Source organism: Heterocephalus glaber, unplaced genomic scaffold (assembly GCF_053883595.1).
Source record: "Heterocephalus glaber isolate CG9 unplaced genomic scaffold, H.glaber_assembly_v1.0 deba00001457, whole genome shotgun sequence".
Taxonomy (NCBI): Eukaryota; Metazoa; Chordata; class Mammalia; order Rodentia; family Bathyergidae; genus Heterocephalus; species Heterocephalus glaber.
Window position 1 is genome coordinate 4,783,806 of NW_028258305.1, and position 72,089 is coordinate 4,855,894.

Consider the following 72,089-nt stretch of genomic DNA (forward strand, 5'->3'; position numbering starts at 1 on the left):
TCCTGAGTAAAATTAATTCTCTTTTCCTGCCCTTAATCCTACATGACTTCATTTTATAGTGTAAAAATAAAACCTGTTATTTACAAAAGTAATACAAGTTTATTGTAAATTTTTTTTTTTTTTTTTTTTTTAGTACCAGGGATCGAAGTTGGGTCCTTCCACTTTCGAGGCAGGTAGTGGAACCACTGAGCTAAATCCCCAGCCCATATTGTAAAATTTTTTTAAAACCACATTTATCTCTTAGCTAGCACTGAAAACAGTTGGCCTTATTTATATTCTTGCAGTTCTACAATGCACATATATTTTTAATATGTGAAAATGTATACATAGGCACAGAGGGTACACACCTGTAATCCCAGCACTTGGGAGGCTGAGGCAGGAGGTTTGTCAAATTTGAGGGCAGCTGGATTACAAAGTGAGATTCTGTCTCAAAAAAAAAAAGCAGTAGTAGGAGACAGTATACCACTCTTAGTCTTTTCAAATCAATCCATTTTGTTCAGGATACTCAAACTATTTCTTGTGTCACAGGATGGTTTAGGAAAGGCCGCATGATCCAGTTCTGGCCAATGAGATTCAAAAATAAATCCCCTCGGGGCTTCTAGGAAAGGAGAGGCAGCCCCTCTTCCTCTGCTAGTGGTTGAGTTATTTGAATTGTATGCCAAGAGCCACTGCAATCATCTTCTATGCTGGAGAGAACCAGAAAACCAAGCTGACTTGATGAATATAGGCTTCTTGTAAGGATGTGATGGCAAGCATCCTTGCTGCTGAAGTCCAGTAAACTGGGGTTTCCTTTGTTTTGTAATTAAAGACATCTTCATTGACAGAATTCGTATTTCGTTATTATTATAGCAATGGAATCTCATTACCTACATTGATAATTTTATCCCCCTTTGTATGGAGCTTTCCAGATCTTAAAACTAAAAGTTCCATATGCCAGGAATCTCTTTGGGCCTGGAAAATCTTGACTGTTGCTTACCTCTGTATTACAGATATTTCTGCAACTTTTTCACTTAATATAGCTTGCATATCTTCCTATATTTATACATAAACACATTTGATTAATTTGGGGGCGCCATAGAATACCTTTGTTTGGGTCATTTCATTAATACTTTATTTATTTATTTATTTATTTGTTTGTTTATTTATTTATTTATTTATTTTGGTACTGGGGATTGAATTTAAGGCCTTGCACATGCTAAGCAAGTGCTCCACCACTGAGCCACACATCCCTAGGTCTTTGTATTTTTTGACAAAATGTCTTGCTAAGTTGCCCAGGCTGGCCTTGACTTGTGATCCTTTTTCCTCAGTTTCCTGAGTAGCTGAGATTATAGGCATGTTGCACCACCATTCCCAGATTTAATATATTTAAAAAATTATCCTGGCTTATTCTTTTTGACAGTTACATTGTTCCCTGTTGGTTTAAAAAGGAAGGTTACATAAGCAGTCTTGACTCACTTTTTATTTGCTTATTTTATAATACAGCAATTTTTGAGCAGGCAAATCAATCCATAAATAAACCAGAAACACTTGGTGTTATTGTCTCATGTTTCAACTTGCTGCTTACTCATTGACCTCCTTTAATCGTGCTGTTTTGTGCCTTCCTGCTTAATGCCACCTGTCGCCTTTTCTTTCATCTGTTGACTTCTCATGAAGTTCAAGTTTGGAGACAGATATGCTGATATCACCACAAAAGAGTCTCTAATCCTGCATCTCCAAATGATGTTTCCAGGCTTTCAACTTGACAGGAATTTGCTGGAATCCAGGTTTTACCTAAATTTGAGGCATAAGGAGAATGAACCAAATTTCTGGGGGGAAATGATTAGATCAAGAATTTTCAGAATGAATTAGCCTTGAAAGATATCTTTTGTTTGGGAAGTTTGAATGTGTATCAGTGAGGATCATTTTCACCATAAGAGAAATAGAAAACCCATTGCAGATTGCTTTAAGATAAGAATTTTTATTATTGTCTCTCATAAAAAGTCTGGAGATGAGGGAAGTCCTAGGGTTAGCTCAGAAGTTCCATGACATCATCAAGGACTGTCCATCTTTCTATCTGCCAGATTCAGTGATTGACTCTTTTGTTAAAGTCTGTTCCCTCATGGTTATGATAGAGGAGGTAGGGCGTGGGAAACTGGCTGGGAAAATAAGACGAACCTGTCAATTACAAGATCGCAAGACAGTGCCAGATATTTCCCAAGACCCGGTATGTGGGACTTCTCGCCAATTCCCATGAAATGTGGACAACATATAGGAACACAGATACCACAAAAATCTCACTATCATGACCCACTCTGTGTCTTCTAGATCAGGGTTCACTTCTATTTTTGCTTTTATCATTTTTTTTGTTCAGCCCAAATTTGCTCTGCAGAGCCATTCCCTTACCCCTTCACTCCTCACTTTTCAAATACACTTTTGGCACCATTTTTGGCTCATCTGGTCCAATTCTTTGTTTGAGGCAAGAAGGACCTGGAAATTATCTGGTTTCCTAACCTGCACCAAACTAGATAAAAATGGCAATATAGGGCTGGGGATTTAGCTCAGTGGTTCCGCTGTTTGCCTTGCAAGCGCAAGGACCTGAGTTTGATCCCCGGTACCAAAAATAAAAATTTAAAAAATGGCAATGTAGAAAGTGTCCAACAGCTCACAGGAATCTTACTGCTTTGAAGGCCGTTCTGAGAGATGGCCGGAAGCCCACTCCTCGGACATCAAAACACTTTCAGAGATGCTTATCAGGGTGAGTGCCGCTGGGTCTGATGGAGGGTCCATTGCTGCACCCTCCACTTTACTATCACTGCATTTTCTAATACATTTTATTTTATTTTATCCCATCCCCCCAAGTTCCTTCCCCTACCTATATACAAAAGCTTTGTTTCTATTTTTTCCTTCTATTTTCATTTTTTTCTTGTCCTTTCCTTCCTTTCTCCCTCCCTCCTCCCTTGTTCCCTTTCCCGTATGAACACTTTCTTCCCATTTCCCAACATCCATTATACATTTCAATCCTTCTTCCCACTTTCAGTTTCTTACATTAGAGAAACAATGCAGTATTTAAGCATGTGTGTCAATTTACTTCATTTAGGAGTATGGTCTCAAGGTCCATCCATTTAGCTATAAATATCTAAAGCGCATCCTTCTTTATGGCAGAGTAGCACTCCATTATATTAAAAAAGACACATCCTTATCCACTCCTCAATTGATGGTCATTCAGGCTGTTTCCAAGATTTACCTATTACAAACTGTGCTGCTATAAAATGGGTGTGCATATATCTCTGTGGTATTGATATAGGGGGAAGAGATGTAACTCCCAAACCTATTAGATATCCAAAACAGAGTTCATGTTTTCTAAAATTGAAGAATGAATTCTAGGAACAACAGAGGATAAAAGTAGGAAAAATTTATTGAGAGAAAGAAAACTTCTGTCCAAGAGAGATAGAAGGGGAACCAGAAAATGGGTTGTCTTCCCACCCCAGTTTTCAAAGATGTTTTATACAGCAAAACCATGTGGTGAGGCAGGTACAAAGTAGGTCAAAACCATGACCAATCAATAAGATTACAAGCAGAGTCACCCAGGTAATATTGATTAAATGGGGATCAAATGGGAAAACAAGTCACATACAAGGAATTTCCCATTTAGAATATCAATTACTGCTATCTATCCCCAGGGGAAGTAGTACCTCTTCTTCTTTATAATTCTAACCAGTGAATGTGCCTCAAATGTTCTCCATGTTGGCTCCTTGCTGTGTTGGCTCCTGGAAGGATGGCACCTTGAGGACTTGTGCCTTAAGGGAGGCCCTGTCTAACTGCCTAAAAGATATCTAATTAACTTACCTAACTACAATGTTCCCCCCTCTGAAGAAGTATCCCTAACTGCTGTGAGGGGGCAAAGGGCAAAGACCATTCTGTCTACTTCCAGCTGAAGAGGGTCACAGTTGTGATCAGCGATCAGAGTTACTCTACAGAGAGACTATCTAAAGGCCTTCCATAGGTGCCAGGCATTGTCATCTTGGGTAGCCTTACAGCTTTGAGTCTGGAGGAGACAAAGACAAATAAACAGTTAAGAATACAGGGGCCGCCCTGTATATTATCAGACCATATTGCAATAAAATTGGAGGTCAATAACATAAGAAACCACAAAACTCCCACAAACACATGGAAATTGAATAACACCCTCCTGAACAACCGATGGGTCACAGAGGAAATTAAAAAAGAAATTAGACAGTTTCTACAAGTAAATGATAATGCCAGTACAACATACAGGACTCTATGGGACACAATGAAAGCAGTTCTGCGTGGGAAATTCATAGCAGTGAATGCCCATATTAGGAAAACAGAGAGAACTCAGATAAATAAACTAACGGAGAACTTCAAGTTCATAGAAAAAGAAGAGCATAACAAACCCAAAACTCATACAAGAAAGGAAATTATAAAGATCTGAGCAGAAATCAATGCAATGGAGACTAAGAGAACGATAGAAAAAAATTAATGAATCAAAGAGTTGGTTTTTCAAAAGCATAAATAAAATTGATAAACCTTTAGCCAACCTTATCAAAAAAAGGAAAGAAAAGGGTCAAATCCATGCAATTAAGAATGAAAAAGGCGAAGTCACAACAGACCCAGCAGAAACCCAGAGGATCATCAATACCTACTTTGAGAATCTGTACTCTAATAAAATGGAAAACACAGAAGAAATGGACAGCTTCCTAGATACATATGAATTGGCAAAGTTAAATAAAGAAGATATAGAAATTTTAAACACCCCAATTACAATGAGTGAAATTGAAAATGTAATAAAAAATTACCAACAAAGAAAAGCCCAGGTCCTGATGGCTTCACTGCTGAATTCTACAAGACATTTAAAGAAGAACTATTGCCATTATTTTTTAAACTCATCAAGGAAATTGAAAGGGAAGCAATACTTCCAAATTCATTCCTGGAAGCAAGTGTTACTTTGATTCCAAAACCAGGGAAAGACCCAACCCAAAAAGAGAACTACAGACCAATCCCTCTAATGAACATAGATGCAAAAATCCTCAACAAGATACTGGCAAACAGAATACAGAGGGTCATCAAGAAGATCATACACCCTGACCAAGTTGGATTTATCCCAGGGATGCAAGGATGGTTCGACATACGCAAATCAATCAATGTAATACACTATATTAACAGAGTCAAGGACAAAAACCATATGATCATCTCAATAGATGCAGAAAAGGCATTTGACAACATTCAACACCCATTCATGATAAAAACGCTACAGAAAATTGGAATAGAAAGTCTTTATCTTAACCTGATGAAGGCTATCTATGAAAAACTAACAGCCAACATCATACTAAATGGTCAAAAACTGAAAACTTTCGCACTAAAATCAGGAACAAGACAAGGATGCCCATTATCACCACTCCTGTTCAATATAGTTCTGGAAACATTAGCCACAGCAATTAGAAAAGAGAAAGAAATAAAAGCAATAAAGATAGGAAAGGAAGAAGTTAAACTGTCATTATTTGGTGACGATATGATACTTTACATAGAAGACCCAAAAAACTCGGCCAAAAGACTTCTAGACCTAATTGACAGATTCAGTAGAGTAGCTGAATATAAGGTCAACACTCAAAAAACAATAGCCTTCTTATACACAAATAACAGACTCACTGAGAGAGAAATTAGGGAAACAATTCCTTTTACAATAGCATCCAAAAAAATGAAATATCTACGAATCAACCTAACAAAGGAAGCAAAAGACCTCTACACTGAAAACTACAGCACTCTGAAAAAGGAGATCGAGGAGGATATAAGAAAATGGAAAGACATCTCTTGCTCCTGGGTAGGAAGAACCAATATAGTGAAAATGGCCATACTTCCAAAACTGCTGTATAGATTTAATGCAATGGCGATTGAAATTTCAACAATATACTTCACAGAACTAGAGAAAACAATCCAAAAATTCATTTGGAACCAGAAGAGACCTAGAATAGCAAAAGCAATTCTAGGCAACAGAGACACAGTTGGGGGTATCACAATCCCCAACTTGAAACTATACTACAAACCTGCTGGGATAAAAACAGCATGATACTGACAAAGAAACAGACCAAGGATCAGTGGAATAGATTAGAAGATGCAGAAACAACTCCAGACATACTCAGCCACCTCATCTTTGACAAAGGAGCCAACCACCATCATTGGAGGAAAGATATCTTATTTAATAAATGGTGTTGCAAAAACTGGATTTCAACCTGCCAAAGATTAAAACTAGACTCATACCTATCACCATGCACTAAACTAAGATCAAAGTGAATTAATGATCTAAATATTAAGACAGAAACACTAAATTTGCTGGAAGATAAGTTAGGTAGAACTCTTGAAGACATTGGCATAGGAAAAGACTTTATGAACAAAACTCAGTAGCATGGGAACTAGCACAAAGAATCAACAACTGGGATCTTATCTTATTAAAAAGCTTCTGCAGTGCAAGAGAAACCACCAGCAGAGCTAAGAGACAATCTACAGTGTGGGAAAAAATTTTTAGCAGTTGTACCTCAGACAACGGTCTACTATCTAGAATATGTAAAGAATTGAAAAAAATCAGACCTCCCAAATTCAAAGACTCAATTAAAAAATGGGCATCTGAAATGGACAGACATTTCTCAGACAAAGAAGTAAAAGCAGCAAATAAACATATGAAAAAATGTTCAACATCACTGGTCATTCAAGAGATGTAGATGAAAACAACACTGAGATTCCACCTCACCCCAGAAAGAATGGCTGCTATCAAGAAATCAACCAATAACAAATGCTGGGGCTGTGTGTGGGGAGAAAGGAATCCTTCTCCATTGTTGGTGGGAGTGCAGACTGGTGCAACCATCGTGGAAACCAGTATGGAGGTACCTCAAAGAACTAGGGCTAAAGGTCCTATTTGACCCAGCTCTTCCCCTGCTGAGTATCTTCCCCCAAAGAATTAAAAGAATCATACCACAGTGATATATGTGCACCCACGTTTATAGTGGCACAGTTTGTAGTAGCTAAAGCTTGGAAGCAGCCCAAGTGCTCATCAACTGGAAACTGTATAAAGAAGATGTGTTGTATTTTTAAAAATAAAATGGAATACTACTCAGCCATAAAGAATCAGAAACTAGAGACATTTATAGCTAAATGGATGCACATTGAGGCAATACTCTTAAGTGAAATAAACAGGACACACATGTGTAAATACCAAATAGTTTCTCTAGTGTGAGAAACTGAAAGTGTAAATAAGGATTAAAATGATTAAAACAAATAATTGATAATTCGAAATAGGAAAAGGTCCAAAGGTGTAGGGGTGGTGGGAGGGAAAGGGGAAAGGAAAGAAGGGAAAGGAAAAATTATGAGAAAAGAAGAAAAAAGGAAATGAAAATTATGTAAATAGGGAAGGATGGAGGGAGTGAAGGGCACACAGGTAATGAGGAAAAAAATAAGAACCAAGATTCATCATGTACAGGTACAAGCACCCAATGATAAATGTAAACGTATTGTATACCTAAAATGTACCAATAAAATAATTTAAAAAAAGGAATACAGGGGCCAAACTATAAGGTCAGCAGGATTGATATGAATATAGCTAACAAGTGTTTTCACCGGGAGGAACTAGTAATAGCCTCCAACAAAGAGGTTAAGGAGAAGGTCCAGGGGACTTCAGAATCCAACATAGAAGTCGTATTGTTTAGTTTAGTGGTTATGAGCTGTTTACAAGTTTGATCTGGTGGGTCCTGGTAAAAGAAGTCTAGTACTTTTGTCATTGGTTTTATTTGTATGAATGTTTGGAGTTTGGCACTTCTAGGCAAGACTAAACAAAACTCTGGGCTGGGGATTTAGCTCAGTGGTTCCGCCACCTGCCTCACAAGCGCAAAGTCCTGAGTTCAATCCCCGGTACCAAAAAAAAAAACTTTTAAGAAATTAGAGCATGTATAATCTAAGCATGAGCACAGTAAAATGGAAGGGCAGGTTGAGGAGAAAGTCACACTTAGAAATTGAAATAGTGATTGTAACCTGCTGGCTCTTAGATTCTTTCATTGATAAACCCTGATACTTTGTCATAAATCTCTCTAGTTTTAGCTGTAAGAAGATAAGAGACAATTTGAAGAACAAATCTCACTTAAGAAATTTAAAACTCTAGCTGAGCTCTTATAGATTTTATCATAGTTTTTTCAAATGATCTATAACTGCTCAGCTACTGGTGTAGCTAGAAACTGCCAGAAGGGGTCAGTGACTGGAGCCCTTTTTATATCTAGCTTTATTACTATGGCATTATTTTATACCTCTTTTGGTTATTTTTTTTAAAAAATTTATTTTATTGGTACATTTTGGGTATACAATATAATGACATTCATCATTGGAAATTTGCACCTTCACATAATCTCTCTTGGTTCTTATTTTTTTCCCCCTTCCCCTGCCCTCCCTTCAACCCCTCCATCTCTCCCTATTTACAAAGACTTTGTTTCCATTTTTCCATTTTCTCATATTAATTCCATTCCCTTCTTTCTTTTCCCCTACCCCTCCCACTTCCCCTTCCCCTTTGCCCCTTTTCTTCCTATTTCACACTATCTATTATACCTTTTAATCCTTATTTACACTTTCAGTTAGGAAAGGTTTATTTGTGTCTTGGATATTTGTTGACCTTGAAGGGCCAGGGCCAAAATATTGGCTGTCCTCATAGCACAGTTATCTTTTTAGTTTTGTCTATATACTTTAGTTGCTGAACACCCATAAGAGAAGTATTTTAGTAGGAGCAGTGAGCTTAACTATTATAATAGTTAAGACACCAAACATTTTTGAAGTATAAAGCACAGTTAGAGGGCTGCTATTTTTTAATCAACCTTGGTTGTTTTAGTAGTTGAATCCCTGTAGAATGTTAACAGACAATAGTTATATATTATAGAGAAACTTAATATTAAGAGCTACACATAGTATTTTAGCATGATGACAGTTTTTTGGTAACACTTCTATGTCCATCTTAGTACAGAATAGTCTTTTAATCAAAGACCTCTATCTGATCACAAGGCATTAAATGACATAAAGAAAACTCTTATTTGTTATCCTTTAGTAGGATGTTATCTAAAGAGAACATATATTCCAGAGCAGTAGCACACACCTGTAATCCCAGCACTTGGGAGGCAGAGGCAGGAGGATTGCCAGGAGTTCAAGGCCAGCCTGAACACAAGGCGAGACCTTGTCTCAAAAAAAGAAAGAACACATATATTGGCCAATAAATGTACCTTAGGAGTTTATAATGTCTCACCTCTAATTTTAGTGTGTTTGGTGACTGAACATCCCTAAGTGTGGTGACACATATAACGTATATCACATATGTTTTTAAGAAAACTATTATTTGACTGGTTTTTGCATGCTGGCTTAACATGTACCTCTTATTTTTTTAAATGAATTTTATTGGTACATTTTAGGTGCACAATATAATGACATTCATCATTGGAAATTTGCACCTTTACATAATCTCTCTCAGTTCCTATTTTGCCCCCTTCCCCTGCCCTCCCTTCAACCCCTCCATCCCTCCATATTTACAAAGACTTTGTTCCCATTTTTCCATTTTCTCGTATTAATTCCATTCCCTTCTTTCCTTTCCCATACCTTCCCACTTCCCCTTCCCCTTTGTCCCTTTTCTTCCCATTTCACATTATCTATTATATCTTTTAGTCCTTATTTACACTTTCAGTTTCTCACACTATTTACACATGTGTGTCCTATTTATTTCACTTAAGAGTATCGCCTCAATGTACATCCACTTAGCTATAAATGTCTCTAATTTCTCATTTTTTATGACTGAGTAGTACTCCATTTTATTTAAAAACCCACATTTTCTTTACCCAGTCTCCAGCTGATGGACAGTTGGGCTGTTTCCAAGTTTTAGATATTACAAACTGTGCTGCTATAAACGTGGGTGCACATATATCACTGTGGTATGATTCTTTTAATTCTTTGGGGGAAGATACCCAGCAGGGGAAGAGCTGGGTCAAATGGGACTCCCAGTCCTAGTTCTTTGAGGTCTCTCAATACTGATTTCCAGTGGTAGCACCAGTCTATACTCCCACCAGCAGTGGAGCAGTATTCCTCTTTCCCCACAGCCCCACCAGCATTTGTTATTGGTTGATTTCATGATAGCAGCCATTCTTTCTGGGATGAGGTGGATCCTCAGTGTTGTTTTCATTTGCATCTCTCAAATGACCAGTGATGTTGAATATTTTTTCATATGTTTATTTCTATTTCTACTTCTTTGTCTGAGAAATGTCTGTTTATTTCAGATGCCCATTTTTGGAATGGGTCTTTAAATTTGGGAGGTCTGATTTTTTTTAAGTTCTTATAGATTCTAGATAGTAGACCTTTGTCTGAGGAGCAGCAGGTGAAAACTTTTCCCACATTGTGGGTTGTCTCTTCACACTGTTGATGGTTTCTCTTACTGTGCAGAAGCTTTTTAATAAGAAGAGATCCCACTTGTTGATTGTTTGTGGTAGTTCACAGGCTACTGAGGTTTTGTTCATAAAATCTTTTCCTACACCAATGTCTTCAAGAGTTCTACCTAACCTCTGTTTGAACCAGTTCAGCGTTTCTGTTTTAATACTTAGATCCTTACTCCATTTTGATTTTAGTTGAGTGTATGGTGAGAGATATAAGTCTAGTTTTAATCTTTGACAAGTTCAAACTCAATTTTTCCAGCAGCATTTATTAAAGAGGTTATCTTTCCTCCAGTGAGGGTGTTTGGCTACTTTATCGAAGATGAGATGACTGAGTTTGTCTGGAGTTGTTTCTGTATCTTCTAATCTGTTCCACTGATCCTCAGGTCTGTTTCTTTGCCAGTACCATGCTGTTTTTATCACAGTAGCTTTGTAGTATAGTTTCAAGTTGGGGTTGCGATACCCCCTGCCGTGTCTCTATTGCCTAGAATTGCTTTTGCCATTCTAGGTCTCTTCTTGTTCAAAATGAATTTTTGGATTGTTTTCTCAAGGTCTGTGAAATATGCTACTGGGATTTCAACTGGGATTGCATTGAATCTATATAGCAGGTTTGGAAGAATGGCCATTTTCACTATGTTGATTCTTCCTACCCAGGAGCAAGGGATGTCTTGCACTTTCTGATATCATCTTCAATCTCTCTTTTCAGAGTGCTATAGTTTTCAGAGAGGATGTCTTTGATTTCTTTTGTTAGGTTGATTCCTAGGTATTTCATTTTTTTGGGATGCTATTGTGAAAGGAATTGTTTGCTCTATTTCTTTCTCAGTCAGTCTGTTGTTCGTGTTGCAGAAAGCTATTTATTTTTATGTGTTGATCTTGTATCCAGCTACTCTACTGAATTTGGTTATTAAGTCTAGAAGACTTTTGGTGGAGTTCTTGGGGTCTTCTATATAGAATATCATGTCATCTGCAAATAATGACAATTTGACTTCTTCATTTCCTATCTTTATTCCTTTTATTTTTTTCTCTTGTCTAATTGCCATGGCTAATGTCTCCAAAACTGTATTGAACAGAAGTGGTGATAGTGGACATCCTCATCTTCTTTCTGATTTTAGTGTGAAGAATTTCAGTTTTTGACCATTTAGTATAATATTAGCTATTGGTTTTTCATAGATGGCTTTTATCAGATTGAGGTAGAAACTGTCTATTCCAATGTTTTGTAGGGTTTTTATCATAAATGCATGTTGGATTTTGTCAAATGCTTTTTCTGCATCTATTAAATGATCATGTGGTTTTTGTCCTTGGTTCTATTGATATAGTGTATTACATTGATTGATTTGCGTATATTGAACCATCCCTGCATCCCTGGGATGAATCCCACTTGATCAGGGTGTATGGTCTTCTTGATGATCCTCTAAATTCTATTTGCCCCTATCTTAGTAAGGATTTTTGCATCTATATTCATTAGTGAGATTGGCCTATAGTTCTCTTTTTCAGTTGGGTCTTGCTCTGCTTTGTGGATCAAGGTGATGCTTGCTTCCAGGAATGCATTCGGGAGTATTGCTTCCCTTTTAATTTCATTGAAGTGTTTAAACAGTAGTGGCAATAGTTCCTCTCTAAATGTCTTGTAGAATTTGGCACTGAATCCATCAGGACCTGGGCTTTTCTTAGTTGGTAAGTTTGGTTTCTTTTGGTACCAGGGATCAAACTCGGGACCTTGCTCTTTTGAGGCAGATGCCAGAACCACTGAGCTAAATCCCTGGCCCAGTTGTTAAGTTTTAAATCACGCTTTCAATTTCATTGGATGATATTGGGTTGTTTAGAATTTTTAGGTCTTCTTCCTTCAACTTTGGTAATTCATGCTTATCTAGGAATCTATCCATTTCTTTTGTGTTTTCCATCTTATTAGCATATAGTTTCTTGAAGTAGGTATTGATGATCTTCTGGATTTCTGCTGAGTCCATTGTAATTTCATCCTTTTCATTCTTAATTGCATGGATTTGGGCCTTTCTTTCCTTTTTTTGATAAGGTTGGCTAAGGGTTTGTCAATTTTTTTTATTTTTTTGAAGAACTAACTCTTGGGTTCATTGATTTTTTTGCATCATTCTCTTAGTCTCCATTGCATTGATTTCTGGCCGAATCTTTATAATTTCCTCCCTCGTATGAGCTTTGGGTTTGTCCTGCTTTTCTTTTTCTAGAAGCTTGAGGTTCACCATCATGTTGTTTAATAGGGCTCACTCTGTTTTCCTAATATGAATATTCACAGCTATGAATTTCCCTTCTAAGACTGCTTTCATTGTGTCTGTAGATTCTGATATGTTGTATTGGCATTGTCATTTAATTGTAGGAACTATCTGATTTCTTCTTTAATTTCTTCTGTGACCCATTAGTTATTAAGAAGTGTGTTGTTCAATTTCCATGTGTTTATGAAATTCTTGTGGTTTCTTTTGCTATTGATCTCCAATCGCACTATGGTCTGATAACATACAGGGGATAACTTCAATTCCTTTGCACTTACTTAAACATGTTCTATGAGTGTGTATATGGTCTATTTTGGAGAATGACCCGTGTGCAGCTGGAAAGAATGTATATTCTGATTTTGTGGGGTGGAACACTCTGTAAACATCTGTTAAGCTCATTTGTTCCAGAGTTTAAGTGAGTTTTAGTATTTTGTTGTTTATTTTTTGCCTAGGTGATCTATCTATTTGTGACAGTGGGGTATTGAGGTCCCCCACTACTATTGTACTAGTGCTTATTTGATTTTTCATGTCCATTAGTATTTGTTTTATATAGTTGGGCACACTAGTATTTGGTGCATAGATATTTATGATTGTCATCTCTTCCTCTTGGTTGTATTGTCCTTCTTTGTCTCTCTTAATTTGTGTGGTTTGAAATCCACTTGATCTGCAAAGTGGATAGCTACTCCTGCTTTTTTCAGGTTCCTGTTGCATGGAGTATTGTTTTCCACCCTTTAACTTTCAGTCTATGAATTTCTTTTTTTTTTTTTTGGTACCGGGTCCTTGCACTTGCAAGGCAGGAAGCAGAACCATTGAGCGAAATCCCCGGCCCTATGGGTTTCTTTTTGAATTAAGTGTGTTTCTTGTATGCAGCATATTGTTGGATCTTGCTTCTTGACCCATTCTGCCAGTCTATTTCTTTTAATTGGTGAATTGAGACCATTAACATTAATGATTATAACTGATATGTATTGACTTATCTTTGTCATGACTTTTTCTTTTTGTTGGATTCTCCCCCTTTGCTTCAATTTCTTGTTGTGCTTGATGGATTCATTCTGCTGGGCTTCATGGTGTTGTGATCTTGGTTGTCTTTTCCTAGGATACTGTCTATAATTTTTTGGAGTGTTGGTTTGGTATTGATGAAGTTCCTAAGGCACTCTGTCATGAAAGTATCTTATTTCTCCATCAATTTTGAAAGATAGTTTTGCAGGATACATCATTCTGAGTTGGAGGCTGTTTTCCTTTAGGGCTTGAAATATGTCACTCCAAGCTCTTCTTGCCTTGAGGGTTTGCGTTGAGAAGTCTGCTGTGATTCTGATGGGCTTTCCTTGGCATGTGATTTGTTTCTTTTCTCTACCTGCTCATAGAATTTTGTTCTTCTGTTGGGTTTCTGGAATCTTAACTATTATATGCTTATGTGTAGATTTTTTTTTTTATCAAGGCTAGTTGAAGTTCTATATGCCTCAATTATCTGTATGTCAAGTTCTTTTCCCCTGCTTGGAAAGTTTTCTGCCATCACTTTTGTGAATAGTTTTTTTTATGTGCTCTGCACTCTCTCCTGTTTCTTCATTGACTCTGATCTGTCTTATGTTATTCTTCCTTGCATCATCTAGCAGCTGCTGCATTGATTTCTCGTGGTCACTTACTATTTTAAAGAAATTTTTCTTTTCCTGGTCACTAATTGCAATCTTATCTTCTATATCTGAAATTCTCTCCACACATTGGTTCATTCTGCAGTGTAGAATTTCAATGGAGTTTTTAATCTCCTGGAAATCTGTTTGCATTTGTTTTATGGATTCCATTTGTTTCCTATGTTGGGATTTCATCATGTTCCTTAGCACCTCTATTTTTTTTATCTGTGTCTTCTCTAGATTTATTAATCATGTCTTGGACCATGGGCACAATCTTTGGTGTTATATGTGAAATTATTTCTGATTTCATTTTTTCCAGATCCTCTTTTGTTGCCAGTTCAGGGAGTCCAGGTGGTTGAGTATCAGATTGTTCCATCTCATTTCCCTTTGGGGTTGCTGTAGGTGATCTAGAAGTCTGGTTTTGAGACTTGTTTATGTGGCTTCTCATTTCAGGGTGGGGGGAAGGTGTGTGTGTGCTGCCCACTCGGCTCACCTCCTCGGCACTGGGGGCAGTGGTACAGCAGCCCATAAGTCTCCTCAGTGCTGGGGGCAGCTCTGCTCCTTGGCCAACAGGTACCTCTTAGCACAATACCTGGAGTATAAAAGAAAGGCAGATATCTGAGTCAAAAAAGATAATTACCATAAACAATATCTTAGAAGACTTGTATATCCAGGAGGCATGAATACATGTAACATGAAGTAACAATGAATATTTGTTATATGAAACTCTTTGTCCCTTAATTTTGTTTTTTATCAAGAGCATTTTAGATAAAACTTTGTTTTTCCACAGAAAACTTAGACCATGTCCAATGTATACATATCACAATAATATGTTTAGTGATGTATTTTTCACAAGGCTATGGAAATTATTGGGGTCCCCTTCATGAACAAAGGCTGAAATAAATTTTTTACACAGCTGCTCCTTTATTTACCAAGGGTAATCCTGTCCAGTAGTTTTTCTAAGCCCAAGAGTCCTTATTATTTATCTTGACAATTTTTGATTTCCTGTGAGAGCCAGATCATAGTAATTAACACATTATTTTTGACCCATGAAAGATTCCTGAGATATTATATATAGACAACAATATGTACTGTATTTGTAAAACCAGTTGATATTATTTGGATCATCTGGCAAACCTGGGGGAAGCATGTCTTTTTTTTTTTTTTTTTTTGGTACCAGGGATCAAACTGAGGTCCTTGTGCTTACACAGCACGTGGTGAAACCACTGAGCTAAATCCCAGGCCCGGAAGCATGTCTTTAGTGACATTTATCTATAAGCCAACCTGGGTTATAAGCAAACATGTTAAAAAATCTAAAATGCCAAAAGAAAGAAGCTCAAACAAAACAGCTGTATGTGCTGTAACAAATTGAACAGACACACACACACATAAGACAACTTGTGTATAAACCAGAGTGCACTCAGATGTACTTTACCAAGTTGAATTATAATAACTTTTATGATTTTCAGGTTTCTAAGTATAAAAAAAGACTAGTCAGAACTTTGTAGATCAATTAACAGAAATCTCTTGTAATAAGAATCAAAAGGAATAAAAATATTTTATACTGGGGCTGGGGATTTAGCTCAGTGGTTCTGCCACCTGCCTTGCAAGCATAAGGATCCAAGTTTGATACGCGGTACCAAAAAAAAAAAAAAAAAAAAAAAAATTTATACCTGTGGAAGCAAAGCAGTTAAGATGGGCCCTAAGGTGACAGTTTATCTGACTGGAATCCCCAGCTACACAGGCTTTTTATGGTTGTTTTTATAGCCTCAATTTAACAGACAGGTGTAATTTTTTTTTAAAGGGCAAACTGTGAAAGGTAATTTTAACTATCTCCAGTGTGGGTCTGCTCAGGCCAGGTTTGTATGTAGAAGAGACTAGGTGACTGTCTTTGGAGCTATGTTTGAATTTTAAACAGTGAGGGAGGAAGGCCTGCCAAGGCTCTAACCTGCTGTGTTGTAGATGTCTACCTATGACAGGTTTTTTTTATTTTGAAAAGAAAGGGAAAGGAGACATCCACATCTGTCCCTCTTGTTTTGTGTCCAATCTAAGGTGTTTTTTAGACTTTATCTCTTCCAGTGCCAGTGGTGGTAGACTAGAGGTGTAAGGAAGTGGCCAGAGCCAGGTTAGCTGTTTTTATCATTTTTAAATTTTGTCTGAGGGCTGAAAGATGGATAAATTTGAACTAAAACTTTGATATTTATCTTGTGAGAGTTTTAGGATTAAACCTAGACCAGTTTTTTTTATATGGACCAGAGATAAATGAAGGTCAGCTTTTCTCTGGAAGGATTTTAGGGAGGGGAAACTCACCATTTTGGAAGCTTTGTCTTGAAATCCAGCAGCCACAGAAGAGGGAAATATCTTGAATCAAACTGCATTATTTTTCAGGGGCAGGGCAGTGGAGAAGGGACAGAAGAGTGTCTTTAAGTGTGGCACAAGAACGAAATCTTAACCATCTCAGGTGTAGAAGGATAATTAAGATCAGGAACTTTTTTAGAGTGGATCTGTAATCCTTAGCAAAATATATCTCTAGAGACAAAGCTATGATTGACTCCAACTGAATTGTCAAGTAGAAAATCAAACCAATAATCAAAGAACCCAAATGGCTGTTTTTTGTCTCTTGAAAGAGAATTAAAGTGTTTTAACTATATTGTTTAGGGCTTATCCTTTTAGTGAATTACTCTGAATCTATAATATCTAATTTATGATTTAAATACCCTACAGGCTGTTGAGCAGGTCTCTGATCTTGTAGAAACACTCCCAAAGCTATGTCTCGCCTTTTATTAACATACAAACTGAAATGGTGTCCTATAACAGGCACTTAGAAGTGTTTGTTTGAGCTTCTGGAATGTAGTCTGGGAATAAGGTCCCCAGGTGTCTATCTCTTGGGATTTTTTTATAAGCTAATAGAGGGGTCATGCAATCTCACTATTTTGCTATCTGAAGGCCATAAAAGCCTGTAATTTTTAGGAATGTCCTTAGCTGTTTTAGAGTCTTGGGCTTTGGAAAGGAAAGAACTGGTTTAATTCTTTCTTCCCCCAGTCTTTGGGGTTTTTTAAAGATATAATAAGGCCTAAATATTTTATCTCAAGGCTATAAAGTTGTGCCTTAGATCTAGAAACATTATAACCCCTGTCTGCTAGAAAATTCAGCAGAGCAGATGTCTTGGCTAGAAAGCTCTTCTGAGGGGGCACATAACAGCATATCATCTATATATTGTAAGACTGACTTGGAAAAAAACTATATATTTTTTTAAAAAATCAAATCAGGATCTAGGGATGTTCTTAGCTTTTTTTTTTTTTGTAAATTGTTGACAATTTAAAATAATTGAAGGACTTAGTTTTTATCTTTTTTAGATCTTTAAGAATATATGCCTGAAAATGCCTTCTATTTTAATCTCCTATCTGATTCACAGGCCAGGGGGGTTCTTGTATAGAAACTGCTTGTGTTCCAGTAGGAACCAGTTAGTTCCCTGGCTGCCTGTCTTTTGAGCTTTAAAATTAAGATAATATTTATCTCTACATGTAGTAGCAGCTTGTAATATTACTTGTCTCTCATTAGAAATCAATATTAAAAGCAACATTATATCTTTTTTATCTAGTCCATAGATCTGAGTATGTCTTTTAAAGACCTCAATGATTATATCAGGGTTATCTGAAAACACTTTTTTTTTGGTACTGGGGATCAAACTCAGGTCCTTGCTCTTGCAAGGCAGGCAGCAGAACCACTGAGCTAAATCCCTGGCTCCTTTCTTAGGTTTTAAAGGGCGAGGAATAGCCTCAGGGTTAGAGGTACTGAATGTCTTAAGGGTGAGGTGTCTCTCATTTTTTTATGTCTCACATTTATATTTGAACACAAGCAAGAATTACTTCTTAATGTAAAGAAAATATCAACATAAGATGATTTTGACCATTTTCTCTCTTTTACAGTATAATTTTAATTGTGAGATAGCATCATAGTATTTTTTTCTGTGTACTTGGCTTTAGGAGGTAGGCACACCATGCGCGTATGTAGAGAAATACTAAATTGCTCCTTAATTCATTCCAAAGGAGTAAGAGGTTTAGATATGGAGCCCCTATCTGAAACAAGAGAAACAAATATGGTGTCCCATAAGTAAGTCTCTGCTTGATTCCTGTGTCCCCCAGGGTGTCCTCAGGGTGTCTTCCAAGGTTTATTTTACTCCAGGGTAGGTAGCTACCATCTGGAGAGAGACCCAGAAAATAAAACTGGACCGGACTATCTATCCTTTACCAGCCCACTATCTTATCTTCCTCAGGTAACTCATATCCTTACAGTACGCATGCTCAAAGGACAAGTTATAATTGATTTTAGCCATAACAATCATGTTTAGAGAAGGAAGTATTGTTAGCAAAACAAGAAATTTAAACCACTGTTTTTTAGTTCCTTGAAAGAGAGAGAGGAAAATAGGTCAACAGTCAAATTAGGCCACTTTCCCTGCTAAAGAGATCTCCTCTAGAGATGGTTCAGAGATTCTGCCCTGGGTCCTATGGCAGAGAAAGCTGTGAGAAATTTTTGTTGTCTATCCAGTCATTTAGGCAACTTTTATTAGCAATAAAGGGCTACTCCTTTAAGGTCCATTTCAAATTTACTAAGTATTTGAAACTCATAGGTCCTCCTAGCAGCCCAAATCTATATAGCAAAGACGCCTTTATCAACTTCCTAGGCTAGTGTTAAGGAAGAGAAAGGCTGACCAAAATACTCCCATATTCTAATTAGCATGTAAAAACACAAAATGCAAGTTATTGATTGTTATTTTTCCTAGTGTAAGACAAAACAGTTGTTGTGACTTGTCTTATTCTGACTTTTTGGAAGGAGGAATGGTCTGACTACAGGGATTTTTAAATGAACTCCCAACAAGTTGGAGAAAAGTTTAAGAGGAGTTTTTAAGTCACTAGCAGAGAGAAAAAGCCCAAATAAAGCTCAAGCTGGTTAAACATCCAAAAAATCATGTAGCATTTTATAGGTCCACAATCAACATTCCAAAGCCCATAGCCTATCAGAAAAGGCATTTTTCTCCCCTACACACATAAATGATGAAGACCATGCCTAGCAGGGGGAGAGGAGGTTTGGGTAGTTTTTAATCTATCAAAGATTTGTTTTTTATGTCTGACATAGGATCCTATCTTACTAGTAGAGAAAGCAGTCCAAACCTGTAGCTCAACTCTTAACAGAGGCTTAAGAAAGGGCTCTGATGGCATTTTTTTAGATCAGTCTGAGACAGAGGATACTTGATGATCACTGACAGAGTTCCCCTTTCACCTCACTGAGGAGGCCAGATAGGGACAAGATGTGGAGATTTTTTTGCTGATTACCTGGGCAGGCTGTCAGGAACCAGTTTCTTCTGAGGGACCTTTGGGTATCTGCCAGAGAGTGGCCCTGGCCATGACCCCTCAGTTGTCACCTCAATTTCTGCTAGTTTCATGCAATCAGAGATCTGTCTTTGAAAGGAAACCAACTGCCTATCTGGTCAATGTTCCACCCACCACTGGCATCAATGGGAGTGGAGATTTACTAGAAGGCAATTGGAGAAACCTGTCCTCTGCTTTGAGAGTGGCAGCTGCCCTAAAGGCAATTATTAGCTGGCAGAGTAGCCACTCTTTGATGTTTGTTTGTTTGTTTATTTATTTATTTATTTATTTTTATTCAAATAAAACTTTAATGATTTCAGTTCAATACAATTGAAAATGTAATGTCATTAAACTGCATGTCCTGCAAAATTTCAAGGTACAGATATGTGGGCTTTTTCTGAGCAGAAGCATCATTCCTACTAAGCATTCAGCTTGTTAGCTAAGATAACTGACAGTGTCATGTCAGGAGTGGGGAAGAACAATGTTTGGCTCATAGAGTTTGGCTAAGAAAGGAAAACAATGCAACCAACAAAGTAGCTACAGATATTAGTAAAATGAAGATACAACCCCAAACATTCATGTCTTAAATTACTAGAAAAAAAAATACAGGTAAAGTTACACCAAATACAGTCTTCACAGATTTGGGTAACTTTATTTGCATTTTATGGTGATTTCTTAAGGCCTATATCCAATGAAACCATTTAAAAAGCTCTATGAGGAATGGAAATTCAGGTGTCTATGACTGTTTTCTTTAAAAAAAAAATCCTTAATTTCTGAATGAACAAGATTCATTTTTGTAGGTAGAGGACCTGCTTCTTCATGATCTTCAGTTTTAGATCTAATAACCACAGGAGAAGACACTGGGTATCTGCTTAGCTTCTGTTCATTCATAAACTTCAAGTCACCATAGATACTCAGTTTCTCAGAAGGAATGTACTGCTCCACAGCCGTAGCAACAGCTGCACAACAAATCCAGAGCAATACCATCACTGAGAGGATGAGAATGATGGCTAGGATGAGAATGATGGTTAAAATCCATTTAGAGTTCACAGAGAGGCATCTTAAAAATCCATCTTCAAGATAGTTCCTGTGTGCTTGTGAGCTTCTCATTTGCAGATCTGAGGACATTTTGCTTAGAGATGATTTTCTCAAATTTGTAGGCCCCTGTTCCAACTGTGGTGCATACTGAATTTCTGGCTTAGACTGGAATATGAGTATTTTTCCATCATTGGCTTGGAGATAGAAAGTCCAGGAAGAGGTGATGAAGCTCTGTGCAGAGCCCATCATGTCACTCCAGAAGGACCACACCAGGATCAGAGGGAAGAGCAGATGCATTTTTGGCATCAGGGACATGAGTTGTTCTTGTCTTAATTCAGCAAATGGCAGCTGACTCTGGGCAACCAAAATGGCAAGCATATTGCTCATCAGATTGGGAATAAGCTTCTGTACATGCAAATTCACATTCCAAATTGGTCCAATTTAAGTCAGTTCCATCATCCACAAACTGACAAATTGAAAACAGCCTGCAATCTCTCTGACATGCATACAACTCCTCTTCCTTGGGGTAGGTGTGCAAGGGGTAGGTCAGCTGACAGGCCCGGTGGCAGGATGCTGTATCACCCAAGACTGAGTTGACTGCTTTGGCTGAGGCAGTCCCTGAGCCTCCAGCCAGGGCCATGGTCAAAAGTAGCAGCAGTGGGAGCCCCAGTTGGACCCTGACCCAGAGGTTCCCCTTCAGTGCTGTCATCTTGTTCCCTCTGTCACCATGGCTCAGCTTGTTGCTGTTTTCTTTTCAGGTTTCACCTCCTTCCCCTGTTTGGTGTTCTGTAAGGGACAGATAAAAGCCTGAACTGTCTTTCTCTGAACCAATTTTATGAGACCCATTTTACAACATTTTTAAGCAACTAAGTCCAAATGCAACATATACAAAACAAGAATAAAACATAATTTTAACAAAAGACAATGAATAAGAAAAAAAATTGTAAACATTTAAAACACACAACTTAAAATTAAGACACTTTTGAAACAAAAACTGAAACAAAGGCCAGAATTTATGAAACCAAAACCAGAATCTATGAAACAAATAGCTGGAGCCTATGAAATGAAAAATAATCTATGAAGCAAAAAGACCAAAGTTAGAACCTATGAAAGACAACTCTTACCTCTGACCAGTAATCTCGGTGGGACCTCCAAAATGATATAGGGAGAAGAGATGTAACTCCCAAACATATTAGATATCCAAAACACAAGTTCATGTTTTCTAAAATTGAAGAATGAATTCTAGGAATAACAGAGGTTAAGAGTAGGAAAAGTTTATTGAGAGAAAGAAAGCTTCTGTCTAAGAGAGACAGAAGGGGGACCAGAAAATGGGTTGGCCACCCACCCCACTTTTCAAAGATGTTTTATACAGCAAAACCATGTAGTGAGGTGGGTACAAAGTGGGTCAAAGCCACGACCAACCAATAAGATTACAAGCAGAGTCACCCAGGTAATATTGATTAAATGGGGATCAAATGGGAAAACAAGTCACATACAAGGAATTTCCCATTTAGAATATCAATTACTGCTATCTATCCCCAGGGGAAGTAGTACCTCTTCTTCTTTATAATTCTAACCAGTGAATGTGCCTCAAATGTTCTCCATGTTGGCTCCTTGCTGTGTTGGCTCCTGGAGGGCTGACACCTTGAGGACTTGTGCCTTAAGGGAGGCCCTGTCTAACTGCCTAAAAGATATCTAATTAACTTACCTACCTACAATAGTATGATGCTTTTAATTCTTTTGAGAAGATACCAAGAAGGGAAATAGCTGGGTTAAATGGAACCTCTAGTTTTAGTTTTTTGAAAACTCTCCACACTGATTTCCACAGTGGTTGCACCAGTCTACACTCCCACAAACAGTGGAGAAGGGTTCCTTTTCCCCTATAGCCTGACCAGTATTTGTTACTGGTTGATTTCTTGATAACAGCCATTCTTTCTGGAGTGAGATGGAATATCAGCATTTCACAAATGACCAGTGATGTTGAACATTTTTTCATATATTTATTTGCCATTTCTAATTCTTCATCTGAGAAGTGTCTTTCATTTCAGATCCCATCTTTGGATTAGGTCTTTAAATTTGGGGGGGGGTCTGATTTTTTTGAGTTCTTTATATATTTTAGATAATAGTCCTTTATCTGAATAGCTGGTAAAACAATTTTTCCCACGCTGTGGGTTGTCTCTTCACTCTGTTGGTGGTTTCTTTTGCTGTGCGAAGCTTTTTGATAAGATGAGCTCCCAGTTGTTGGTTCTTTGTAATATTTCCTGTGCGGTCTGGGTTTTGTTCATGAAGTCTTTCCCTACTTCTAAGTCCTCAAGTGTTCTACCTATTCTCTCTTCCACCAGATTTAGTGTTTCTGTTTCAATATTTAGATCTTGATCTATTTCGATTTTAGGTTAGTCCTATCACCGTATTTTCTTTTTTTTTGGTACCGGGGATCAAACTCGGGACCTTACGCTTTCGAGGCAGGCTCGGTGCCAGTGAGCTAAATCCCCAGCCCTCTACTGTTTTTGTTTTTTTTTTTTTAAAAAAAAGATTCTGGGCTGGGGATTTAGCTCAGTGGTTCTGCCTCCTGCCTTGAAAGAACAAGTTACTGAGTTCGATCCCTGGCAGCAAAAAAAAAAAAAAAGAAAAGATACTGTTTACCATGTTTATGGTTAAAAAAAGAAAAAGGTAGACTATTGTAGGCAGAATAATGGTTCCCCCATAGGTCTGAGTCCTAATTCCCAGAACCTGTTATACCTGTTATCTCTAGGGCAAAAGAGAATTAAGGGTGCAGATGCAATTAGATTGCTAATTAGCTCACATTAAAATAGAGAGCGTAAACCGGGTGTGGTGGTACCTGTGAGTAATCCCAGCAATCTGGGAGGCTGAGGCAGGAATATTGAAAGTTTGAGCCTAACCTGGGCAATTTAGTGACTCAGGAAGATCCTGTCTTGAAATAAAAAAGGGCTGATGATGTAGCTCAGTGCTAACACTGAGTTCAATCCCAGTACTGCAAAAAAAACAAAAAAGGAAGTAACCATAACCTAGACCATGCCAGTGGGTGCAGTATAATCACCAGGGTCTCTCTCCAAAGAGAGAGGCGGGAACCTCAAGGTCACAGTGCATAAGGAAGACCTGACTGGCTTTTGCTGGCTTTGGAGCTGGAGAAGAGCCTGAAGCCAAGAAATGTACACACCTTTAGAGCTTCAGGAGGTAAGGAAAGGGGTTCTCTCCTCCAGCCTCCACAGGGGAAGGCAGCCCTGCCAGTATTTTGATTTCAGACCAAACGAGACCCATTTTGGACTTCTGACCTCCAGAACTGTAAGATAATAAGTCAGTGTTGAATGAGTGGTAATTGGTTAGAGGAGTAGTAGAAAACTACTACAGGGAAAGAATGTCATTTCAACCCAGGCAAAAATGTCATTTTAGGGCCAGGGATTTAGCTCAGTGGTTCCACCGCCTGCTTCGCAAGCGCCAAGGTCCCCAGTTCGATCCCCAGTACCAGAAAAAAAAAAAATTGTCATTTTAGAGTCCCAAATATCTTTTCATGTCAAACCTTGCCAAAAAAAAAAAGGCAAATACCAAACAACTAAAATACTCGTGACTCAGCTGTTATGGGGGAGTGGGTAGCAGTGGTAGCAAACCTCATTTCTGTATGAGGATCAGATGCTTCGGAAAATACATCTATAAGAAGAGGCATACACTGTGGGTGGCGGCAGTATGCCTGAGGGTCCTGAGGATCTGTCTCTTGCTCCCACAGTGTTTGAACAGAAAGGGCCAGGGACTCCCTCTCTTCCAGCTTCTAACCATCCTCCGGTCTTCTGTCCTGTTACAGCCTCCAAGACCATCTCTTCGGACATTTCCTGCTTGCAAAGCCTTCCAACAGCATGTTTGGTTAGCTCCTTATTGCCACCAGCCACGACTTCTCAGACCCACTGGGATTATTTCACCCAGGTGGAGGCCCAGATACTTCACATCTGTGGGCTCCTTCTCCTCCCTCTCCGGGATTTTATTTTGTCCTCAGAGATGTGTCTCTGGATGGCATGGGCAATTTCTTTCACCAGTTGACCCAGAAGAAGCCTGAGGGCTCCAAGTGTGTCTCACATATGCAAAGCCAGAGCAGTGGCTGAGCCCTCTTCCAGGCCATGCAGAAGCCATCTCACAAAGAGTGGGGTAAAGTTCTGGACAGCAGGGAAGCTGCTATAGCTCTGCAGAAGAACCAGAACTAGGCCCTTTTGGCTCCTCATGCCCCAGGTGCTGCCCACACAGACTCCCTATCTCTGTGACTTCCTGGGAGAGCTGCTCCTAGATAAGGAAGGGAAGGTGGGTGACCACCTGATGAACCCCTGAACCTCCTGGCTAACGCACCCTCAGACTTGAGTGTCTCCTTACAAAGATCACCCTGGGCTGGGGGCATGGCTCAGAGGTAAAGCACTTGCCTAGAATGCACAAGGGCCTGGGTTCCATCCCCAGCCCAGGGTGAAAAAGAAAAGGATGGCAAGAAAATATGTGAGATGTTTCCAAAACAATTCAAGTTTCTTTTTAAGCTTTTGGGCTTTTCAATGAGCAAACCTCGATTTTCCAAAGGATGTAGCACATCACATCCATGTCCCCTCTCTAAATGAGAGGCAGATGCAACGTGGCAGTGTTGGGAGTGGTTCCATCTAGTTTGGGGCTGAAGGCATAGTCAAGGCCTTGTTTCCCTCACAGTGGAGCCTTCCACATGCTTGGTGCCTGCCTGAGCCAGGTCAGTAAATAAATAAGCAATTTAATGTGATAGATAAGTTTCTGTATTTCATGGTTGATATTTTGGTTCTTAGCCCCTCTGATGAATCTCTACCAAACCATCTTTTAAACTTTTTCAATTATTACCCATTATTATCCATAATAAGAAGATTTGGGTAAAGTTTTCCTTAACCTGTTTTTCTTTACTTAGTTATTATATTATCACATTCATTATTTAATGATGACATCAAATCTTATCACAGTCATTGTTCAATGTTGATAGCTATAGAGTCCCCTAAAATGGCAACCCTTAACCATTTTCCTGTGTGACTCATGTATCAAAGCCAATGATGGCTAGCTTTAACTAGGACCTTACTATCTACAAGGCATTAAGTTTTTGGTTTTTTTGTGTGGCACCAGGGATCGAACTCAGGACCTTGTACTCACGAGGCAGGTGTGGTGCCATTGAGCTAAATCCCTGGCTCAGGCATTAAGTTTTATAGGCCTTAATTACCCCAGCAGTTTAATGTGATACACACCTTCAAGATTGTTTTATAAGGGAGAAAACTGAGTCTTGGAGAGGTCAATGAACTTTTTCAAAACTGCGTTTGTAGATGGTGGAACCAGGGTCCCAATCTAGCCCATCTGGCTTCAGATCCAAACTCTTACCCACTGCTACTAATGTGTAGAATTTGTCTAGGAGCCCATGAACACTAGCAAACTACAGCCCATGGGCCACATCCAGCTGTACCCCCATCTAGTGGAGATGCTAGGGCCAGCAAGGACTGCACCCCACCCTGCCCTTGTACTTCTCATGCACCTCCATGGCCAGCTGCCAGCTGGGGCTTGCTGAGCACCTCCTACATGCTGGGGACTGGACTGCTGCCAGTTGCTGGGTGCTGAAGTATAAAAATCTCAGTTGTGGATTTGGTGACTCAGTAAGTTGCTTTACTTCCAGCAAAGTGTCCTAGGCGACCAGGTCAAACTCTCTGAGAGACAAGAATCTGGGAGTCACTGGAGTAGAGTAGGACTGACAGAGCTCTGCCCCCATAGCCCGCCTACTGCCAGGCCCCTACTCTTGGGCCAGTGCCTCTTCCTCCCAAGATTGGCCCCATACCCGCTTGCCACCTGGGAAGGCCCACCCCAGGCAGACCAGAAGGCAAGATTTTTCTTATTTGTTATGTAAGTACTCATACAATATTCTCAATTTTGCCTCTTGGTCCCTAAATTATTTACTGTCTGATCCTTTATAAGAAGTGTACCTACTCTGCTCTATACGATGCCACAGAAGTTCTGATATTTCAATTTCACTTGATCTAGATCACATTTTGATCCAGGTTTTGGTCAACCAAGTGAATTGTTGAAGCTAGTCCTCAACCCTTGAAATATCATTGAGACTGGAATCTCTATATATTGAACCCATATCAATAAATTCAACCTGATCCAATCTTTTATATCTTCCACCCTGATCCCCCACCCTTAAGATCCATTTCTAATGTATCCCCAGGTTTCTGTCATATATATTGGCAAAATTGTGCCAATCTCTTGGTGTGAATCATCCCTCCTCAGGAATCATGTACCTTGCCCGCTGGGGCTTTGGGGGACTTGAATCCAGTTACAGATCTGGGAAGGAGAGGTGGTAGGGCAGGTCCTTCAGAGGATCACTAAAGATCTTCAGAAGAGGGGGACTGACCTCTACCTGTGCTGCAAGTGCTGCTTCTACTGATGATCTGGGGTTTGAGGCAGGCCTCTCGCTTCACTGGACTCTTCCCATAAATCCCCATCCCAGTTCTCAGGGCTGTACTCCTTCCTGATTAGCACTATAACTTTAACAAAAGAGGTACTACCCTGTAGCTAATGAAATTTTTGTTGTAATCCAGGTACCCCCAGGATTAGACTTTGGTAATAGCTGCCCTGTGGCCACAGGAAACCAGGGCTTCTTTCAGGGTAGTCTTTGGACCTTCCAGGTCCTTAATGTGGATCTTGAGCTGGGAATATCGAGTCCCAGAGTCATCATTTCTCTTCTGATGTCCTCCAGCCCAGTGAGAAGCATCTACTCCTTATTTTCATTAAAGTAATCTATACCATTAAATACTTGGTCACCCAGAGACTTACTTTCCATAGATGCTTGATTACAGGTACCTAAAAACAATAATTTTACACAACTGTCTTGTCCCTACACACCATGGAGTATTTGTGTCCACTTTACCTCTGGAAATAGGTTCATTAAGACCTCAAGTCTAATCAGATCACAAGACCAATTCTGGATCAGCCAGAACAATTTTAGGCAAATCATCCCTTCTGGGAACAAGTCTGATACTGTATTTTTAAAAATGCTATAATTGACCTTTTAGGGGTAGAATTCTATCCACTGAATTTAAATTCACAGTCAGCAGGCTCCAGACTACAGCACAGACTGTGTCATCCCTGCAAGGCTTACCTAACAAGGCCTTGTCCATGACTATCTTCCTACCTTAACAGTCTTGGGTTCTGTTTCTCTCCTGGGCTCTGACTCAAACCCATTTTATCAAATATTGGGGCTGGGAAGATCATTCTGCCTGGGGACACTTTTTCAAGCTTGAAGTGTTCATAGGTGGTGCTGTAACATCTCTTCTTCCTTTTTCTACCCCTCTTTCCCTTCCTCCTCCACCTTTTTTTTTTTTTTTTTTTTTGAGACAGGGCTCACTCTCCATGTAGCCTAGACTGGCCTTGAACTTGTGATCTTCCTGCTATTGTCTCCTGAGTTTTTAGATTACAGAAGTTCAGCACCGTGCCTGGCTATCCTATTAACATCTGGGGTTACAGAAGGAACCACATTCATTCTAGGGAGACACATCTGACCCTGGAGTTACTGAAGGAACCGCAGCCTCATCCAGGGCCTTGCTGGATAACTCTGTGCAGAATTTAACATTGAGAACGATTGTTTTTGAACTTTAAAATATAGAGCAAGGTAATTTGATTTATATCTCTAATTTCTTTAGGAATTAACTTCAAATTTGAATTCATTGGATGGAATTAAGTGAATTAATTTTTGGAACTTAAATTTCCCCTGAGAAGTTGACAGTGGTAGAGATATTTATATTCAATCCAGACCCTGTCTTTTAGGGGTTTTTATTGGAGCATCTTTTTTGTTATTTGATTAAAGACCCAGTAATGGGCAGTATTAGGCAGTTTCAGATGGCTTTGTCCCAACTTGACTTTAGAACATGTGGCAAATTGTATTTTATTAGGTCCCATGGTACAGTAAGCCAGACACAAAAGCACAAATACTGTATGATTTCATTTTTGTGAGATAACAAAAATAGTCAAATTCATAGAGAAAGAAGAACGGTCATTGCCAGGGGTTTGGGGCAGGAGAGGACAAGGAGTTGGTGTGTGTGTGTGTGTGCGCATGCGCAAACAGGCAATGGGGCCTAGAACCTTGCATCTGCTAGGTATGCGCTCTACCACTGAGCTACAACCCCAGGGTGGAGTTGGTGTTTCATGGGTAGAGAGGTTCAGTCTGGGAAGGTGTAAAAGTTCTGGAGATGGATGACAATGGTGGATGTACAAGGTGAATGTACTTAAAGCCATGGAAATGCACACTTAAGCACTTTTAAAATGGTACATTTTATGTTGTTTACACTTTACTACAATTTTTAAAAAGGGGGAAATGGCACCACAGCACTACGTCCAGTTCCACATGCTCTTTCCATACCTTGCCACTCTGCCCTTCAGAGCTAGGGTCTTTGTCCAGGACACAGGACAGCAGGGGTGTGGCAGCAAGGATTGGAGACTCAGCCACAATGATCATAGAGCTATGGTCTGGTTCTTTCCTTACTTCAACATGCACCTTTGGAGTGGTGAACAACACTATAGCCACATGTCAGGAGAGCCAGGGCCGGGGATTTAGCTCAGCAGTTTTGCTGCCTGCTGCACAAGCGCAAGGACACGAGTTTGATCCCTGGTACCAAAAAAAAAAAAAAAAAAAGTGGAGAGCCACAGTAGGGAAGTCACATAGAGGAGAGAGCTATGCAGGGAGGTCCAGCTATGAGTGTTCCTAACTCGGTTGCCAGGTATGTGAATGAGGAAGACTTTTCAATGAGTCTACCCCAGCCACAGTCTCCTGAGCCCCGTCAATCCCAGATTCAGGAGAGACAATAGTAATAGATTTCTTTTTTTTCTCTTTTCTTCTTTTCTTTTCTTTTCTTTTCTTTTCTTTGTTTTATTTTCCCTAAAGATACTAGGCATTGAACCCAAAGCCTTGTGTGTACTAGTTAAGCACTCTACCACTGAGCTACATTCCCAGCCCTTTTTAAAAATTTGAAACAGGATCTCACCAAGTTGCCCAGGCTGGCCTCAAACTTGTGATCCTCCTGCCCCATCCTGCTGAGTAGCTGAGATTACAGGCATGTGCCACCACACCTGCCTCAGACTGTTGTTTCCTCACACTAAATATGGACTAGTTTATTATGCATAAGTAGCTAACTGGAACAAAATAGATTTAACTAATGTTTTTATTTGATCTACTCATTCTCAAGGTTATCTTTGCCCCTTGAGGTAAAATGTACACTGGCCAGCCGAAATCCTAAGAGAACACTCAGTGGTCCCTTTCTATTATCAGAAGGCAGCAAGCTGGGTATGGTGGCACATACCTTAATCCCAGCACTTTGGGAGGCTGAGGCAGGAGGACCACAAGTTAGAGCCCACCCTGGACAATAGCAACTTAGTAAGACTTTGTCTCAAAAAAACAACAAAAAACCCCAACAAAAACAGGCTGGGGATGTAGCCCAGTGGGAAGGCCTGAGGGAGGGGCAGGAGTAACACTCTCTAGGCCAGTGGTGGTGAACGTTTTAGAGCCTTCAATGATACAAACAGCCCCCTGCGGCACATGTGCCATAGGTTTGCCACCACTGCTCTGGGCTGTTTGCCCTTCTTCCCTTCCCTAGGGGATTGACACATCTCCTGGCGATGGCACTCTTGATAGAGAAACCCTATGCGATAGAAGAACAAATAGCTGAATACTGTTACAGGGGACGCTTGCGGTACCTAGAGCCTCACTCTTAACCTCTCTGCCCCCTCCCTCTGGTTTCCTCTCAGAAGCAACATCTGGTAGGTGAGCCTGAGAGGAAGCTCTGGACATGCTGGCCCGAGGCCCTTCTGCTCTCCTTTAGGGTTGGCCTGTGTTTTGGCTGACGTCTCTGCTGTGCAGAATAAATCATTGCCCACAGGGGCCTGGGACAGAGAGTGTCTGAATCAGAAGTTAAGCCTTTGGCAGCCCCCTTGGCCTTTGCCTTGTACTCATAACAACAGCTTTATAGATAATAAAAGTGGCATTTCAGTTTCCAGCAGTCAGACTTCTGTGTCTCAAGTAATTCAAAACTCAAGAGGGGTTCTTTCTCAACTCCATCTTCACAGCAGTAGTGGCTGGGTCAGCGGTTCAGTTGTCAACATGCAGCTCTTTGTCGGCACTCTTGAAGTGACTGGCCAAGAGACAGTCACCCAGACCAAGGCTCATGTGGCCTCGCTGGAAGGCATTGCACCCGATCTTGCCTGCTCCTGGCAGGCAAGCCGCTGGAGGATGATGTCACCCTAGGCCAGTGTGGTGTGGAAGCCCTGGCCGCTCTGGAAATGGCTGGCCGCATGCTTGGAAGTAAAGTCCATGGTTCCCTAGCTCAGGGTGGAAAAGTGACAGGTCAGACTCCCAAGGTGGTCAAACAGGAGGAGGAGGAGGGGTGGGGGAGGGGAAAAGAGAGGGGAGGGGGAGGGGGAGGGGAGGGGAGGGGGAGGGGGGGGGAGGGGGAGGAAGACAGGCCAGGCCAAGAGGTGAATGCAGTACAACCAGCACTTTGTCAAGTCGTGGCCACCTTTGGCAAGAAGAAGGGCCCCAGGCCCAACTCTTAAATCCTGTGTAATCCTGGCTTTCTCTAATAAAGCCACTTTGCCCAGGCAAAAAATACAAACAAAAAAACCTCAAGAGGGTGGAAAAAGGATGTAATTTCTTTGACTTCCTAAAATCGGTTTCTGTCTGTGCTTTATCATTTATGCTTGTCAGCCAATGGCTCCATTCTGTAGTTTCATCACTTTTACCAGTATGGCAGTTTGGGGTCAATTATTTAAGTATTTTATTACATTTGCAGTGTTACTTGATAAAATAAATGCAAAGTAGAAAATTAGGGGCTAGGGATTTAGCTCAGTGGTTCCGGCACCTGCCTCACAAGCACAAGGTCCTGAGTTTGATCCCCGGTACCCCCCAAAAAAAGCAGAAAGAAAAATGAACATGTTTGTCCTGGTGATAAAAAATGAAGATCTCATAAATTTGAGGTAAGAGCAGGAATCACTGGGCATACTGAGTGCTAGGGATATTTAACCTCAGTTTGGATGTTTCATTTATGGTGGTTGGCTTTTGTGTTTGTGAAGGAAAAGGAGAAAAATGGAAAAAACCATGTATAACGTGATGTGTTTGTCAGGGTTTTCCAGAGAAACAGAACCAACAGGATGTGTATACACAGCAACAGAGATTTATTTTAAGGAGCTGCCTCAGTGGAATATGTAGGCAAATCAGTCCCAAACCTCCAGCTCAAGTCTGAAGGATAGCAGGTTGAGACCAGGTTTTATTACTCTCTGCCAAATAGTCCATGTCTCCCTGTGGGACCCTCTCGCCAATACACACAGTTTTCATTTTTTTTCAAGTCAAGGGTGACCATGTGACTTGCATTGGCCAATGGACTATGAATAGATGTGATTTGTGTCTTTAAAAGGTGGCCTCTGACTTACCAGGTTCTTTTTCCTCTGCCGTACGATGGCATGTGCAGATGCAGGCTGCTCTACTACCCTGAGTCCTGTGACACATGCAGAGCTAAGCTGACCCTCAGTAAACAAGGAGCTTGAGTGTGAAATAATTCTGTTGCTGTAAGTCACTAAGGCTGGGGCTACATAAATTGCTGCAGCATGCCCTCGACTCCTGTTCTTCACTGACCTGCTGTCTAGGGTAGAAAGACCATGTGATAACCCCTGGAGAGGCTCTTACTTGCCTTGGAGGCATTTCAAGCTCCTCCTCTTCTCAAAATAAAATGGGAATATATGGGTGTGGATGTGGGTGTAAAGCTACTAGTGGTATTTAGCAAAAGGATACTAAATCAAAGCAATCATTAGTGAACTTTTTCCAGCATCAGCCAGAATTTTTTAAATGAACAATGATTTCACTGGAACCCTCAACTAGCCATGATTTTTAAAAACTTTAATATTTTGAGGAAGAAGCAAGTCACTAATAATAAACTCAAATTAGGAATGTAACTAAGGCAAATGAGCCCAAAGCCATCTCCCAGTGCAAGTGTATGTCACCACCTCAGCTCACACTCCAATCTCAATGGCTGCTCAATGCTTGTATTGTGGAGGACTGGATGAAGAGAACGGTGAGATATTGTGGAGATGGATGGCAGTGGTGAGTCAGCTGCTCATGTGTGTGTGCTTGTGTGTAACTGTACCCCTAAAACGGTTCTGTGATACATTTCATGTTGTATGTATTTTACCACAATAAAAGAATATGGAGAGTTACTTTCTTTGTTGGTTTGTTACATGTTTTATGGGTGAGTTAAGACCTTTCGGTTGCAAGTTACATAATCAGTGAAAGCTAGTTTGAGCAAAATGAGAAAATTTTAAGGATATTGTAGTATATCCAAGAATCCAAGGTAAGGATCCAGAAAGGAAAGCCATTTGAATTTTCCTTATCTCTGATTCTTGTCTGGGGTTCTATTCTATCTTCATTCCCTCTGCTGCTTCCTCTTTGTGGCTCCCAAGTTTACTTGATATTTTTCATTCCTGTGTTGATAATAGCTCAGTCTCCCTCAATTCCATATTCCTAAGAAAGGGAAGCTTATTGGCACATCCTTAGGTTGTTACCAGGTTCTGGGGTGCTTGGACTCCTTCTAGAGATTCCTGCTAGGTTCTTCTTGTCCTGAACAAAGAATTAAACAAAACAAGCACTAGTGAGGTTTCACACTTGTTAGAGGTAGGAAAAGAAACATGCTCTCCAGAGCAAGTGTGGGCCAATTAAAAGTAGGAAAAGAAGTGCACTCCGCAGGATGAGGGCAGACCACAGTGAAGGAGAGAGCACAGTGGTCAGGTTAAGGGTCACCATCTTTTGTGCCTCCCACTCCTCAGGCTGAGGTCTGGTCTAGGACATCTACCAAAAACCTGCTTGAGTTCTTGAAAGAATTGAAGATAGCACTTTCTGATTGGTTCCAGGTGCAGGGTCTTTGTACATGTCTCCTGGATCTCCATGACTGAAGGTCACACCTACTTCCGCAGGCTGCTTTGCCACCCCCTAATCTCCTGCTTCAAGGTGACCTCTGCTGATTGAATCAGCTCTGGCCAGCAGGTGTACAAACATGGCTGCTTCTGAGAGAGAAATGGCTGAGCAAATATATCAAACACTGTCTTCAATTTGAGACTTTCTATCACAGTACACTGGATAATATTCTTCTCTCAAGCTCTTGGCACAGAGGTACATTCAGTTTAGAGAACAAAGAAAATAATTCAACCAGGTCTGGTGGCACACGCTTGTAATCCCAGTACTTGGGAGACTGAGGCAGGAGGATCACCATAAGTAAGGCCAGCCTGAGGGTTAGGATTAGGGTTAGGGTTAGGGCCTTGTCTCAAAGAAAAAAAAAACCCAAACCAAATTTAGTGATATGAATTATGTGATTGGAGGGTGATTCAAGGTCTCCTACTCCAGTATGGCCAAATTCTCCATCTTGGCAGAGCCTGTTAACTTCACTCAGAAGATGTGAGTAGTCTTCTGGTGGAGTTTTATCTCCATCCCAGTTCTCTGGCAGGCTCCAGCTCTGAAGGGAGTACAGTAAGTGCTCCATGCTTGGCCACCAGGTGTGCATAAGGCTTTGGCCTACAGCCCTGACTGGTTGCCCCACTTTCTCTGAATCCCACAGACCCCACAAAGTCCTGGCAGACTCTCTGTGGTAATAGGAATCCTTTCCATTTTGCCTTTGTCCTGTGTGTCTCTCTCTTTGTTAGTGTTTGGCCAAGGAGAGAGTCTCTTTGCTTCTCTCAGAGAATCTTCTTTCTTTCTTTTTTTAATCTGACCCCTTCCCTGTGATGCTTCCCTTAATGCCTCAATGCTGGGAAGTTGCAGGGTTCACCTGCAGTTATCCTGTCATGTCTAACAGGTATAAATTTGCTTCACAACATTCAGACACAAGAATCTTATTTCTCCTTGAAAACAAACAAACAAAATCTATCCAACTGTGAGGACCCTCCTACCAACTGATGGGAAGCCTAAGGTAGCCATGACTGGAGCTACCATGGGACCAGATGAGAGTGCTGGGGTTTACATGGTGCCAAGAAGCTGTGGTCCTTGGTCCAGGAGAATGGCCAGCAGTGCAGTTGCTCCCCACCACTTATTGCCTGGCTCATGGTGAGTCCCCACAGCCTCAAGGCTCCCAGGCCTCTGAAGAGGGTGTGTGCAGGCCTCTGTCCCTGCAGTTTCCCCTCTCACCAGAGTTCTCTGTCTCTAGTGTCCCTGTTGCCCTTTTGGGCAGGTCACATCTGCCCGTTAATCTTTATCCTGGCCTCATCCCTCTTTGACCTTTGACCCAGGACTTAAAAAACTCTATTAGTTGTTCCATGAGGGTAGAGAAGCTCCTACTAGCAGGACATAGACATGGGAAGAGGTGAGTACCGTGAATTCCTCTTGATGAACCTTGAAAGCCAGATACTTGAAAGCCATTGATTTGTTCATCTAGAGAAGCCACCGCAGCCCTGCATTGCCCAGCACCTCAAGGTTTTTCCACCGTCACAGGGAGAGGAAGGCATTGTCCACATTGATCTCAGACTGTGGACTTGACAGAAAGAGCCCTCCACACTCCCTGAGCCCTGGAGTTCACACTGACAGCAGCAGCATTGGTGAGGAACTCCTCACTCTGCCACATCCCACAGGCAGTAGTGAGCATGAGCGTTTCTTGATAAAGTGTCCCCAAGAATGCAGTCCAGCAGTTATTTTTAATAACACCGAAATCATAGTTGTGTTTTATTTCAAAATTATGGTAAGAAGACTTACAAGAGACCCACCAGTTTAACAAAATTTTAAGCGTATAATATATTATTGACACACAAATAATGAGAGGCATTGTGTGGCAAGTACTGCCTTCCCCACGGGATGAAAGACATGTCTTCGGAGTCTTCCTTACACCCTGAAGGGCTAGCTCCCCTGTGCTGGAAGCCCTCAGAAGCCAGCCCAGCCCTGTGTCCTCATCATCCCCCAACTTCCACACTTGGACACCACAGTCTGGGAGCGCCTAGGAGCCCCCAGGGAGCAGGAGCTGGTCCTTCTTCTTTTTTATTTTTTTGGTACTGGGATCGAACTCCGGACCTTCTACTTGTGAGGCAGGTGGCAGCACCACTGAGCTAAATCCCTGCCCTGCTCCTGAATTGAGCCCCTAAGATGGGACAGGCACAGAACCCAGGTGGCACCGTTCAGCCCCAATGAAGGAGTTTTGAGAGAGAGAGAGAGAAACTCACTGTTCCTCTCCAGCTAGATACCCAGTACCGTCTGAGCTTGTACCCTCCAAAGGTGTGCTATAAAGGCTTGGCAACATTTCTTCTCCAGATTTGCTCTGTCAATCCCAAACATTCTATCATGATCTGTGCCCCCTCCAACATCTTCCTAGAAGATGTGCTTTGGTGGTCTCAGCTCTTTTGGCAGAAGCGCCTCTCATTCCTATATTGTTTCTACCTATGGTGAACATGTCTCGTAAGAGATTTGAGATACTATGAATAAAGTAGTTGAGCCTATGAGGTTTTTAAAAACTTGTAAATTGCCACAATGAATGTAATCATGTACACCAAACATGTACTAATAAAAATATTAAATATTAAATAAAAATAAAATAAAATTTGTAAATTAGAAGAAAAATTCAAAATAACATCACAAGAAACAAAACATAGCCATGTTTATGTCTTGTGTACTGTGTCTGTAATTATTTATGTGCATTCTATGCATTAATTTTGAATCTTTAACAAATTAATTCATTATTTTTATATTGTGTTGTCATGAAGAAGAAAAATTTCATTCATATCTATTAATCCAATCTAGTGTTATTGTGTCTTGCACACAAATGTACTAAATAATCAATTTATTAAATGTTAATCAGATACTTGTTAAAAGTTTTATAGCAGTGTTTCTTCAACCTCAGTAAGCATCAGAGTTTGCTGGAGGTCTTGCTAAAATTCAGATTGCTGGATCCCATCCCAGAACTTCTGCTTCAATAGGTCTGGGGCAGGGCTTGAGAATTTGCATTTTTCTGATCATTTGCATTTTTAACAAGTTCCTAAGAGTTGTTGCTGCTGCTGATTCTATTATTCAGAGCTCCTTGGCGGCTTGTTATATAAGTGTTTGAGTGTTTCAGTGATTAACAGATATTGATTGGGGGTTTTGACTAGGTTGAGAATACATTATCATAGCTAATGAAATATATACACTTGTGATCCTCAAATTTGCTACCCAGAATATTTCTTTGAAACAGATTAAATTCAGATAATCCATTAAGCCTGTGCTACCAATTTGAGGCTACCTGGGAAGATTTTGGAAGCTTCAAACTCCCAAGTCACTGTGGTAGCCACCTGCTGGGCCACAGGGCCCCTGGAAGGATCTGAATGTTTTCTGATGGATACTGGGCAGAGGCAATAGCCTGAGAGGGATTTCACAGCCCTGCAAGGGAGAGAGCAAAAAGGCTTTGACTGCAACACTATAAAGCCCTTTCATTGCTAGTGAAAGCAATTTGGAGAAAGCTGGCCAGGAGTCTGGAGCCGGGGCTTCTAGAGCTGTGGGCAAGTTATTAAGTGCCCCATAAAGGCCTCACTAAGCAGTGTAAGGGGTGCCTGGATCTGGTATTGGTGGCATTGATGGAAGGGGAAGAAAGGCCATTAAGTCCTCTGCTGGGGTCTGAGAAGTTCGTGCCCAGCTTGGATAGGGCCACAGGTTGTTGCCATCAGGACCAATACCAAACAAGAGGAAAAAGAGAGAAAGGAAAAAATGGTGAGTGAAAGAGCCATTTTCAGTTTCAAGGATGCTGTAGAGGTAAAAAGGAGGTGATCTCCTCCTTGTTCATGGAAAAGGTCCTGGATGACATCCCTGTAACAAAAGACTGGTTAACAAGAGAAGAGCAAAACAAATTTATTCAATCATAGTTTTACATGGCATAGGAATCTTCAGAAGAAAGATCCAAAGGGGCAGGGTGAACTATCCACTTTCATGCTTACCTTGGATGAAGCATGCACAGCTAAGTAGAAATATGATTAGACAGAGACAGAGAGGGTGACCTATAGTAATAGATCCAGTGGGGACCTCTCTGTGCAGCATCCCTTCCTTCTGGGTATGGGGCAGGACCCATTCTGGATTGGGGGGCCTTATGGTCTGCTATTAGAGAAGGCAGGTCAGAGAATTTCTTTATGGTCAGCTCTTAGGAAGGAGAAAGAGTAATATTTTAGGTTTTATGGTTGGCTTTGAGAAAAAAAGAGTCCTAGTTTCTGTGACCTGCACTGGGGAAGGAGAATTTTCACTTTTATGTCTTATCTTGTGGAGACGGAGGAGGGGGTGAGAGACAGGAGGACAGGAGAAAGTCAGAGAGAAACTGCGTCTGAGGCCTACACTATTCTATCCATTGGAATGAGGGTGTCTTGTGCCTGATTTACTTTGAAAGGTACACGACTGAATCACTGAAGTATTGACAAAGAGCAGAAATCTTTGTTTTGAGATTGCTTATAAGAAGTTCTTGATTCCATGGGGGTGGGGATTTGTCTGGATTTTCACTGATTTTCCCAGCTCCTTAGAACAATGATCCACACATCTCAGCACTCAAAAAAAAAAAAAAAAGTTGAATGAATAATGGAAGAGGCAGAATTATAGAATTTAATAACTAGACAGTACCTTAGCGATCCTTTCAAATCTCAATCTATAAGTCCCAGAAAGTGCTGTACCTTCCTTCAAGCTATTAAATCCTCTAGAGCAAAAAGCTGAGCAGGCTTCCCAGACAGAGTATGACCCAAATACTACATTCAGTTTCTCTCATTGTTTTGCAGTGACATGAAACTATTTTGAAAAAAAATCTTAAGCTCTAATTATTGGATTTCTTTTCTTGGCAAGGAAAATAAAATTATTCCTGTCTAGCTTCAAACATAACATGTCTAGTCTTATTCCACTTTTTAAAAGTAAAATAAAACATCAACAGTTGGGAACTTTCTCAGCATTCCATGTCCTCATTCCATATTCACAGAGCAGCCAGAAAACACAGATCTCTGTGAAACTCTTCCTGGTTATCAACAAAGATCGAGTTGGGGCTACATCAGCTTGGCCTCCTCAAGGTGTCTCCCATACCTGAACCCCTAGCACATCACCCCTTTGCTAGAACCATCTCGTTGCAATGGCCAATCAGGAAAGGTTTCAGAGGTCTTGGGTCCCTTTACTACATAGGTTACATGGCTTGCCATGGTCATCCAGCTTGGCCAGAGGCAGACCCTCCCTGTGGCCCAGCCCCAGGGCACTTAGTAGAAGGGACATTGCTCATCAACTGGGCTGGACACCCATCAGCACACAGGGCCTGTGGTAAGCAGCTATGAGTGGGGAAACCCACAGGCTGTGGGTTCACGATGGGAAGTTGCACATTCCCCTTGGGGCCTCTGACTGCTGTTCCTCTTACCGGCTGCAGCACGAGAGGCTGTGTCTGTGCACACTGCTATTCCTGGATGCTCCAGCCTTTCCTGAACTTTCCTTGGATCATTTCCCAGCATTGAGCCACTGTGTAAATTTGTCCAAGCATATGAAAAGGTGCAGAAAGATATTTGTTAAACTGTGAACAGTAGTTATGTGGGGAGGTAGGTAGGATTGGAGTTGGGCAGGTGGAGACAATTAGCTTCCTTTATCCCCCTCTGTGTTGTTTGGCTTGTTACAATTAGATGTTTTACATACATAACTTTAAAAGTCCAATAAAATTAACAAGCAAGTTGTGAAAGAAGGCATACAGCATGATATCATGCAAATAAAATCCGAAACACTTCTAATTTTCCTTTTTCTCCCAGAGTCATATTGAACAATACTCTGGATTGTTATAGGGCTTAGATCAAGGGGCCTCGTAACAGTCTAAACCCTGCCAAGGACTGCACACCAGCTGCAAAGAGCTCAGAGAGAGGGGAGGCAGGATCAGGTCAGGGGAGGCAACTTCAATTGAACCTGTGCCATTGTGTTTCCTAACAAAACAAAAACCTCAAAGCAAATATGGCAAAAGGTTAATGTTCATTGGGGTAGTTGATGGGAGCTTGGGTGACTGCTAGCTTATTCTTCATACTTTTCCATCTTTTGAAATCTTTCAGAAGATGAACAATTAACCATAATAAAGGGTAGGAGAACTTAGTTTACCTTCTTTGTATCTTATCATCTTTTTACTAGAAGGGAAGAAGCAAAGTGAATTTTGCTAGTTTGCTTTTCTGATTTTCCTTACTGTCCTGAGGATCTTGCTCAACAATAAACATGGGAACGAGGCAAAATTAATATACTCTGGATTGTTGGAGGGGTGGATGGACAACCTAATGCAGCAACAGCTGCTGGTCTCAGTGCTGCCTTCCCCGCACCAATGGGACTGATCACTGTTCCTCCTGGATGTAAAACAACCAACTCATGATGCTGGGTTTCTGTGCCTTAACCTGCCTGTCTATAACCTCCTACATGTGGGAATGAGCAGTCAGAACCGGCAGAGCTCTTCCTATCCACTCTGCCCCTGTGACCTGCAGTGACATTCTTAATGTCCTGCCTCAGCCCTGTGTTCAGACCAGCAGCTATGGCTGTGGGGATTGAAAGGGGCAGGGGCTCCCTTACTCTGTGGACTGGGATATAATAATGAACTGTCTGACCGTTTCATATGCACTATTGCAATTTTCCGGGGTGGGGGGCAAGGATGAGGAATAGTGAGTGGGGCAGGTGGACAGAGGTTCCTCAGTTTACCTGTTTTCCTGGGACGTGTAACCAGGGTCTGGAAGGGAAAATCTGGCCTGGTGTTACAGTTAGGGGCTCGTGTCCTGGTTTGGAGAGTGGAGAGGAGATGCTCCATCAGCCAGCAGGTGTGGAAGGCACCTCTTAGGGAAGTGCCCAGTTCACTCAGGTGACAGCCAGTATTTGCTGGGTTCTTATTGCACTCCAGATGCTTTACACATACGCATGTTAATTCCCGCAGCATCCTGTATGTCAGGTGAGCTGTGTGGCTGCAATGCTAGAGGTAAATAGGTATGCACTGAGAGTGAAAATGGGGAGGCAGGTCGGGACCGGAATGTTGTACTAAGGACCCATTCGCTGGGCAAGGCGAGCTATCAGCCCCTTTTAATAAGGGAGTGATGTGACCGGATTTATTTTCTGGAAAGCACCCTCTGCCTTCCAGGTGCCAAGTGGACTAGAGGGGCAGGGGCACAGGTGGGGGGCGGGGCGGGGGGAGAGGGGGCTGCTGCGCATGCGCATGAGGGTTGGTGGGTGGGACTAGTGCGGGGTGGGGCGGGGCTTGGGTGAGTACCGGAGAGGCAGCCATTGATTTGGAGAGGTAGGCGGCACAGAGGATTGTGGAGTGGGGAGTGAAAGGAGGCCGCAGTCCAACAAGGAGAAAAAACTACCAAGGAGAGTCTTGCTTAGGCTCTGCCACCAAGTAGCCTGAGGACCTTAGGCAAGTCACATCATCTGTCTGGGACATGGTTTCCACTTCTGTGGAATGATGGGGCTGGATGCAGCCTCTCCTAAGCCAATGACTAGGGTCTTGTGCATTTCTGTTGCCCCAGGGATGAGGAGTGCCTGAACCATGGCATAGTACCTGGTACCACCAGTAGTACCAGAGGAACTGCCAAAGTGGCAGGGAGTGGCAGGCACACCAGAGCCACTTGGCATTGCAACCAGCAGAACGGCAATGCTGAGGCAAAAGCAAGCCAATACCACCAAGCTGGCAGTTTGGCGAGGGTGCTGGAGTCACCATGGCAGGGCTCCAGCTGGGCAGGAACCACAGCGCCTCTTTACATAACCCTCCTTAGAGCAACATGTTTTCTCAGTTGGGTAGGGCCAGGCCTCTGACCTTCTGCAACCTCATTGTCAAGTTTAAACTTGAGCTGGGTACAGGAAGGAGCTCACAGTACGGCAGCCTGAAAATCACCCCGGCCTTCTGGCTTAGCCTGTGGGTGTGCTAGGAATGGGGTGGAATCTTCTAAAGGTCCCCCTACCCTAATATGCTGGGATCCTGGAAGTGGAATTCAGAGCCCTACCAAGCTGAGGGCACTGCCATCTCTGAACAGAGCGCCTTGCACATATCCCAAACCTCTTCATGTGAGAGATGAGAGCAGCTGCCCAGTGCCATGGTGAAGGACACAGGCTGGCTTTGTGTCCATGTTTTGGTTCTAGAGCTGTGGCAAGTGTTCTAAACCCTCTGTGCCTCAGTCTCCTCGTGCCTGGCTGAAAAAGCTTGGTGAGCCTACTGTGCCCCTACACATCAGAGACCATAATGCTACTGATTCTGCTCTTAGGAAGAGAAAGTGAGAAAATACAAGTGAAAATTTTAGCACAGAGCTGGACCCATCATTAATGCTCACAGAGGTGACAGCTGTTCTCACAGTGACACTCAGCCCTGGGTGCTGGTTGAGTGTTGCATGTGGTGCAAGGCTCAGAGGACACAGTAATAACTGGTTCACCTGCTGAGCAGCACCCTGCCCCCATGTAGCAGCTGACAGAGGTGGGGGAGGCAGCTGAGTTCACCAAGCTTCACTGAAGAAGGTGGGCTGCAGAGGAGCATGTGCCCCCCCGCAACTCTGGAGCAGGTTCTACCAGCTTCCCTCTGCTGTCTGGAATGCTCCTCTGGCCTGGAAAGATCTTTCCTAGAGAGCTGCATGGCTCTTCAGGACTCTGCTTAAGCAGCCCCACCCCCAAGGGCCCCCCCCATATTCTACACACTCAGCCTGGTTATTTTCTTTGTGGTGCTTACACTTCCGACCATTACACTGAGGATCTGTTTTGAAAAATATGTTTATTGACCATTTCCCCATCATAAAGTAAGCTTGCTGGAAGATGGGGCTTGATCTACCTAGTTTTTACTCCTTCCTACATCCCAGTGCATAGAACAATACCAGCTCTAATGAATGAGTGACCTCTAAGCTGGATCCTGAAGGATCGTTGGCCAGGAAACAGGTCAGGGAGAGAAGAAAGAACCTTCAAGATATAGGAACACTATGTGCAAAGGCGGGAGGAGGAAAGACGTTACTGTAAGCACTGACTACAATAGGTGTGTCGGTGGGGGTCTTCTTCATGGCAGAAGCTGAGAAGGAATTCTATACGCTAGAGATTCCCTGGGTAAAGTTCCTGGGAAGTATGAAGGGGAAGGAGCAGGAAGAGGCAGAAGGAGCTTTTGAGCCACGATGCAGGGCTGACCACAAAAGGAGACGGTTCTAAGAAACTTCTGGCCAGGTAGATGAGAATCCCTGAGTCAAAGTTTTCCCCTGGAAGGACGCCCTTCCCTCCGCCCCTGTGAATAGCTAGGGGGACATGTGGCTTGGTGTGAATACAGTGAAGGATCCAGAAGGGTAGACAGTTAGTCCGCTGTGTTTCCTGCACTAGAGACATCAGTGATGAAATTCCACAGCTGCCCAATAAGCAGAGAGGGCAGGAAGGCAGTGGTGAAAGGTGAGTCTGGAGAGATATGCAGGGACCAGGTCACTAAGTGTCCTTCAGGCCCAGTGTTCCAGTGTTGGTCTCTTTGCTGAAGGCAGTGAGGTCCCCTAGTGGTTTTGTACAAGTGAAACAGACTGGATTTGCCTGTCATATGTATCTCTTTGGCTGTATGGAAAATGGAAATCAAAACCTGTTAGATGTCTAGACCAGTAGTCCAGGTGGTTGGAGTTCTGGGTAGGGGGTCAAAGTTTAGTGCCTGTTTGTGTTTTCATTTCTCATCCTGAAGCAGTTTGAGAGACAACAGAGGCCTAGTTGGGGAAGACAAAGCTGTTGAAGCATGTACCTTCATTAGGACTAGGTGGGAATCCTAGCAATTTCTAGCAATTGGGAGCGGCTCCCCATGAATCTGCTTGGGTCTGCTATAGAATCACTGCTTCACCCTGGTCCAGGATGAGGAGGAGAAGGAGAAACTGAGTCTCCAGTGCTTATTGTGGCCTTTTCATTGTTCAGCTCCACTCAGTGGGGAAACATGAACATCTATCACCTGCGGAGGATAGGAAGTAAAGGGGTAGTCCAGGAAGTAGGTGTTAATCTGAGAAGACTGAAGATAGGAAATCCATATTCTCCAGTCACAGGGGAGAGATAAAAGAGGACAGTCAAGGGGTCAGAGTTGGAGCTGGCATTGGAGGAGGAGGACAGAGAAGTGACATGGCCAGTAACTAACTGGGTCGTGGTGGTGGTGGTAGTGGTTCTGTGTACTCACAAAAGGTCAAGCATGAAGCCCTGCTCTCAGCCTTGTGGGGTGTCTTAGTCTGTTTCAGTGCCATAGACTAGGTAATTTATACAGAGATTTATTTCTTATGGTTCCAGAGGCTGGCATTTAGTGAGGGATTTCTTGCTGCCACCTAGCCTGGCAGAAGGTGTCACATGGTAAGAGCATGTGTGAGAGAGAGGGGGAGAGCTCCAAACTCATCCTTCTATCTGGAGCCCACTCGAGTGATGGCAGCATCAGTGCATTCTGAGAGCAGAGCCCACCGGTATATTCCCCCCTCAGCACATGGAGAATGCATTGAGTTTTAGGTTTCCAACACAGGAACTTTGGGGGACACAGTCAGACCACAGCCTGAGGTGGTGAGGGGTCCACTTCTGGTCCACAGGCACCTTTGTGAGAATTACAGAAAGGGCCCTCTGGGCAGATTCGGCTGTAGGCAGGGTAACAGGACAGATGCCCTCTCCTACACCCCTGCTGGCTGGAGACTCAAGTGCAGGCCACAGAGTCCACGGTGGGTCTGGATACGCCTGTCCGAAATAGGTGACAAGGGGCCAGTCGATGAGCTGTTTTAAACATGCTGGGTTTGAAGTATCTGAAGATAATGTGAGAGAGAGTCTTGTTTGTTTATTATTATTACTATGGAGGTGAAATTCACATGACGTATAACCATTTTAAAGTGTATAATTCAGCAGTATTGAGCATGTTTATAATATTATACAACCATTACCTCTACCTAGTTCCAACATATTTTCATTCCTCACAAAGGAGACCCTGTGCTCAATAAGCAGTCACTTTCCACCCCTTCTCCCATCCTCAGGCAACTCCCAGTCTCTGTTCTGTTCCTATGGATTGGCCTCTTCGGAATATGTCATATGCAATGTCTTTAGTGTCTGGCTTCTTTTGGTGATCATGTTTGATGGTTTTTAAAGACTGGGCAGAATATGGGAAGTGGCCAGTAGACAAGGGAGAAGTTGAAAACAGGAGAGCAAGAGGTAACCAGGAGATGTATCCCTGGGCGTGTGTTGGGGGAGCAGGATGGACTGCCTTTACACTGGGGGCGGCTGCCCTTAAGTGGGGGGAGAAGGAGATGGGGTTGATGTGTTTGGGATCATGATTACACGTTTGATGCCAGTGGGAGAGATTTCTGATGGTTCCTATTTTTCTTTGGGGTGAGAGGTTGGCTGCCAACTGAGAGGAAGAGGAGAGGTGGTGGTGTTGTAGGTTCAAAGAGAATGAAGATGATTGGAAACAGCTGGTGTAGAAAAAGGGGGAAATCTTGCTGGAGAAATAGAGGTTTTCCAGGTAATGTTGAGGGCTTGGGTGGGGTTGGGATCAGGGATTCTGCAGTGATCTTAATCTATAGTGTGATCTGGTTTTAGCTGCAGATTTCAGCAACCTGGTGAGTGGTGTTTACATTAACATTTGGAGCCACAGAAGCCACCCTAGGACTCTGAGGACACAAACCTCATGCACTGAGGGTGGCAGAACCAAGCATGGCTGCTGTCCCTCAGTCTGTTTTACATATGCTATTGTCAGGACGATTCTGCTCATAAGTTGGATTTGATTGCACCTCTGTTCTGAGCTTTCTGATGCCTTTCTATCTGTCCAAGAACAAGCCTAGGTCTTTACCTTGGTCTATAAACTACACATGATCTGGCTCCCTGATCTTATCCTTCAATCCTCTCCTTCCTTCCTTCTTCCACACAAGCCTCTGGGGTCCTTGTTGATCTTGAATCTTTCATGCACATTCCAATCTCAAGGCCTTTTTCCTGACTGTTGGGCTTTGCTTGGAATGACATTAGCCAGGATGCCTGGCTTGTTCCTCATTTCCTTTAGTTCTGTTTCAGTGTCACCTCATCAGAGGCATTCTATAAATGCACCCTACCTTCACCATTTGCCTTCCCCTTTCTGCTTTATTGTGCTTCAGTGCAAATATTAGCATCTCATGCTTGATGGACTTGTACACACACACACACAGACACACACACACAGATGCGCACACACACAGATGCGCGCACACACAGATGCGCGCACGCACGCGCGCGCACACACACACACACACACAGCTTTCTGAAAGCAGCTCCCTGCTCATTTCTCAGGACCTAAAACAGTACCTGGCACCTTGTAGGTGTTCAACAAGTCTTTTTTTTGGTACTGGGGATCAAACTCAGGACCCTGCCCTTGCGAGGCAGGGACTGAGCTAAATCCCTGGCCCCAACGAGTTTTTTTTGCATGTATTAATTAAAAGAAAAAGTCGAGGCCCTTGATACCCTGAAGTGACCCTCAATTCCTGGGCCCAGGCTTCTTGTCATAGGAGAGTTGCCCACTGCCAGGATGCAGGGCAAGTGCTTGGGGCTGAGGCAGAAGGGACAGCACACTGGGCACCAGGACACCTATCCCTAGTACCCTGGGCACAGCTTGCCCACTCTACCATCACCTGGCCCCTCATAGAAACTGAAACCAGAAATCTACCTCTTTTGGGTCTCATCTATATGGCACCCCTTGTGCTTGGTTTCCAAGAGAGAAATCTCACACTTCTTCAATCACAATGAGCCTGGAGCTCTGTCCCTAGACAAAGACTGTGTTCAGTTGCAAATAACAAGAACCTAAAATAATGGTTTAAACAAATTAGAGGTTTCAATTTCCTAACACCACAAGCCTAGACTAGAGGTTGTTGGGTCAGGGGAGAGGTGGCAGCCCCTTCATGTTCCCGGTGGCTCCAGCTCCTTTTATCCTTCTGCTTCCCCATCCTGAGCAAGTGGCTCATATTCTCATGCTCCCAAGATGGCTGCCCACCCTCCAGCATTTTGTCTACAGTCTCAGAAAGAAGGGAGAAGAGCAATGGAAAAAAGCAATGTTCCAGCAGAGATTTTCACATACCCCACTTGGTGATTTAATTTGTATCTCACCAGGTGGAACTATTATCATATGATCACCCCAGCTGAAAGATAGCGCTTGCACCTGTCAACTCAAGAAAACTCGGGTTCTGTCATGGAGGGAGAGGGTAAGAATGGATGGTATAGAAGCTGGTGGCTTTGAAACTTTATGTGGATACAAATCATCTAAAAGGGTGGGGATGTAGTTCAGTGGTAGAGCACATGTGTAGCACATGAGGCCCTAGGTTCCATCACCAACACTTTGTCAAATCAATCAATCAATGAAAGAATTGCCTGGAGCGCTTTGTCCTGGAACAATGAAGCCCAGGAAGCTGTTGGTGCTGCCTTATAGCTACAAGAGGAAGAGATGAGAGACGAAGGGAGAGATACAGACTCCAGGTGGATTGGTTCAGTCCCTGTGATTCAGCTACACCCGAGATGGATCGTTGCAAAGTCTAGTTGCTTATCTGAGCCACTTGTCAGGTGTTCTGTCATTTGCTAGTTGTATTTAATACAGGAAGAGGTCAAAGCGATATCGTATCTAAGGAGGAATATTTTGGATCACAAAAGCCTTCCTGAACATGGTGACATCAAGGGAGAGTTTGAAAGAAGGCAGGCTGGGAAAGGAGACATAATTTAGAGAAGGAAAAGACACCGAACAAAGACCTGATATAGCAGACATCCCTGCCCAGGACTAGCGGACTGTGAGTGGTAAGTGCTTCAGGTTTTCCATAATTTGGCTACATTGCTTTACATCAGGAGTCAGGCCGAAGCCCTCGGTGACTCACATGGGCTGTCAGATGGTGGCCTGGGTGAGTATAGCCCCTCCTTCAATGGCTCCCACCAAGGCCTAAGCCCAGGTCTGTGAAGTGGCAAGGCTCTGCTGAGTTACATGCAGCTGAGGTCAGTGTGACCCCAATTAAAATCCTTTCCCCCGAATTATGGCTTCTCACTGACCCGATGGGTTGGGTGCTAATTGCACCCTGTCCCAGTACTGGTTTCTTCTATCCTAGAAAGATAAGCAGTGCTTCCTCCCTAACAGCCCTGGCTGGTGCCATCATGCTAGGTGTTCAGCAGTATTTTACGAGATGCCTTCAAACCACGCCCTGCTCCCTATTCCTTCCCACAGTTGTATTCAATAAGTAGTGGATGCGCTTGAGGGCCTTTGCCTTTGCTGCCCAGAGCACCACTGATCAGCCCCAAGACCCAGCTTTCTCTCTAAATCTTGTTTCTTGTTTTTATTCTTTAATTAGCTTTTTGTTGTACCCTCACAGGAGACTATAGACTTACTGCAGGAGTCTATAGTAATGTCTCCTTTCCCGTTCCCTATAGCCTGTGATAGGAAAGCCTGGTGTTATGAATTGAATACTTGTATTCCTTCCCCCTACCGTATGCCAGATTCTTGTGTTGGAACCTAATCCCTGATGTGATGGTATAAGACAGTGGTGGCAAACCTATAGCAAGCATGCTGCAGCAGGCTGTTTGTATCATTGAAAGCTCTCGCCATCACTGGTATGAGGTAGGGCCTTTGGAAGGTAATTAGGTGATGAGGGTGGAGACCTTATCAATGGTGTTAGTGCCCTTTTAAAAAGATGAAGAGCCTGCTTTCTTTCTATGCCCTCAGCAATGTGAGGGTACAATGAGAATATAACCAGCCATATACAAACCAAGAAGAGGTCCCTCACCAGAGCCAACCAGGCTGACACTCTAGTGTAAGACTTCTCAGCGTCCAGAACTATGAGAAATAAATGTCTGAGGCCAGGGATTTAACTCAGTGGTGCCGCTGCCTGCCTCGAAAATGCAAGGTCCTGAGTTCAATCCCTGGTACAAAAAAAAAAAAAGAAAAGAAACGTCACTTTAAGTCACGTAGTGAGTGGCACTGACATAGCAGCCCAGACTGACTGGCACTGGGGTGGGGGTGTTTGGGGGATCATCTTTAAGTCAGCTTGGCTAGAAAGGGCTAGAATCATTGCCTGGAAGGGGGCAATGGGATTTAGGAATGAAGACGTAGGTTCCTACCAGTCTGTGAGTTTGCACTTTTGTCCCAGAGGCAATGCAGAACTGAGCTGCAGGATGAATTCAGCAGGAGAGGAGGGAGAGAATGAAAGGAGAGAGCTGGTTGGGAGATTGTCTAGTAATGGTCAAAGCTTCTGGAGTGGCCAACTGCCCTGGTCTGCCTGTGACAGAGGGGTTTTCTAGGACGTGGGATTTTTAGCATTGACATGGGGACAATCCCAGATACCTGCATTCCCAAGTTCCTACATCCCACTTTAACCAAAATTGTCCATATTTCCCACAGTCTTGGCCTTTCTGAGGCCTCAGATGTGGTGGAGCTTTCTGATCTTTTTGCTGCTCCTCCTTCTCCCTTCTATCTTCATTTTTTTTCCAGCCAAGACCACCCAATCAATGCCCTCCACCACTGGGGTCAGTGTCACATCTTTGTTCCACTGCAATTGGCAAAATTTTGAACTCCACCTTCATTCCATCCTCCTTGCATAAAGACTGAAGAGAGAGCATATATGAACTCTCAATGCTGCCCACAAGTGCTTCTTTATATTTTTCTTTCTCAGTTCCCTACATAACTCTTTGAGCCCCAGCCCCACCCATGAACTCACTGTGTGACCTTGGGTAAGTTGCTTGATCTGTCTGCGGCACAGTTTTCTCACTCAAAAGATGAGATATTGTAAGGAGTAACTGAGTTGACATGCATAAAACACTTAGCAGATGGCTTGGCAGGTAATAAGTGCCTCCCAAGTATTATCCTTTACTTCTGCTAGGACTTTTACACTTGGGTTCAATGTCTCAAATAATAAGCTACAGCACCATAGTGTTTAACAAATGAATTGCACAGGACAGCAGATCATGTAAAAGTTTACTTGTGCAAAGACTTAAACAGACATTTCACCAAGAACATATACAGATAGGAAATAAGCTCACAAGAAGCTTATGAGTCATTAGGGAAATGCAAATTAAAACCACAATGATGTACTATTACACACACATTAGAATGTCTAAAGTTAAAAAGACTGATCACACCAAGTGTTGGCAAGGATACAGAAAAACCAGAATCCTGATACACTGCTAGTGGGCACATAAAAGGAATGAACAATCGATACAATACAACAACATGACTGAATCACAAAATTGTTAGGACAAGTCAAGGAAACCTGGCAAAAAGAGGACATTCTGGGTACTTTCATTTGTATAAAACTCTAGGCAATACAAACTAATGTATGTTGACAATAGGCAGATCAGTTACTGCTTGGGACAAAAAAGGGAGGGTTAAAAAAAGGACAGGGATGAGAAATTACAAATGGGACTTTTTGAGAGCGATGGAAATATTATCCTGATTGTGGTGATGGTTTCACAGGTATATGGTCAAAACATATCAAATTATACATTTTAAATATACAGAATTTATTGTATATCAATTATACTCCAGCAGTTATTAAAAATTACTTTTTCAGATTGAGTCTCAGCTCTTAGAAACACTGGTTGTAAAGAAGGAAACCCAGATGACTTGGATGTGAAATGCATGTACCATATTACTTAAAAATTCCAAACTAGTGAAATCACTTAAAGGCTCTCTCTCCAAAAGCATTAAGAATAGAGATAAATATACAGTTACTATTTGAAAGCTGTTATAGTTTATTATTTTATAATTGCACCTAGAATAACAAATCATTAAAAGAAATGTAAATATTTTCCATTGCTAAAATATGTGGCTCTGTGCAGTCTTGAGTGAATTACTAACAACCCTAAACAATCAATGCTATGCTTATCATTAAAGAAATATACCTCAGAAAGGAAGCAAATGAAACAAAGGTCCACAGTAGCAATTAGCACTGACTTAGTAAAATAACCACTAGGACAGACTATGGTTCCCATGAAAGGTGTCTCTTGTCAGATCAGGGGTGTGGGAGAGGGCTTTGTGTCAACTCCTCTTCTGGTCTGATCTGGCATTTTACAAAAAGCAGTGGCCTCTAAGGAATGCCCGGCTGTGTGAGAGAAATGACAAGTAGATGGCTGCTACTTAGGGCTATTTAGCCCAAAGGAGAAGTTGTGCCAAATCTGAGTGGGAGAGGGCAGCTGGGAGCAGAGCACTCACCATAAAATAAGACAGCAAGAAGGGAAAAGTACCAGGTCACAGTGCCCAAGTGTTTTCAAAAGCCCCTGCAGCCCACGAGTCCTAGAAAAGGAGGAGGGCCAGCGGCAGTGGAGGCCCTTGCCAGCTCACTCTGTGACCTGGGGTGAGCTGCCGGCCTTTCTAAGCCTCAGCTGCCTTGCCTGTCAAATGGGAATGCTAATGCCCACCTCACAGGGATGCTGAGATGCTCAAAATCGCTGAGTCTTTGAAGTGTTTTGAAAGTGCAAAGGCATCTGAGATACACTGGGAAAATAAGCACCATCTGGGGACCAATGAGGACTCTGACAATTGAGAAATTAAGTCAATATCCGGTTTCTCAGGGTCAGCATTATCAGGTTCCAAACCAACCAAGTAGAGAATAAGCTTTCATTTCTGTCTGTTATGATCTGAAAACAAATATGTAATCTGTCTTGTTTCTCAATTATACAAACTCCTGCTTCCTTGGAGACCCTTTTCCCCAATTATGTGATAAGGAGATCTCAGTCTAACTGGGCAGACAGGGCTCAGGACTGAATTGTGGCTGGTTCTAAGGTCTGACTGGAAACTGTCAGTCCTACCTGGGTCCTCACCCATCCTCAAAGGTGGCATGGAGAGCTCTCCTCTGGTCCCAGTTACCCCTCCTTCCCCGTCTCTATCAGCTACCCATGCCAGTCCCGAGTGACAGTTGTTCAGGAATGAATCCTGTGTGGCCCTCCTTTGTGTGGCTCTGTCCTCCTAACCATCCAGAAGCCCCATTGATTAGAATGGGGTTCTGCCTTGCCCTTTCTAAACACTCTTCATGTGTGCCACAGAGTGGAGACTCACCCTGACTCTCGGCCAAGGCCGTGTGAACTCCCTCACCCTGGGAGCTGACCCGTGGGGACCTCTGCCTTTGGGAGGGGTCTCAACCTCAGCACTGCTGACTTGTAAGTTGAGGCCCTTCTCAATGCAGGCGGGGGCTGTATGATGCATTGTGGGATGTCTGGCAGCGTCCCTGGCTTCTACCCCCTCCCCTAAGCTGTATCCACACAAAATGTCTTCAGACATTCCCAACACTGTCCCTGGTTGAGAGTCCCTGGCACAACGCCTCCTCTGAGAGCCCACTGCTGCCTCTTGGAAACCTCTCACTCCAGGATGGGACCCCCCACTGCCCCTTGAAACCTGGGCCGCCTCTGAGCAGTCAGCACAGCTTCAGAGACTGACTGGCTGCCCTCCGCCCTGAGGGACATGTGCTAAGGTCTGGCTGCCCAACCTCCAAGTACCTCCCTAGGTTTGGGACAGCTTCGGAAGGCGGAGCCCACTGTGAGATTGGACACCCTTTCCCAGTGACTCTTGTCACCAGGGCGTGGCTGACTGGATGCTCCTGCCTCAGACTTTAGACTGATGAAGAATCCGAGTTGGCAGTGGCAGCAGGGTGAACCCCATGTCTAGACATGGTGGGCAACAACGGCAGAACAGCTGCCTCCAGAGCTGTGGTGTGGGTCCCGGTCCTGTGACATCCCCTCCCCATTCTGCAGCCCCAGTTCTGCCTTTCTGGTCATTCTGTGGTCACCCAATGTCCTCTTGGGAAGCTCCTGCCTGACTCGGCTCATGCCACTGTTGCTGAGGATTTCCCCTCGTCTTTGCCCATCCCCACTGGGGAGTCTGACCCTGAGTGTCATCTCTCTGAGTGCCCCCTCTCTTCTCACAGTTGGCTTCCCACTTGCCAGGTCCTCAGAGGATGCAAATACCTCTTTGTCCTCTATCACTGTGTTCAAACCCTTTGTGAATGTAGGCAGCTCTCAACTCCCAAACTCCTGGCCTACCAGGGAGCCTCTAGCTTACTGGCAACACCAGAATGTGGGCTGCCGAAGAAACTTCTGGAAGAGGTCTGTTAGTTCAGTGTGGAGTTATCGAGAATTTGTGGATCCAGAAGAGAGAGGAGGGCTCCAGCCCTGCTTTACAACCTCAGACACCAGGGACTGCTGCTCCTCCTGGTCCCCACAGGCTCTGAGGTGTGACAGAATAAAGACAGCTCAGTGGGGGTCAGCAGACTTTATAATACAGAAAAAACTGAATGTGAAATAATGTCTTGGAATGAAATGGTTCATAAACTGAGAGAAATAGTTGTGATGAACATAGCAGGCAAAGGTTTGCTAGTCTGACTGTGGAAAACACATAGCCTGAATAAAAAGCATTGTTCAACTCTCTAAGGCAAACTTTAAAACCTTACTGGAAAATAAAGGCAAATTATACATTAGATTATTCAGGTGAATCTGCCTCTCCACCCACCCACCCGGCAGAGGGGAGTGAGAATTGTCCCAGTCTCTGGCACAACTTGGACTCCTATATCCAGTGTGCTGGGGGAATATTCCCATCTTTCCATCTGGAAATCCCCCTCGAGAAACTGAAGGAAATAACCAGCAGCGCACTGAAACCCTAGCATGCTGAGTTTGCATGCAAGTGCTGGTTCAAATCCTGACCCCCTCTTTGTATCTCTCTAGGCCTGGGTTCCCTTCTCTACACACACAGGTTTAGGAGAGTTAGCAAGGTTGAGCATTTGTTAGTGCTTGGAAAATGAATCCAACAGTGCCCGGCATGCACTTCTGAGTGCTCAGTAAGTGTTAGCTGTGAATGCAGTATTGTTTATAATAGTGACATGCACACAATGGAAAAACACCTAAGTATCCAAAAATAAGAAAGTAAACAAATCATGGTACCTTTATACACTAGCATTTTATGCAAGCACTAAGTATTTTAGAAGAATATTTCATCACACAAAAATGAGGGAGCCAGGCATAGTGGCACATGCCTATAATGCCAGCACTCAAGAGGCAGGAAGATTTCAAGTTTGAGGTCAGCTTGAGCTACATAGAGAGACCCTGTCTTAAAATACTAAACAAAAGAAAGGAAAAGGGAGATAAATAAGTCCCCCATAATGAAAAAATGTTATGTCATATTTTCAAAAACTTAAAAGACACTCAATGAATATTATGGCCCTCCTTTTTAAAACATTTCATTTTTTAGAACAGTTTAAAGTTCACAGCAAAACAGAATCAAGAATAGAGAGTTCCCAGGGACCCCCACCCCCACACATACACACAGCCCCCTCAAGCGTCTTGAGTGTACATATGTCATCATCAGGGACCCTGTGGGGACACGTCATTATTAGCCAGAGTCCACAGTTTACATTAGGATTCACTCTTGGTGCTGAACTTTCTCTGGGTTTGAAAAAATCATAAAAAGCCACATACCTGCCACTACTGTATCATGTAGAGTTTTCACTGCCCCAAGAACCCTTGGTGCTCTATGCTTTCCTCCCTCTCTTTTCTCTCCACCTCTGGGAGATCACTGCTTCTCTACTGACTCTGTAGTTCTGCCTTTTCCTGGAATGACATGTAGTTGAAGTGATTTAGTATGAACCTTTCAAGATTGGCTTTTTTCATTGAGTAATATGCATTTAAGTTTCCTCCACATCTTTTCTTGCCCTGAGAGCTCATTTCTTTCTTTCTTTTTTTTTTTTTTTTTGGTACCGGGGGTCGAACTTGGGTCCTTCCGCTTTCGAGGGAGGTGGCGGAACCACTGAGCTAAATCTCCAGCCCCAAGAGCTCATTTCTTTTCAGTGAAAATATTTCATTGTTTGGATGTAGCACATTTATCTTTACCTACTTCAGGACACCTTGGTTGCTTGCAGATCATGGCAATTAAGAATAAAACTGTGACTGACATCGGTGTGCAGGTTTTTGTGTGGGCATTAGTTTTCACCACCTCTGGGTAATTACCAGAGTTAGATTGCTGGATTGTATGATAAAGGTATATTTAGTTTTGTAAGAAATGCCAGGCTGTCTTCAAAGTGGGTGTATCATGTTGTCTTCCCACCAACAATGACAGCTCCTGTTTACACAACTCACCGGCAGTTGGTACTATCTCGGTGTTTTGGATTTTAGCCATTCTAATAGGCATACGGTGTTATCTCACTGTTGATTTAATTTTCCATTCTCTAATGCCCATGAACCCTTTTAAAAAATAAACTTATAATATATCTCTGGACTCTTTCAGATGTTTGCTTTACTTTGGTTACTGAGATTCCTCTTGTTTTACACAGTGTCTCTTTTCAAGAGTATATTTTACCTTGTCTATTATTTTTCCACTTGCTTTTCTTTTTTTTTTTTGGTACGGGGGATTGAACTTGGGACCTTGAGCTTTCAAGGCAGGCGCCGGAACCACTGAGCTAAATCCCCAGCCCCTCCACTTGCTTTTAAAAATATCTACTTGCAAAAAAAATTAAATAAATAAAATATCTACTCGCATTACTTTTCAAGTATATAATCAAAGTTTGTTTACTTGTAAGTACAAGATTTTTCTCCCCAGTGGATCCCAACACCATTTCTGGAAAGGTGAGTGTGAATGTGGGGGATCTCATGGGAGTCTCAGGTAAAAGAGAGCCCACAGAAACTTGAGGTTAAAACTGAGAAAAGAGAGTTACCACTTTGGATTGGTTGCTACTGTCCACACTTCTGCCTGTAGAATTTTTAGCGAACTGTAAAAGTCACATTTTGAAAACATCTATGATGATGGTCTTATTTCTACAAATTAAAAATTGCTATGTGAAAAAAGTGCAGAGAGATGAATGATTGTCAAAGGCAGCACACCTGCTTAGAGGTGCATCAAGGCAGGAACTGGCCACAGCCTCACCTGCCTGCCCAGGCCCTCACTGAGCCTAGCTCAACAGTTTCCCACATCAAGCGTTCAAGGGCTTGTTAGGCTGGAAGAATTGCCCTGGTTTAAATATTGGGAAGGATATTGTTTACCACTGCCTAACTAGTCAGCAGTGCTGGGTTGTAGAAGGTCTTGGGAAGCCCGGAGTGTGGTCTGGAGCATGCAGAGGCGCCATCAATACTTGCTAAGGGAGGGCACCTCTGGGTGAGGAGCCACGCGCCTTGGTCATCACCTGGGTGGCTGTTAAGTGATCTGGAGAAAATGCTGGGCTCCGAGACCCTGATGAACACAAGGCTGACTCTCCTTGGTGGCCCTGGGGTCTGGGTTTCTTTTTAGAAGCACGAGTCTCAGGCAGCCACTGATGGGAGCCACTGGCTTTTGTAACTGGGCACTGCAGTGAGATCACAGAGACAGCTGCCCTTGAAAGGGTTAGAGAACAAAATACGGCCCCCGCTAGCCAAGATCCCACAGCACGTTTCAGCTGTCTGTTGCTGCTGACCTCTGGGGGAAGGGCAGGCTGGTTAGTAGCCAATTCCGGGAAGTCCCCCAAGAGAAAATGTTGATCTTTCTGAAACGCTACTAGGACAGCAGTAATGTAGCTTCCTGTTTCCTGCTGGATGGCCGCCAACTCCCATGCCTGTGCACAGGCCGCTGCAGCAAGAAGCCTGCAGGAGGACAGCTGGAGGTCATGTGACCTGCCAAGGTCACCCACTTGGGAGAGCTGGGAGTCCCAGCCCAGTGTCCCCTGCCACAGTGTTGCTTCTTCACCTCGCCGCAGCGCCAGCTCCCCAGGCTGCAAGGACATAATTAGACTCTACTGCAGCAAAATAAGCACCCCGTAAGTCCCCACAGAGCAGATTTAAAACATTCTGTCTTGTTAATCAAATTTCTCTTTCTTACTTTGGAAAATTGGCATCGGCTCTGTCCACCCTGACCACAGCCAGCCCTGCCGATGGCAGCTCAGGCTTCCCAAAGATGTAGACCCCCCCACCCCTACCCCAAGTCTGGGATTGGGGGCAGGCTTTCGTTTGGTCCCTGTAGCAGATCACCTGTCATCCCCAGGGAGAACCTAATAAAACAGGAGATAGGTATTTAGTTACAAGTTTTCCCTAAGGGTTGCTGTCTGACTTGGCTTGGACTGTCTACTTTTTTTTTCCGGTACTGAGGATCGAACTCAAGATCTTGCACTTTCGAGGCAGGCGGTGGAACCACTGAGCTAAATCCCTGGCCAGGGACTTGGTCTACTTTTATTCAAGACCTGTGACACAAGCATAATCATTTATGTGTTATGAAAATGGCGTGGTGGTTTTAAATTACAACAAATTGTCCTACGGAGTTACACTTGATTTCTTTAAGGCCTTCACAATATTGCACAAAAAATGAAGTTGCAGAGCCATGTGTACGATATCATTTTGTTTCTGTAAAAATAAAGTCTCTGTCTGAATTCCCTTGTGTTCACAGCAAATAGTCTGAGAGAACTCTCAGTAAAGTGCCTGCCAAACAGCAAGGGCATCAGGCTGGGTGCCCCGCGCTGGGTCTGTGGAAAGGGCCCTTACACTTTCTCTCTCCTGTACGTCTGTATCATCTGACAGTTCTATAGCAACATAAATGATCATTTTAAATTTATTTTACTTACATAGAGTAAAACTCACTTTCTTTGGAGTTCAACTCTATGAGTTTGGACAAATGCATAAAACTTTCTAATTACCACCACAATCAGGATACAGAAGAGCCTGAAAAACTGAAAAAAACCCTGTTATAGCTCATTTTTCTCTGTCCAACTGCTGATGTTCTCTACAGTGTTGCCTCTTCCAGAATTCATTCAAATGGAATCTTGCCATGTGTAGCCTTTGAGTCTGGCTTTTGATTATTTTGAGATTTATCCATGCTATTGCATGTATGAGGCATTAGCTCCTTTTTCACTGTTGAGTACTATTCTGTCACACAGATGGATCCCAGCTGTTTCTCCATTCACCACTTTAAAGACACTCAGTTTATAGCAACTATGAACATTCCTGTACAGTTTTTCATCTGAACATAATTTATTTTGGGTAAATTCCCAGGAATAGGATTGCTGGGTTCTATACTGAGTATATGTTTTAACTTTGTAAGAAATTGTCAGTTTCCCAAAGCATCTGTACCATTTTGCATTCTATTCAAAAGTATGGGTTCCGCTGGGGATTTAGCTCAGTGGTTTTGCCGCCTGCTGCGCAAGCGCAAGGACCCAAGTTCGATCCCCGGTACAAAAAAAACCCCCCAAAACAAAAGAGTAAAAACCAATGAAAAAATATTTTTTAAAAAACAAAACTATGAGTTCCAGCCATGCCACACCTCTTCAGAACATGAACTTGATATTTTAAGTTTTTTTTTAAACTGTAGTCATTTTGATAGGCCTGTGGTGATATTTTATTGTGGTTTTAATTTGTATTTCCTGAAGCCCTAATGCTGTGAACATAATGTCATGCGTTTACTTGTTATCTTCCTTGGTAAAGAATCTTTTGGACGCTTTTTAATTTGGTGGTTGTTTTATTATTGTTGGGTTACATTACTATTTTTAAGAGTTTGGTTGGTACAATTGACACATAATTGCATGTATTTAAAATGTACAGTTGAAAAGTTTGACATAAGCACATACCTACAAACCATCATCACAATCACAATAATGAGCATTTCCAGTGGGCCCCAAAGTTCCAGTGGGCCCCAAAGTTTCCTCATACCCCTTTATAATTCCTCATCACCATCCTCCTACCCCCAGACCAAAAAAAAAAAAAAGATCTTTCTAGACTAGCTTGTGTTTTCTAATTTTATATAAATGGAATCAGACAGTATATACTCTTATTGTTTGTCTTCTCTCAGCACAGTTGTTTTGCAATTCATTCACGTCACTAGGTATATCAATGTTCATTCTTCTTTTATTGTTGGGAGTATTTCATTGAAAGAAAATGCCTCAATCTGTGAAATACCATTCACTTCTTATTGAACATTTGGGATATTTTCAGGTTTTAGCTATTAATAATGAAGTTGCTATGAACATTCACGAAGATGTCTTTTTAGGTGCGCATATTTTCCTTTATCTTGGGTAAGTACAGTAAATACATAGGAGTGAAATGGCTAGGTTATATAGTAGGTCTAGGTTTAATATTTTAAGAAACTGCAAAACTGTTTTCAGAGTAGTTGCACCATTTTGCAATTCTATCTTTATCAATGAAGTGATATTTTAGAAATGGCTTTACTGGTTTGCTGATACCTAGCTCACAGTACACAAGCTTTCTTTGGTTTCAGAGTTTGCAGTGGGTGTTGGGAGAGGCTGACTTGCTGTTGTAATAAGAGGAAAGAACGAGTAGGTTAGTGTAAGGTAGGGCCTGTATATGGAGCCAGAAACTTGGATCCCGGAGACAGAAACACATAAAATGAAAATACCTCATGATGGACTTGGGAAAAACAAGTGTTTCTTGTGAGAGTCTATGACCCTGTGGGGCCTGGGCTGTACTACAGGAAGCCCCCCTCCTCAGTCTGCCACCAGGGAATTGTTCCTGAAGTCTGTTTCTCACCCAGGCTTCTGCAGGAGTGGATTCTGTGGGCCAGTGTTTCCCAAACTTGAGACAGCACCCATTCTGTAAAGATTTCTTTCAATCAGTGCTGCTCCCTTTGCAGCCCAGAGAGGGAAGGGGCACTGTTTTGGACTGGTGGCCTCAGGCAGGAGAGTGGTTTCTGTGGGGTTGGTGCCCATAGTGGGGCTAAGCAGGGCTGTGAGAGTCCCAATCCCTTTCTCTGGACAGAGCAGGAATTCTGAGGTAAGAGCTCGGAGGGAAGAGACCTCAGACCCGCAGAGACCTTCCTGTCCACCTTGAGGTTGGTCTAACAAGTTCCCGGATGTGGCCTAAGGGCGCCTCAAGGACTTCCTGAGGCTCATGATTACATCATCTGTGCCCAGGTGGGCTTTTTAAGGGCCCAGGGCAGTGAGCCAGCACATTCAGCAACACAAGTTTGAAACTCCAGTTCTCAGAACTCCTCGGGACTCCCCCCGAACTGGGAGCTCTGGGACTGGGGTCCAGCAAGTACTGTTTTCCATCATCCCACCGCCACCGCCACCAGGTGAATGTGATGTAGGCTAAAGTTTGAGGCACTTTAGAGGTTGAGTCCTTAAAAAAAAATCAACCTCAGTCAAGTATGGTCCCCTCTCCCTCCCCTCCCTCTCTCCAGATACACACAAACACACGTTTGGCTTGCAAAGGGCCATAGCTTGAGTGTGGGATGTGGAGCCTAAGACAGTGAGAAGCTGACTTAGGAAACCCTGACTCTCCCTCCCGCAGCCTCCCAACAGGAGCCTCTGGCTTCCAAGACGACGTTCACAGTCCTTATTCAACCTTTGTGCGTTCCTTACTTTGGCATTCCAGCTGGGTACAAAGCTGAGGCCTGTTTTCCCATTATCTGCCAGATGAATGCTTGGATCGGTGTCCGGATGCCTAGTCGTGCTTGGTAATCCGAAACAGAGGCGCTGAAGACTCGGGAATTCCGGTTTCCGGCGGGGGAGCCCGCTGGAAGCTGGAAGGCCGTCGGTGACACGGCGCCACCTTGTGGCGACAGGAGGAAGAACCGCTGGATGTCTGCCCTGGACCTCAGGGTTTGGGGTTGGCAGAATGTTAAGCCACATAAAATCCAAAAATAACGAAATTGCCATTTGAAGGGCGTTTACTAGTATTAGGCACCGTGATTATCGCATTACTTTGTTATAGCCTCAGATTTTCCCACTGGGTACGTTTACTAATAGTATTCCTGTTGGACACTATTTTACCAATAAGGAAACCGAGTCCCAGAAGGGTTAAAGAATTTGCTTAAACTCACATAGCCAAGAGCAAACCAGACTATGAGTCCGTGGAGCTGGACCACCGAGGCCACACTGTTCACCACCACTCTGTCCTTCCAGCATGTGCTGGGTGGGTAATGCTGCACGAAGCTGGCTTCTCAACCTCATGCGCGTGGAGTCCCTGGAGCTGTTAACATCTGTTCTGTGATTCAGCTGATCCGCGTGGGGTACAGGAGCCTGGCCTCTAAGCGCACTCAGGTAATGCTCATGCAGTCTGTGAACCACAGTTTGCAGGCCAGGCTCCGGGCCAAGTCCAATAGAACTTTTTGTGATGATGGAATGTTCTAATTATGTTGTCTGACCCATGGTCACTAACCATAGGAGGCTCCTGAGCGCTTGAAATGTTGCTACTGTGATAGAGAAATTAAACTTCTGGTTCATTTTAATTAACTTGAACAGTTCAAGGGCTACTATGCTGGGAACTCAGGCTGGCCTCAAGGTGGGTTGTCACAAAATCCTGTGGCAGGTAAAGCAGGACCACACATGAACATATTTTAAGGTCATTAGAGATAATAATAGTCTCTAGCACTGCCCTTTTACATATGAGGAAAGTGGGGCCCAGAGAGGTGAAGCGACTCATCCCAGATCCAGAGCTGTTCCTAGCCCAGGTAAGGCTTCTTGCTCAAGGGCAACCTTCCTCCCATCTCCCTGGGCCTGGGGTCTCTGGCAAAATCAAAACTCAGGTGGCTCCTGCTCAGCCTCATTGTGCAGCTGGTTCTTCCCATACGACTTCAGCTGATAGAGGGGCTCTTGAGTAGCCAGGCACTGGTGGTAATGAGGCGGCCGGGAAGGTTGTTCTTTATCACACTGGAATGAAGGATTTACTTGATTGATCATTTAAAAATTTTTTCTTCTGGTTGTAAAGCAAAATACAGTCATCCCTGAGAACCCATGTACAATTGGGTCCAGGATCCCTGTGGATATTAAAATCTGAGTGTGTACAAGTCTCTTATATAAGGTGCTGCAGTATTTGGAAATAACCTACACATATCCTCCCACATACTTTAAATGGTCCTTATGTAACTTACAGTGCATAATAGTATAAGTGCCATGTAAAGTTATATACTGTATTGCTATACTATACTTAATAATTGCAAGAAAAAAGTCTCTGCATGTTCAGAGCAGACATAATGTTTTTCAAATAATCTTGATTCATGATTGGTGGAATCCACAGATTCAGAATCCCCACAGATCTGGACGACCAACTGTATGTACATTATACAGAATTTGAAAATTGGGGGGAAAATCTCAAAATAGTTATCTATTGCTATGTAACAAATTATCTCCAAAGCCTAGCAGCTTGAAACAACAGATTTTTTTATCTCTCAGTTACTGAGTGCAGCTTAGCTAGGTGGCTCTGACTCAGCCTCTCCAGAAGTACAGGCCAGATGTTGCCAGGGCTGCCTATCCTCTGAAGCTCCCGAGCACGCAGATGTGGCTGTTGGCAGGAGCCATGGGTGGGCCTCATGATAAAGCTGCTCATAAAAATCCCCCCCAAGAAGAAATGATGGGATAGAAAGAGCAAGAGGGAACGTGCCCAAGCCAGAAGCCACAGGCTTTTATAGCCTCGGCGTGCGGCGACACATCATCACTTCTGCTGTGCTCTATTGGCCACATAGACCGACTCTGCTACAGTGTGGGGAGGGCCACACCAGGGGTGTGGGGAGCAGGTGGTGGGTTGTCCAGGGCCACTGGGAGGCTGGCTAACAGAGTAGGAAAAAGAAAATAACACTCACCTGGGGCCACACTCTGCATAAGTAATCTCTGTAAATGTAAGAGGCATTTCTTATGGAGTCATATCCTTAGTCATATCCTTGACTGCTTTGAACTTGATGGATTTGGTACTCACCGCACTTTGATGTGAGGATTTTGTCCCAGTGCTCGTCATTTGTTTGGCACGCTATGTGTTGGTGTCGATTGCTTCGCTAACCTTTGCAGCCAAAACACTGTTTGGTACTTGCCATGATTCCCAAAACCAATTAATGACATGTCCTGAGGCACCACTGTATATATTTACATGTGGCAGATACTTTTCCCTGACCATATATATTATTCTCTGTATTTTTCCTCCATTTCCATTTCCAGAGGGAAATCTAGGCCTTGGTTATTTAACCTCCTTCCCCCAGGAAATAGGTGCACTTGACTCTAATTATTTTAATGGACAACCATTTTGCACATCCACACTTAATATTACAAAATATAAAGCAAGTCAGTATCTTTAACATCACCTAGAAAATTTAATGCTATTAAAATACTAAGTCGGATCGCACCTTCCCATCTTTTATATTACTGTTATCTTGTATTTTAGTTCCATCTCATTTTTGTATATTCTAAATTAGTTTTCTAAATTATTTTATTTCATTTTATTTTTAGATTGTTTGCCTGCTTCTTTATTTACCATTGCTTCTTGAATTAAAGCAAGATGAGGTCTTAGTACCTGGTGATTTCTTCTTTTTTCTTGCATTTACTTATTTCACTATTTATTCTTGAAAGCTCAGCATTCCTGAGTTTGCAGGAGAATTTTCACATCATCTAGTTTCCATGTTGCTGGCACCCTTTTATGCCAGTATTTTAGCAGGGCTAATACACTTCTTTTGGAAAACTTAAATCCAATGGAGAAGTGGTGTCCTGAAGGCAGCAGGTAGGAGGAAGGTCTTAAGGAGGGAGAGAGTGGAGTTAAAGAGAGAAAGGAGAGAGGAGTAGGAGCAGGCGGCAAGACTTCCGTGACTCTTCAAACCGTGCTTCTGAAGAAGTGAGTCTCAGGGCCCTCCAAGATTCTTATGTCCCGTCCAGCCCTTCACTTCTGCAACAGCGCACAGAAGCACCCCAGGGTTTTGCTGCTGTGGACCAGGGACCCCAGCATGACTGTGACACTAGAGAGCCCTGAAAATAACTGAGGATAAATTCTCACTAGGATGAGTGAGAGCTCTGAGACAGAATTAAGTTGATGAAGAGGAAGAAGTGAACTCTTTCTTGCTGATATAGATTGTGGACAGCTGTATACAGGTTCTTTTAAAATTGTGGCCTGCAATTACACTTTTTGATTCTTGCTTTTTTCCCCTCCTTTGCTTTTATTATGGACATTAGACGTCATCAATACTTCCCAGGAGATGTCCCGTGTCCCTGGCTGGGAGCACAAAGTGAGGTCACTTTCTTTGAGCTACACAAATTCCCCGTGCTCCCCGAGAAATCCTCGGCCCTCCCCTGCCCCCTGCGGAGCTCTGAGTCTCCGCCCCCGCTGCTCATTCAGCCGCAGGCCACTCCTGGGACTCGGCTTACCCGGGCTTACCACAAGGTGTCACCAGTGGCCTGGCAGGTGGGCGACAGGCGACCCGGGCTATCTCCTCTACCCCCAAATGGAGCGAGAGGTTACCATGCACAAGTTTTGTGAGAATTAAAGGAAAAGGGGGAATATGATCAAACTGAGTGCAGTCAGGCTGGCCCTGTACTCTCCTTCTCCACCTCTGGAAACAGGGCAGAGATGTGCCACTCCCTGCCCCCTTAGTGGATTCTGGGAGCCAAAGATAAGCGGTAGGAGGTGACTTCCCTCAAGTCTAGGTGGCAATTTGGCATATTTTCCTTTGCCTGCCACTGCTGCTGTCACTATTCCAAGATGGCAGCCACTGTCAGTCCCCTTGGGTCCCTGAGTGAGGACGACATAGAGAGAGGTCCCAGCCACATATAGGGTAAATTGTTGTTGTTTTAAGCACTGAAATTTTACTTTGTTTTTATTTTTATTAGTACATGTTTGCAGTACATAATGATGAGGGTCATCATGGTGAGTCGGTACATGGACATAACACATCTTAATTCGGGAGCTCACAGTACTTCCAGGGACACACGAACATGCTTTATTTTCTCGTTTAAACTAGAAGGGAAAAAGGACCTTTTAGGTTGGAGGCAATGTTTTAATGTAATCATCTTTATACTGCAGGACAGAAAAGATTTCCTCACTGCCTCAAGTTTCATGGCTGAGGTACCTATAATGAAAATCAAATCAATAAGAGGAAAAATTTACTTAATGTGAGCGTGGGCAGCATGGAAGCCTTCAGGGAAGGCGATTTTTAATGGACAGCAGTGCAGAAGTGTGTTTGGAGGGCAGAAGGATTTGACCGGAGGCTGGTTACCTGAGGAATGTTTGTTGCAAAGCCTGTTTGTTCTGATTCTTCTTTATGTCCCTGTGTCTTCCGGGATCGGGCCTTCCTCTCTTCCGTCTCTGGCCAGGTCATCTCTTTAGGGGTAGGACAAAATTCTTGTAAGACCTGCAGCAGGGAAGAAGGTGAAGGGAAGAGATGAGAGAGCCTTCCGGCTTCTGCTGTTTTCTCAGATGCCGAGGTGCCATACTTTGGAGTAGCATGTCCCGAACCCTGTCAATACCAGCTCAGTGCTGGGTGTGGTGGTGCACACCTGTAATCCCAGCTACTCAGGAGGCTGGGGCAGGAGAGTTTCGAGTTTGATGCCAGTCTGGGCAACTTAACAAGACCCTGTCTTAAAGTAAAAAATAAAAAGGGCCAAGGTACTCATGGTAGAGCCACTGGATTCAATCCCTAGTACAACAAAAACAACACAAACCAACAACAACAAAAAAATTTACAATAAAATATAGTTTCTGGTACTTTCTATGGAGCAAGAGGATCATGAAGGCAAAGTGACTGGGACCTATGTAAGTCATACAGTGGCACTGGAGAAAGGGTTTCATCACCCATGCAAATCTGGGTGACAGTGTATTGCTTTGGGCACAGTGTGGATAGAGCATTGCTGTGGCCTGTGTCTTTTCCTTTATGAGTATGGTAAAAATTTCCCCAGTTAGGACAAACTGGATCTGTACTTGCTTTTTAAAGGTGATCTTGGGATATCCAAAGCCCATACCTGCCGGGGGAAGGGTCTTGGATCAAAACAATATGCATGCCCGCCTTGCTCCCTCTGGCCTGCCTCCTGAGCTGGTGTTTGGCCTTCCTCCTACGCAGCAGCCTGGACTTCCCCAGCTGTTTGGGGAAGTTGCCTTCTTACCTAGCTCCAGGGCTGCACACAGGGCCTCCCTAGGACCAGCAGCCCTGGCCACTGTGAAGAGCCAGGGGCCGCCTCTCCACCCCAGCTAGAGGGAGCTTCGCTCTGGACTCCTGCAGGGAACCCGGAGTGCCACAATCCTTCCTGGAAGGTGGGGTGCCAAGGTGATCTCAGTTCCTGCCTGATGTGCCACCATGATCAAAATCATGGAAATCAAAAGGAAATTTCAGAGAAACTGAGTCAGAGTCTTGATCAAACTAAACTGGAGCCTGCCATTACCTTTTTTGACTCACATAAGCCTGTAATTTCCCTTTGACTGTTACAGCCCAGGTTGGTTTTTCTGCTATTATCACAAACTTACTGAAACTAAAGATGCTAATTATTACCCCCACTTCATAGATTAGGAACAGAGGTATTAACGTCACTTGCCCCAAACTACAGAGTTCATTTGTATAAGGTCCAGGATTTGATTCCACACAACATGATCAGAATCTATCCAGATTAACTCTACCGTGTGCTTTGCACTGATCCCAGGCACTATGCTTTCCAGATGTCACAAATGTTATCTGCAACTATCCAAGCATGTGTTGCCTTATAAACACCACAAGCATGAACGGCTCTAGGCAGATAGGAATTGATGCACAGAAGAATTCTGTTCTGCTCTGTGTCTCCTTTGAGCAGCTGCCCACAGCTGGTGCTTCATGAAAGAGACCCCATCACACACGACAAAGAATCAAGGATCAAGAATTGAAAGCCACCCTCACTGTCTCCCCGCACCCTCCCTTGTCCCATCCTTTCCCACTCCCTTAGTTGCCAACCCAGGTGTCTTGTATCTTTTTCTTTTCAGTACTGGGGTTTGGACCCAGGGCCTCTTGTATGTTAGGCAAGTGCTCTATCACTGAGCTACACCCCGGCCCCTGTGTCTTGTATCTCAACACAGGATGCGATTTCTCTTGGTCTCCAGCTTGTTTGGCTCCTGGACATAGCACATTCCTGGGCAGCCTGGGCAACACAGTGCCATCCATGGCTGGACCCTGCTGCCTGGACCTCACCCTGCCAGGCATCCTCTTCTTGAGTAGTTCACCCATCCCCTAAAGGTCCTATGTTCAGAAATGGACACAGGCAATAAATCTTGGCAAACCTTCAACTGTATGAAAAACACAAAGAAGAAACAGATCATGAATGTGGAGAACTCATTTGAAAAATTAGAGATGGGGCTATACTTGTAGGGGATGGTTGTACCCTGGTATCTATTGCCCTTTCTGTAGTAACTGGGTACCAGAATAATGATTCCCTTTCCAGCCTTCCTGTGACCAGCCATGGCCATGTTACTGAGATCTGGCCCACTGGGGTGGGAGTGGAAGTCATACCCCTGTGTGGAGGGGCTCACTGTCTCCCTATCACCCTTTTCCCATTCTGCTGGCAGGAGTGTGACTTGTTACAGCCTATGCAGACCCAGCTGCTCCTTAGGAAGAGCAAGGCCAAGAAACTGAAGTAGCTGAGCCCTCTGTCCCCATGGGGCCACCCTACCGGCTGGGTGTGCTTATGCCTGGACACTAACATGTGAAACAAGACAATATTCATCAGATCTACAGATGGATTCAGCTTTGGGGGGGGGTCTATACAGCAGCCAAACCCACTTCCTAATGAGTGCAGTTAGAAATAAATTTCTTGATTTGTCGTTATTGTTGTTTTTAATGAATTTTGAACCTGTTCCAGTGTCAATTGGAAGAAGCTGCGAGAAAGAGGTTGAAATAGAGTGATCCAGCATGGTGGCTTCTATAAGGTCCTGAGAAGGGAGGAGGAAGTGGACTGTGAGCCCAGGTGGAAAGACCTGGCCTTGGTGGAGGGAGGGACATGCTCTGTGTGGACAAAGGGAAGGCAAAGGGGAAGCTGGCTCCAGGAGACCTGAGGTTTGGGAGCAGTAACTTGAGGCAGTTTCTGTCTCACAGCTTCTGTTTTCACTGAAGCCGGAGGTGAGGCCTGCTATGGAGAGAGCAGTGGAAATGTAAAGCTGAGGGAGTTTATGTCAGGACTTGGGCTGGGAGCATGGGCTGGGTGACCTCTCTAAGGCCATCTGCATCTGTGTTGCCTACAACACAAGAGCTAAAAACCAGATGCTTGGCATTTATCCCTTTGTGTCATGTCCATCCCTGAACAGGATTTGAAAATAAAACTTTGTTCTATGAGTTTGATCAGTAAGAGTATAAAATATGAGACGTGGATGTAGCGCAGTGGAAGAGCACTTGCCTAGCATGTGAGAAGCCCTGGGGATGGATCCCAGGCAGTGCAAAAAATACACACACACACACACACACACACACACACACACACACATGATGTATTAGATAAGCTCAAGAGCCTTATCCAACACACCCAACTTATCCAAATTTTCAAGTGAAAATATGTCTATTGAGAGCAATTTTCAAATTATGACAAGTCTATTTTGATTTTTAAAAGTGGAATAACCGGGGGGAGATTTAGCTCAGTGCTTCCGCTGCCTGCTTCAGAAGTGCAAGGTCCCGAGTTTGATCCCCGGTACCAAAAAAACAAAACAAAAAACAAAAAACAAAACAAAACAAAAAAAGTAGAATAACTGACACCCTCATGAAAAACCTACATGTGGCCATTCCACAGCTGGTCAGACATCATGTTAAGCTTTTTACATGGCTTAACCTTCTAGCCTATGAAATAGGTGCTTTTGCCCTTATTTTATAGATTAGGAAACTGAAGAGTAAATAACTTACCCCAAATCATACAACTATTAAAGGACCAAATCTGAGCCAAGATGGAACCGACTCTAATATCTGTGCCCTTCACCACTGCCCACTGCCTCCTCTTAGCCCAGGAGTCGTTGTAGGACCTCACAGTTCAGTTCCAAAGTTTTGTTATTCTCCTAGCAAGTTATAGGGTCTTTATGGGAACAGAACTGATGGCTTAGAGTGGCTACTTGGGAAATCAGGTTACACGCACCCTCCCCTCCCCCTGCCAATCCAATAACTGCCACAATAAAATTCTCCTAGTTGGTCCACAGCCCTAGACTTTCTTCACACTGCCAGGCAAGTGGCACCACCGCATACAGGTACACCAGGGACATCACCCAAAGCCTAGGGTTAGTGTGTGCAGGCCTGTGCAAAAAAGTCTCCAACCGCGCCACCTTGTGGCAGCAACTGCAACAGCAGTGCAGGAGAGCCGGTTGGATACCCCATTCGCCATCAGGCCTTGAGGTGCGGAACTGGCCTCTTTCCAAGAAGTGCTTCGGAGTCTTAGAAAGTTTAAAGTAACACTTCAAGAGATAGATGAGAGCTGGGCATGGTGGTGCACACCTGTAATCCCAGTACTCTGAGAGGCTGGGGCAGGAGGATCGAAAGTTGCACCCCAGCCTGACGAACTTTGCCATTTGGTAAGAGCTTGTCCAAAAAAAAAAAAAAAAAAAAAAAAAGTAGCTAATAAAGGTATAGGGAGTTATTAATGGTAAAAATGAGAAGCATGGCTGTATTTGTACCTCCAGGCAGCCCTCCACCATCCTCATATAGAGCATCACTCCTTAGGCTGTCCCTGGCCCAGGACATGGAGAACGCCTCTGTGTCTGATTGCATGTTGACCTTCAGAATTTCTCCAGCACCATTTACAGCCAGACCTGGGCCATGTGGTCCCAGCAGTGCCAAGGCAGGGGGCTCCAAGGACAGTCCCACACGCTGTCACTAAGCACAGCCCTGAAAGCTGGCAGTAGATCCCCAACTGACTGCATTATTGTTCGAGAAATGAAATTGCTGTTAATGCAACTTGCCGGCTCCTTCCTCTCAAACTGTGACTTGGTCTGGTAAGTCTGGGGCTTGTTGTCATATCCCTGGCAGAAAAGGCTGCTTCTCCGTAATCAGATTATAGAGGCCACAGGGGCTCTTCTGGGACAGGAAGAGGCTCTTTTCAGAGTGTTAATTTTATTTGTTGTGCATTTTAGCAGATTAAGCCCTTAGCATTGGGATTTTTAAAATATTTCATCTTTGGGCCAAAAGAGTATTTTAATAAAGCTAAGTTCTTTGTGTAAAGCTTCTCCAAATCCCTGACTAATTAATTTCTAAGGCAGCAGAATGTGGCTCGAGATTAGTGGCAGCCCTCTTATACCCAGGAACACCAGGGGGAGAGCCAAGACCGAGCGGGGCCTCCCATGGCCTCTCTTGGACTGAGCCGGTCCACACATGTTTGTTTGGACATTTCACATGGAAATCCAGATTTCATAGCCTGTTTGGAGAAGTGGGCACTCTGACAACAGTGGGTTTGGATTCTCACAACACAATACAAAGCAGCTGCTCCTTCCAAGGAACATGGTTGTGACATGCTCTGCTAGAGTTGCCACCATGCCCATTGTCCTATTCCTGCCCACAGTGTCCCTGTTGGAGACGGCTCCACTTATTCGAGTTACCTGCCTGGCCGAATTTATCCCCCAACCCACCAGTGGCGTGAAGGTCTACAGAAACTTCTCTTGCACCTCCCTTGTAGACAGCAAGGTCCTGGGAGACCAGAGGCCCACCTGTTTCCTGTTCTACTCTCTAGCTAGTATGAAACACATGTTCTCAATACATGCTGAAATGTGGGAATAAATGGGCAGATAGCCGTGTGTGCTGTGTGTGCCAGGCATGGTGGTAGGGGCCAAAAGGGCCAGAAGGGTGTTACAAGTCATGATGCCAAGGCATTTATAGCACAATGTGAGAGACAAAATCATTTTGTGGGGAGGGAGAGAGAGACTGACGGGTCACACCTTAGGCAGGTGTGCTGCACAACAATCAAGAGGACCCTTGCCTGACCCCACGGAAACTTCTGCAGGGCTACGGATGGTGTTGCCACTGTCCAGAAACAGCACCTGACAGCTTGTAGCCCCTCAACGGCACAATGACCATCTCCTGTCAGTAGAGCACCAGGGCTCTACGACACTCCAAGCTTTGAGTCTGCCGTCAGCCCCAGCTGCTGTTGAAGGCAGCTGGGTACCTTTGTCTTTCTGCCTCCCTCCCTCCCTGCACTTCCTCTCCTGCAGACTAACAGGGTTCCTGCTCATAAGGAGAATGGGCAAAATCACAGGGGGTGCCCTTGTCTCTAGACATGGGGTCACCTGGAGGCAGGTGGAAAATTGTACTCTTACACTTATGGGTTCCCTAGGTGTTCCTCAGAGATTCTCTCAAACTGGGGCATTTCATCAGTTCCCAGGGCTCTGCCATGTAGTCACAGGAATCTGAAGTTTACCTTCCTATTTCCTTTATGCAGAGGTTACCTCATAGCCCCTTTATCATGCCAGCCATGCTGGATGGGATTTGATTTTAGATACCCCCACAATGGCTCCCTTGAAGGTTTTCTTTTGGTTCACAAGAAACAATAATCTCCCCTTGCTCTGGCCTTGGCAAAGACATAAAAAATTTTGAACCCCTGTTCATTGCTCTGGGGAGTGTAAAATGGTGCTGTCACTGTGGAAAACAGTTTGGCAGCTCCTCAAAGGGATACACAGAGAGTTGTTATATGGCCCAGCAATTCTACTCCTACATACCTGCCTGAGACGACAGGAAACCTGTGTTCACACAAACACGTAGATATGAATGTTCATAGCAGCATTGCTTACAATAGCTAAAAAGTGGAAACAAACCAAATGTTCATCAGCAGATTGCCAGATAAACACAATGAGGGGTATCCATGCCAGAATCTGCAGTGAAAAGAAATGAAGTACTGAAACATGCTGCAACATGGAGGGACCTGGAAGACATTTGATGGGCTAGACCTGGACCACATAGAGGATGATTCCATTTCTGTGAAATGCCCAGGACAGCCAAATCTACAAAGACAGAAAGTAGACCCAGGGTTGCCATGGCAGAAATGGGGCTGACTGCTTGCTGTGGTCGAATGTATGTGTCCTTCTAAAATTCTTACGTTGGAACCTAATCCCCAGTTCAATAGTAATAAGGTGTGGGGCCTATGGAGTATGTGTAAATTATAAGAGCACCTTCCTCATGAACGAGATTGTGTGCTTAAAAGAAATTAAAGGGCTGAGGGGCTGAAGGTTGTGATGAATGTCTGTAATCCCAGCTACTCCAGAAGCTGAAGTAAGAGGGTTGCAAATTTGAGGCCAGTATGGCAAATTAGCAAGACTCTGTCTCAAAATAAAATAAAAAGGGCTGGAGATATAGCTCAGTGGCTCCTGGGTTCAATCCCCAGTACTGCAGGGGGAAAAAAAGAGGTTGAAAGGAGCTCCCAAGTCTCATTTCTCCTTCCCATGTGAGTCGCCATCTTGGAAGCAGAGACAGAGTATTCTTCAGACACCAGATCTACTAGAGCCTTGATCTCAGCCCTCCCAGAATTGTGGAAAACACATTTTTATTTATAAATTACCCAGTCTATGTTGTTTTTGTTATAACACCAGGAATGGACTCAGACTCTGCTAATAGGTACGGATGGTTTTTATGTGGGAGGATGAAAATGTTCTGAAATTAGATATTGGGGATGGGTATGCAATATTGTTGCTATCTTAGAAACCAGAGTTACATACCCACTTTAGAGTGCTCATTTTTTGAATTTAGATCACAATTAGAGAATTAGATCACAATTTTAAAAAGTTATTTTTTAAAAAGAACTGATTTATTCTCCATCCGCACTCCTCTGGGATAATATCAC

At 43.1% G+C, this 72,089-nt stretch overlaps 2 pseudogenes across 1 annotated transcript; one reads left to right on the plus strand and one right to left on the minus strand.

The window, feature by feature from the left end:
* Positions 1–20,160: 20,160 nt before the first annotated feature.
* On the minus strand, positions 20,161–21,297 carry LOC101700552 (transmembrane protein 59 pseudogene; annotated as a pseudogene).
* Positions 21,298–29,667: 8,370 nt separating this feature from the next.
* LOC101700914 (ubiquitin-like FUBI-ribosomal protein eS30 fusion protein) lies at positions 29,668–40,791 on the plus strand (annotated as a pseudogene). Its single transcript, XR_015453071.1, has 2 exons — positions 29,668–31,126; positions 31,197–40,791. The product of XR_015453071.1 is annotated as a ubiquitin-like FUBI-ribosomal protein eS30 fusion protein (transcript).
* Positions 40,792–72,089: the final 31,298 nt, after the last annotated feature.